The sequence below is a fragment of the Coregonus clupeaformis genome, chromosome 23 (genome assembly GCF_020615455.1).
Source record: "Coregonus clupeaformis isolate EN_2021a chromosome 23, ASM2061545v1, whole genome shotgun sequence".
Classification (NCBI taxonomy): Eukaryota; Metazoa; Chordata; class Actinopteri; order Salmoniformes; family Salmonidae; genus Coregonus; species Coregonus clupeaformis.
This window is the reverse complement of record NC_059214.1, coordinates 31346136-31407083: the sequence shown is the minus strand read 5'-3', so window position 1 is coordinate 31407083 and position 60948 is coordinate 31346136. Positions and strand designations below refer to the sequence as shown.

Genomic DNA, 60948 nt, shown 5'->3' with positions numbered 1-60948 from the left:
TTATTCACATTCAATGAGACACCAAATGATTCAACCATAAAGTCTAAGATAAGTCCCAAATCACTCGACTAGCACAGGATGATAACATCTGTCTCCATCTAGTGGAGAAGAGTGGCAGCAAGTAGCCCATCATGCATGCTGCTGGCCATCTGAACATTAAGTCAGTGAACCCCCTCCAAGCAAAGACAAATCAGCAACCAGGTGGGTAGAGAAAAGGCATTGCTGCCATGTTTATTATTATTTTCAGTTAAAAGGTTGTGGGTAAATCACAGGAGTAGGGATTGGGCTTGTTCCTCCTGTACAGGACGGTTACCAGGACGCCCACACAGAGCAGGCCCAACACAATCGCCACTCCCACCACGGCTGCCTCTGCAGAGACACCTAGGATGTAGAAGGACTTGGATTTAACATGTTCAAACATTGTTCAGGCTACATGGAACAATTTGAATTGTAACACGCAAATAAATTGGTTAACCTCTACGGGATCAGTGTCCCGTATACAGAATGGTTGAGCTAATGTGCCCGAACGTGATTGGCATGACTGTTGTACAAACCAGCAAACCTTCCAGAACATAGACATGTCTTATATGCGCAGAAAGCTTAAATTCTTGTTAATCTAACTGCACTATCCAATTTACAGTAGCTATTACAGGGAAAAAAAACACCATGCTATTGTTTGAGGAGAGTGCACAACAAAAAACGTATCACGGCAACTGGTTTGATACATTCACCTCTGAAGGTAAATAATGTACTTACATTCAGTAATCTTGCTCTGATTTGTCATCCTAAGGGTCCCAGAGATAAAATGTAGCAAAGTTTTGTTTGATAAAATCCATTTTTATATTCAAAATGTAAGAACTGGGTTCTACAGTTTGAACTCCTGCTGTCTCTGGCTCCACACGCCTAAACTGCAATATTATATTTCGGCCTTTCGCATGTCAAAAATGATGAAATAAAGAAAAATTAGGCATGTTTTTTGTTTGTATTATATTCTCCTTCATTAATTTCACATTTCCTTTCAAATGGTACCAAGAACATGCATATCCTTGCTTCAGGTCCTGAGCTACAGGCAGTTAGATTTGGGTATGTCATTATAGGCGAAAATGGAAAAAAAAAGGGTCCGATCCTTAATAGGTTACGGTAAAGTTGAAGTGTTGTAGCTTAGTTACCCGCTTCAGATGGATCCTCAGCCAACATATGAGAGTGCTGTGCTTCAGCCTGCACTTGCTGCTCTCCAGCATGTACTTCCTTGTCCCATTTCACATAGGTGTCCTGGATGAAGATGGGCCCCAGTATAGCATCCTCCTCCCACTCAACATCTGGAGAGAGAAGAACACCAGTCACACATTACTCTTGTTTAGGGCTAATCTAGCCATTGAAATCACTTAGCCAACTCCTCTCCATATACAGTTGAAGTCGGAAGTTTACATACACCTTTGAAAATAAATTTAAACTCAGTTCTCACAATTCCTGACATTTAATCCTAGTAAAAATTCCCTGTCTTAGGTCAGTTAGGATCACCACTTTATTTTAAGAATGTGAAATGTCAGAATAATAGAGAAAATCATCACATTCCCAGTGGGTCAGAAGTTTACATACACTCAATTAGTATTTGGTAGCATTGCCTTTAAATTGTTTAACTTGGGTCAAATGTTTTGGGTAGGCTTCCACAATAAATTGGGTGAATTTTGGCCCATGCCTCCTGACAGAGCTGGTTTAACTGAGTCAGGTTTGTAGGCCTCCTTGCTAGCAAACGCTTTTTCAGTTCTGCCCACACATTATCTATAGGATTGAGGTCAGGGCTTTGTGATGCCCACTCCAATACCTTGACTTTGTCCTTAAGCCATTTTACCACAACTTTGGAAGACCCATTTGCGACCAAGCTTTAACTTCCTGACTGATGTCTTGAGAGGTTGCGTCAATATATCCACATCATTTTCCTTCCTCATGATGCCATCTATTTTGTGAAGTGCACCAGACCCTCCTGCAGCAAAGCACCCCCACGCTTCACGGTTGGGATGGTGTTCTTCGGCTTGCAAGTTCCCCCTTTTTCCTCCAAATATAACGATGGTCATTATGGCCAAACAGTTCTATTTCTGTTTCATCAGACCAGAGGACATTTCTCCAAAAAGTACAATCTTTGTCCCCATGTGCAGTTGCAAACCGTAGTCTGGCTTTTTTATGGCGGTTTTGGAGCAGTGGCTTCTTCCTTGCTGAGCGGCCTTTCAGGTTATGTCGATATAGGACTCGTTTTACTGTGGATATAGATACTTTTGTACCGGTTTCCTCCAGCATCTTCCCAATGTCCTTTGCTGTTGTTCTGGGATTGATTTGCACTTTTCGCACCAAAGTACGTTCATCTCTAGGAGACAGAACGCGTCTCCTTCCTGAGCTGTATGACGGCTGCGTGGTCCCATGGTGTTTATACTTGCGTACTATTGTTTGTACAGATGAACGTGGTACCTTCAGGCATTTGGAAATTGCTCCCAAGGATGAACCAGACTTGTGGAGGTCTACAATTTTTTTTCCTGAGGTCTTGGCTCATTTCTGAAGGTAGGCCTTGAAATAAATCCACAGGTACACCTCCAATTGACTCAAATGATGTCAATTAGCCTATCAGAAGCTTCTAAAGCCATGACGCCATTTTCTGGAATTTTCCAAGCTGTTTAAAGGCACAGTCAACTTAGTGTATGTAAACTTCTGACCCACTGGAATTGTGATAGTGAAATAATCTGTCTGTAAACGATTGTTGGAAAAATTACTTGTGTCATGCACAAAGTAGATGTCCTAACCAACTTGCCAAAACTATAGTTTGTTACCAATACATTTGTGGAGTGGTTGAAAAACAAGTTTTAATGACTTCAACCTAAGTGTATGTAAACTTCCCACTTCAACTGTAGGTCAGATTCATTCTGGTGCAATTATGCTTTTCTACAACCTCAGGTAAGCGGTTAGACCACGGTGGCATTCCCCTACTCAGATGTTGCATTCATTAACCAATGGTTGCGTACCACGTCGTTGGGCACCAGATTGCTATAACATGTTAGCTGATATGCAAAATACCTTTCCAGGCATTGTAAGACCTGGCATGCGTCAGCATCGTCTGACGGGAACACAACCCATACCTGTATCAGAGGGCAGACTCCTCCCCTTCCTCTGGCCACAGGAAGTCTGACAGCAGCCACACACCGTATCATCCCCATCAGCTCCTACCCAGCTGGAGAAGAGTGGAGCGAGAATCATGACGCTATACCATTGATAGGCCTCTTAACAATTCACATGCCAACGAGAAGCCCATACATACCGGTTGGATCCTAAAGCGAAGGAGCAGGCCTTGTGCTCCATGTCTAGGGGAGCAGTTGCTACAGTGGCCTTCAGGCGACAGGTGATGTAGATCTATGAGCGATTTCTGTTAACTGGTGGAAATTGAATCTGGACGCCACACACCATATGCAGTGCACACCCCAATTCAAATACATTCCCTTTTGTGTTTCAGATATTTACATCAACAATCCTAAGACAGTGCATATAGGCCCACATTCAAAGTGTCTCATAAGTGCTGAACTAGGATCAGTTTGGCCTTTGAAATAACAATGAATTTGAGGGTGGACATACTTCTAGATTAGAACGCCTACTTTGAGACACTGAATACAGGCCCAGATTTGCCATGTTTTAAGTTATAGCCATCAGCCGAACAGGCATTGACCAGAACAGGTTTCAAGACTGGTCATTCAACGGAGACTGCTCCTCTGTGTCACGGAGGCTCTCCGCACTGCTAAAGCTAACTCTCTCTCCTCTGCTCTTGTCCTTCTAGACCTGTCTGCTGCCTTTGATACTGTGAACCATCAGATCCTCCTCTCCACCCTCTCCGAGCTGGGCATCTCCGGCGCGGCTCACTCTTGGATTGCGTCCTACCTGACCGGTCGCTCCTACCAAGTGGTGTGGCGAGAATCTGTCTCCGCACCACGTGCTCTCACCACTGGTGTCCCCCAGGACTCAGTTCTAGGCCCTCTCCTATTCTCACTATACACCAAGTCACTTGGCTCTGTCATATCCTCACATGGCCTCGCCTATCATTGCTACGCAGACGACACACAACTAATCTTCTCCTTTCCCCCTTCTGATAACCAGGTGGCGAATCGCATCTCTGCATGTCTGGCAGACATCAGTGTGAATGACGGATCACCACCTCAAGCTGAACCTCGGCAAGACGGAGCTGCTCTTCCTCCCGGGGAAGGACTGCCCGTTCCATGATCTCGCCATCACGGTTGACAACTCCGTTGTGTCCTCCTCCCAGAGTGCAAAGAGCCTTAGCGTGACCCTGGACAACACCCTGTAGGTTCATGCTCTACAACATTCGGAGAGTACGATCCTGCCTTACACAGGAAGCGGCACAGGTCCTAATCCAGGCACTTGTCATCTCCCGTCTGGATTACTGCAACTCGCTGTTGGCTGGGCTCCCTGCCTGTGCCATGAAACCCCTACAACTCATCCAGAATGCCGCAGCCCGTCTGGTGTTCAACCTTCCCAAGTTCTCTCACGTCACCCCGCTCCTCTGCACACTCCACTAGCTTCCAGTTGAAGCTCGCATCTGCTACAAGACCATGGTGCTTGCCTACGGAGCTGTGAGGGGAACGGCACCTCCGTACCTTCAGGCTCTGATCAGTCCCTACACCCAAACGAGGGCATTGCGTTCATCCACTTCTGGCCTGCTGGCCCCCCCTACCTCTGCGGAAGCACAGTTCCCACTCAGCCCAGTCAAAACTGTTCGCTGCTCTGGCACCCCAATGGTGGAACAAGCTCCCTCACGACGCCAGGACAGCGGAGTCACTCACCACCTTCCGGAGACACTTGAAACCCCACCTCTTTAAGGAATACCTGGGATAGGATAAAGTAATCCTTATACCCCACCCCCCAAATAAAATAAAAAAACATTGTAAAGTGGTTATCCCACTGGCTATAAGGTGAATGCACCAATTTGTAAGTCGCTCTGGATAAGAGCGTCTGCTAAATGATGTAAATGTAAATGTATAACGGATAACCCCCTCCCAGGCCTGTCCGCAGCCCAGACAAGGTGACTCACATTGGGGCTGGTCTGCTGCTGGAAGCGGAAGGCCTCCAGCTGGAGGTGGAGTCTGTCCAGCTGAGTGCGGACCAGGAACTGCGAGACAGAGCCTGTCTGCAGGGCATCAGTTACACACCTGGAGGGACAGAGGTAGGTTAGGAGGGTAATGGGACATCCTGGTCCTTCTGCTGGTAGCTACTTGTGTTCTACCGTAACTATACAGGGATAAGGGGAAACTTAAATACATTTCCTTAGTACAAGAGTGAGGTGTGGAAAGCAAACTCATTGAGGTAAGTCTAAATTCAAGACTGCTGCAGGGGGATAATGCACATTTAAAGACAAGAAAATATACTTTCATATTGGCCCTTACCCATGGTTCTGGATGAAGTCATATATGGGAGCAGAGTTGTCATCAGGGACCAGGGTGGCCACACAGCTGTCCACAAACACACGCAGGGGCACATGGTGATACTGCTGCACAGACGCCGCCAGATAAATAATGTCTCCCAGGAAGTAGACATTAGACGATCTCTCATACTGCCAGTCATCTAGGAAACATTTTAAACAGACGCACTCTCAAACTGTACAGTAAACAGAGCAGCTGTGCATAGATGGATTAACAGTAGGTGTGCTCTATTAAGCCCAGACTGTTCAGTGGATTACCCACCATTCATGAGTGCGAGGGTGAAGGACAGGGAGTCCTCAGCAACTTTGGTAGCGCCATAGGGAAGCCAGGTGGGCCTCAGGGCATTGCTGCTCACATTGAGTCTCCTGGGGTAGGTAGGCAGAGGGGAAGGGATCATTGTATAATGGTACATTCAATCTGAAACTACAGTACGCCACTCACCTCAGATAGTGGCACTCAATGCAGACCGTAGCATCATTGGTCCTGACAATGGAACTGGCACCTTCCGGTGTTGGGGTGTAGATGAGGGTGAAGGTATAGACAAGGTAGTCCTCTGTCATCTTAAACAAAAATATATACACTAGGTACTAAACCATATATAAAGTAACCCTTATGCAGTCGAAGAAGTCATAGTACATGTAGAAATTACTAGTTAGCTATTCCAAACACTGAAGCCCTTACAGTCAGCACACTTCCACAGGTGTGCAGCTCCGACTCAAACAGCAGGACTTGGGCTGAGAGGTCCAACTCCGTGGAGACACACCCTCCCAGGGAGACATCCTCCGCCTTCACTAGCTGGCCCGTCCCAAACAGGTCCAGTTTGGCCTCCACCCACACCCTGCTCTCCCCACAACGGGCCCCCACACTCCTGACAAGCTCTGGAGTGGTCAGCACCACCTTCCCAACTGACTGGGGATCAGGAGGCCGGGCTGTGACCAGGGGCCTGGCTTGGTACTGGACTGGGGTCTGGACTAGCTCCCTAAACTCAGGTTTAGCTGGTGACACATCATCGTAGCTCAATAAAACAGGTTGTCTAGCAGGCCCTCTCTGTGAGTTCCAATGTGCGTCACACACCCAGCCCAAACAGAGAAGCACAATTAAATATAGAGATGCTCTCTGCAGCTGCCCCATGAGCATGATTATTATTATAACTATGGTCTGCTTTACAGCAACCACAATAAGGCTGTCTCTGTCCAAAAAAACATATTTTATAGTCACGTGACTCCTCCCTGTTTCTCGTTTAGTGAATTGCCTATCAGCTTAGATTATTACACACACCTGTCAGCATTGTTTAAACACACTGATTGGCCCTGTTCTTACGCTTTGAAAAAGTGTTAGTATTTTTCCCCTTCCTTGAAGTTATCACTGATTAAACACAATATAAGATGGTTGAAAACAAGGGTTCCACTACATAGCTTTTACCAATCCGTCATGGGAGAACTTTCAGCACAGATAATATCGGCATCTTTGTCTCTGTAAATGGATTTCAAATGTAACAAGCAAAACTTGAAAAATTTATCAATGTTCATATCTTAAATTGTTCCACTCAGTATTTACACCAAGCATGAACCCATTGATCATTTTCATAAAATGCACTGTAACACTGTACAATGACCAAAAGATGGCAGTAATACCTCCCATTTCCCAACCTTGAGCATCATTGGCACCTTCTGAATGAAAATGTGTGTGTACATGAAAGTGTTGTCATGTGAGTTTGTGATGTCTGTTCACTCTGTAAACTGCATGGTCTGAGTTATAAGAGGGGACCTTTTAAAGGTGGGCTGCAGATGTTTCCTTTGTGCTGTTATAAACACCTGGAGCCTGCGTGCCCCAGTCTGATACCTAACCTTCTGCAACACAGTGAGACATACACTGAGTATACCAAACATTAGGAACACCTTCCTAATATTGAGTTTCACCCCCCTTTTGCCCTCAGAACAGCCTCAATTTGTTGGGGTATGGACTCTACAATGCGTCAAAAGCATTCCACAGGGATGCTGGCCCATGTTGACTCCAATATTCCCACAGTTGTGTGAAGTTTGCTGGTTGTTCTTTGGGTGGTGGACCATTCTTGATAAACAGGGGAAACTATTGAGGATGAAAAACCCAGCAGCGTTGCAGTTGTTGACACAAACCGGTGAGCCTAGCACCTACTACCATACCCTGTTCAAACGCACTTAAATTTTTTGTCTTGCCCAATCACCCTCTGAATGGCACACACACAATCCATGTCAAAATTGTCTCAAAGCTTAAAAATCCTTCTTTAACCTGTCCCCTCCCCTTCATCTACACTGATTGAAGTGGATTTAACAAGTGACATAGATAAGGGATCATAGCTTTCACCTGGATTCACCTGGTCAGTCTATGTCATGGAAAGAGCAGGTGTTCTTAATGTTTTGTATACTCAGTGTATACCCCCCAGCACAACACATGATATAGGCAAGACTCACAATAAACATATCCCCAAGCAAAACATATGACATACCTTCACAACATACCGAGCATAACACATGTACCTTTACAGTGAACTGAGAAACATTCCAGTGTGAGCAACACATTATACGCTATCAACAGCCTGAAAACACATCAGCATGGGCCAAACATACACTGAACAACAATATAAACGCATATAAAGTGTTGGTCCCATGTTTAATGAGCTGAAATAAAAGATCCCAGAAATATTCAATACACACAAAAAGCTTATTTTTCTAACATGTTGTGCACAAATGTGTTTACATCCCTGTTAGTGAGCATTTCTCCTTTGCCAGAATAAGCCATCCACCTGACAGGTGTAACATATAAAGAAAATGATTAAACAGCATGATCATTACACAGGCCACTATAAAATGTGCAGTTTTGTTACAGATGTCTCAAGTTTTGAGGTAGTGTGCAATTGGCATGCTGACTGTAGGAATATCCACCAGAGCTGTTGCCAGATAATTTAATGTTAATTCCTCTACCATAAGATGCCTCCAATGTTGTTTTAGAGAATTTGGCAGTGTGCCCAACCGGCCTCACAACAGCAAACCACGTGTATGGCGTTGTGTGGGCGAGCGGTTTGCTGATGTCAATGTTATGAACAGAGTGCTCCATGGTGGAGGTGGGGTTATGGTATGGGCAGGCATAAGCTACAGACAACGAACACAATTGCATTTTATCGATGGCAATTTGAATGCATAGAGATACCGTGACGAGATCATGAGGCCAATTTTCAAGCCATTCATCCACCTGTCATCACCTCATGTTTCAACATGACAATGCACAGCCCCATGTCGCAAGGATCTGCACACAATTCCTGGAAGCTGAAAATGTCCCAGTTCTTCCATGGCCTGCATACTCACCAGACATGTCAATCATTGAGCATGTTTGGGAAGCTCTGGATCAACGTGTACTACAGCGTGTTCCAGTTCCCACCAATATCCAGCAACTTCACACAGCCACAGGCCACAATCAACAGCCTGATCAACTCTATGCGAAGGAGATGTGTCACGCTGCATATGGCAAATAGTGGTCACACCAGATACTGACTGGTTTTCTGATCCACGCCCCTACCTTTCTTTTAAGGTATCTGTGAACAACAGATGCATATCTGTATTCCCAGTCATGTGCAATCCATAGATTAGGGCCTAATGAATTTATTTCAATTGACTGATTTCCTTATATGAACTGTAACGCAGTAAAATCTTTGAAGTTGTTGCATGTTGCGTTTATATTTTTGTTCAGTCTATATCTTCACACTGGACTTCTACCATCTTGCAATGCCCTGTACCAGTCCATCCATACCCCACACAAAAATACTCCCCCAAAAAGCAGTTCTGTACTGATGTCAAGCAGACTTAGAAATAGTTCTAGATAGAGAGATGGAGAGAATAGGGTGACAAACTGAACCCATATGTCTCACTCATGTTCTGGCTCATTCTGTGTTTACTTGCATGTGTACCCAAGTGCTAATGTGTAGCAGTTGTTCCTTAGTACCCCCATGGAGACAGGGTTAGTGTGTGTGTCTGTGTGTGTGTGCCTGTGTCTCCAGATGTAGGCCTGCCGAGCCTTTGTTGTCTTTTTCGTGTTGGTCTTTTTCATGAGACCGCATCCCGTGAGTCAGTTTAACCGCAGAGAGACAGACCACTGCCTGGAGAGGGGAAGTATAACAACACTACAGCAGCAACACAGTACAGCACAGAACTACTCAACCCATAGGGTTGCAAAACTACGGGTTATTTACGAAAGTTACCAGAATTTTCAGTAATTTTGGTAATTAACAGGTAAACTATGGTAATATATGGTAACTTTGGTCATCTATACTTGAATAACAAAATATAAATGTTTTTATATAAAGTATTACTTTTTTTATATCTGTGTCCATATTGTCCATGTATTTTTAGTGGATCGACCATATGGTTCAAGAGAAAATAGCCTAATTAATGATTAAAGCATAATCAACAATTGTATTATTTTCAATTAACTTTGCAACTCCTCCAACTATTTACTTTTTTCACAATTGCCCCCAGTTTGGTGGCAAAACATTTACAACAAAGCCATACTGACATAGCTAGGAAAATAAATAAAAGTGTGTAAAAATATAAAGGATATTTCACACTGAAACCCTCATATTAAACACCAATGGTGTTTACTAAGTTGATTGGTTATATTTAGGATAATGTTTCACAGCTTTGTCATTCAATATTCTATTTTAAAATCATCTTATTTCATTATTTTATATATGATACGGCCACACAGAGGGCCAGAGATAATTACAGACACCTGTGATAATCTGGGGGGAAAAGGCCACTAGATGTCATGTTATAAATTACATAAAATCCTTGAAAGTTACCAAAATTCTGATAGTTTACTGGTAAACTTCAATCGTTACCAGAAATATACCCTCCCTTTAGAAACCTATCTGCACACACACAAAAGCTCACACACACACCTGCACATTGCATGTACACACGCAAACCCAGGGATATAGCTTGGTTGGCCTAGGTCAGTCGTCCCACATTGGTCTTTACCATAGGATACAAATATTGTCCAGAATAGCTTCAACAATGCTTAGCATGCTTCGCAGGCAATAAGGAACACTGTCCAAAACTGTGATGAGGGGGTATATTCTCAATTGGGCAAAAGTCTGTCCTCTCCTAGACGTGTCTGTCCTCCTTTCCTCCGTGATCCAGAAACTGATAAGTGGTTGAGGAGTGTGTCAATTTGTTAGTAGGCGAACGGAAGAGTGCCCTCCTCTCCTCGAAAGCCTCCTTCCAGCTAGTATATCCTCTTGGCTCCCTATCATGGAAGCATTTTGAAATCTGCCACACCCCCTTTGAATCAGCTGTTGTTTTCTCAGAGGAGAAAAGCATGGACATATTTCTAAACCATAAGCTCCTTGTCTTTTATCTATAAAATGTCAGGCACAATCAGCTAAAAGTCGCACAAATCCAATTGAGCTTCTCCCGGGGAGAGGGAGCGAGAGATGACAGATTGATTGATTCATTGACAGATGATTAGCTTGATTGCTGATTGACAGGCAGCTGTGTAAGAGGGTGTGTTTGGTCCAAAAAGCATTACAAAAGTAGCAGTCTCAGCCTTCTGCTCAGCTAGTTTCCTCTTCAAGCCACTTTTATTCTTAGCGCAGCACTAAACAAAATGGGTGAGTGATGTGTAACAGATTGGGTGCCATTTTCACTGTCTTTAGTGATGGGGAACCAAGGCTTTCTGAAGCCTTTTGGGCTTTCACCAAATTGTGCAGAACAACGGTTAATTACGCTGAGCATTTAACACAATACACTTTAGAGACATCTGCTGGTCAGCAATGGCACAGCGGTTAGTTGGAAATCCTCATAGCCTACAATGATTTACCATTGCAAATTTGCACCTTTTTTCATGCTTCCCTTTTTCGCTGTCAAACTGAATCTATGAAATGTATTTAGGATGTGTAAGAGCATACTATACTCATTGTTTAAACTACAATGTACAGATTTTCAAAATAATACTTTTGCTCTGCTTCAACAACATTCCCTGAGTGTTCTGGACCCTGACTCTACCTGGTGAGCTACTGTTCAGGCAATGCTACATGAAAATCATAACTACATTGTAGGTACGGTGTCCAGTTGAGGTTGTGTTTTGAAAGCAGCTTGGCATTGAAGAAAGCACCGGAACCACTGTGAAATCAGTTTGATTTTTGCAACTGTTTGGAATAACCAAGTGATAAAATTAGGTTTTGTATGTCGCTGATCACGTGATATTACTTTGACACGAATATCGGTACATTCAGCTCAGTACTTTGAAAGCTGCATCTGATTTCTGGTATCAATGTTCCACTATTTGTTAAAGTCCTAAATGATTTTGTTCCAGATTGGGTGCCATTGTCTTTACGCTAGAGAAACTAGTTTATTTCATTGAGTAAGCAAAGCGTTGTGACTACAATACTTTGACATGTTTGACTTATCTGTGATCTCGTGTTGCAGCTGAGAAGGTTCTGATCGTGTACGCCCACCAGAGTACTGGGTCATTTAACGCTGCAGCTAAAGATGCGGCTGTGACCGCTCTGACTGCTCAGGGCTGTAAGGTGGAGGTGTCTGACCTCTACGCCATGAAGTTTAAAGCCTCTGCTACTGTTGACGACATCACTGGTAACAGTCTGAACCATGCGTTACTTAATTACAGTAGTGAATGATAAGTGTGTAAGCTTGAGTGCCTATTAAATGCTTAAGGTCACAATTTTCTGTTGGCAAGAGCTTTTTCTTTTCTACCTCAACTTGCTTAGTCTCAGTCTGTTATGATTTATCAGGGGAGGTGAAGGATGCTGAGCACTTCCAGTATGGAGAGGAGACCATGCTGGCATGGAAGGAGGGCCGACTCTCTGCTGATATCACTGAGGAACACCGCAAACTCTCTGAAGCGGAGCTTGTCATATTTCAGGTGAGAAAAATTGGCTTCAACATATAAACAAATTTTAATAGTGTAGGACTTTCAGCTCATTTTTTGGGATGGTGGCTGAAATGCACCCATTCCAGGTACTGGTTGTTGACTAGTGTCTACCATATCTCTCAGTTCCCCATGTACTGGTTCACTGTTCCTGCCATCATGAAGGGCTGGATGGACCGGGTGCTCACACTAGGATTTGCCTACACCTCAGAAAAGAGGTAGAGCCAGGGCATGTTCAAGGTAAGGGATGTAGTCACTGTTAAAGGCCCAATGCAGCTGTTAGATTAAATCATTTCTGGTTAAGTACTTCACTAACAGTATTACATTTAAAATAAATGTTTAAAAAGAAACATGGCTTTAGCAATGATTTCTCAAGGAAGAATTTTGCTTTGCTTGTCTGGGAGAGGGGAAGGGAAGCTGAACTAAGTTCCAAGCGTTGCCAATAACTAGTTTACTGCCTGGTGTGATGTCACCTGGCAAGCCTACTCTCCACCCATTCATTACCTGCTGATTTTTAGAAGGTCCTGTGTAGATTGAAAATACAATCAGCCAATTACACTTATTAAAATGTCAGATTTTTACAATGTGATACAAAACAGGGGACAGACTTTTCACTGCACTGGGCCTCTTTTAAAGACCCTCAAACGTTTGGTTAACATGCTCCTTCAGTGTTCCTCTTCTGTGGTCCATTCATATCAATGTCTCCTCACCTTGTTTCCCTCCAGGACAAGAAAGCCATGGCATCTTCAAGGTAGGGGATGCATGTAGGGCCTATGTAGATCAAGAAATGACTCAGATTTTGCTCTTACTGTTACATCAGCTGTTGTACAATGACACAGGAGACATTTACTGCAATGGGCCTTTTAATAACACCACAAATGGTTGGTTTACATGCTCCTTCAAGGTTCCTCCCATTCTGTGGTCCATTCATATCAATGTCTCCTCACCTTGTTTCCCTCCAGGACAAGAAAGCCATGCTGTCCTTCACCACTGGATCCCAGGAGTCTATGTTCAGTGCCAATGGTATCAATGGAGACATGAATGTCACCCTGTGGCCACTGCAGGTATGTTAGGCTTGGCTGACACTACCAGCATGTAGACTGCTGTACTGCAACGTGCTTTTGCTTTCTATATGTTATCTCCACTGGATGTCTGCTTTTATTATAAGCATTTGACTTCCAGGTTGGAAAGTGCTAATTTTAACGATTGGAGGACTGCTTCAGTTGGACAAATCAATTCATGTTTTATATACTTTAGCATGGTTATTGAATAAGTTCATTCCCTCTCTTTAGAACGGCATCCTGCACTACTGTGGTTTCCAGGTTCTGGCTCCTCAGATCTTCTGGGCTCCACCCCCACATCCCCGCTGATGCTCGGGACAGCATGCTGGAGGCATGGCGCACACGGCTGCAAGGGCTTCTGGGAGAAGTACCGCTTACTTTCACACCCTCTGACAGCTTTGATGGTGGGAGGGGCTTCCAGCTCAAAGAGGATGTCCAGGAGAAGCACTCAGCCAATGCGTTTGGCCTGTCTGTCGGAATCCACCTGGGCAAGCCCCTCCCACCCAACAGCCAGATCAAAGCTGGGGTGTGAAGGATACTGGAGGACTGTCATCCCTACACATGCTGCTTATGCTCTAAATAACAAATAAAGATTGGCTTCCTTAAACTGAATGGTGTTCACTTTAATACCACACTTGTTATTCAATGCTTTAACCTAGGTTTCATACATGGTCAACTGATTAATTCAAACTCCTCTGCAGCTTCTGACAAATTCAGGTGTTAGGTTAGTTCACTACTCTTGTATGGTAATTACAGTTTTGTGGCTCAATACATTACAAAAGCAGCCTGATTAAACATGCTGTGACCTGTATGCGATCTCCCACTGAAGGGCTGGCTTGAGGTCTCAAACCCCTCTCCCAGAGGTGGCTTTGGTTTGGGTCAACAGAAAAAGGGGCCCATACCCTGCCACGCCAAGCCCTCAGCTTTGAGATGGAGGACATAGACCCATGTCTGTGTAGGCGACGTCTTCTCACAGGCAAGGTCGCTAGTCATTTGTTTACATGTTCAGCACTAAGTTAATGCATTGTGCTATGAATATGCTGCTTCTGTTCAATTTTAGGATGTTTGTGACTGTTCAGTGATCCCAAATATACCTGGCATCTGTGGCTGCTTGGTGTGTAAGAGGCCTCTGTTCTTACTCCTTTGTGGGAGCACCCTCGTTTTGGCTGAACACACTCCTTCCAACACGGCAGAGGCGCACTTGGAACATGTTCTGAGCGCTTGGAGTTCATCTGGGACTGCTGTTCTAGAACACAGGAAGGTGAGCTTATGCGTTTGTAGGGCCAGGAGTTTTCCCTGAATGTGTAATTGAAGTTTGGCATGTAACATTTTCGAAGGGTAGTTATATATTGAAGGGTTTGGGCCAGGGTATGTTTGTCAAGGGAGATCTCCAGACCTGGACCCATCCTGCTCTTATTCTCCCACACTGACTGTGTGGAGAATAGCCTTCCTACCAATCAATTGGAGGACTTGGGTACTCTTGCCAGGGTGAGCAGATCTGGATCTCTCGGAGCTGAAACACTCATCCATTCAGAAAAACCTTCCTGGTGCTGTTTGAAGCCTAAAGGACAGGTGTGAATCACACAAACTAACAGTTTTTAAAGGCGCTGGTTGAAAATATCCAGTCAAGGAAATAGCAATTCTAATTTGCTGAAAGTAAGAACAGTAGAACCTTACATTAGACCCCTTACAGGTAAGAATGCAATAATGACATGTTAATAGATACTGTAGTATGTAGCTGCTAAATAGTGATAAAGTTCAATGTATTTTCCTGGTTATGTAGAAAAAAATAGGGGTCAATAAGCACAAGTAAGTATGAGGCCACTTTACCTTCTCTTAGCAGCATCGTGTATACTTATTAAGAATGTACTTGGAACTTTTGGAGAAAGACCTTAACAAAAGTTTGAGAAACAACATACTTGTTCTTTGTGGGCTGACCTTTTGGGTCTTTGCTTGTAGCTAGGTAGTTACCTTGTCGTTTCCGTCTCGTTTACCTGTTTCCTGTTACTTTCCGATCGTCAGTTATTTTAACGCTGTACTTAAGTTATCATATAATTTGCTGGTAATTTCTATATAGTTTCAGTGTACCTACTGGGCCTTGACACTATTCTAAAGCAATGATCTGTTCCTTTGTTACCAAGTAAATTACTATTACTTAATAGTTTCTGTGTACCTTACCGTTACTTTACTTTTTATGTACATCCAATTTAATTTCATGCGCTTTCTCCCCAGACAGGTTTTGGTTCTGCTTGTGTTGTGGTGCATGTAGATTGAATGGACACGGGACACACTGCTGCTGGTTCTGGCCTTTTATTACTGGATGTGAATAAATCCAGTGCAAAGCAATAACATGAAATGACTAGCCTCTATGCTGCACTTTTGCTATTATTCAAAAGTAATCAACAGTAATATTTTCCTATTACATTGAATAAAATAATTCAGAATTAGAAGAAATACATTTATACATTTTATTATGTGGCACACATTCTACATTCCAAAAGACCACTTGCTAATATAAATGCATAAAACAATAGCAAGTAGCCAAAAATACCAATAGTGTCTGGCTCCAGCAGATACCTTTTCATGGCACAGATGCTGTGAGACATACGAGCTGAGACAGGATCTTGAATGTTGCCAGAGAGGATGATGCGTTACTGCCCCCAACAGCACAGGTGGTAAATTACATGATTAGCTAGTTAGTGCGTAGTAGCTAGTTAGCTTGTAGTAGCTAGTTAGCCACTAGCTACATTAGCTAGCTAACTGCTAGCTAGCCCTGGACCAGAGCTAGTGCGGACCAGAGTTAGCTAGTTACTAGCTATGCCCTGGACCAGAGCTGGAACAGAGCTAGTTAACTACTAGCTATGGCCTGGACCAGAGCTAGTGCGGACCAGAGCTAGCTAGCTACTAGATACGCCCTGGACCAGAGCTAATTAGTGTGGACTAGAGCTAGCTAGCTACCAGCTATGTCCTAGACCAGAGCTAGTGGCAGATTATAGCTCTGGTAAGGGCGTTAGAGTGCTCCATGCGCAAACACCAACTGAGACATGCAAATAGTCTGGGTAGCCATGATTAGATGTTCAGGAGTCTTATGGCTTGGGGGTAGAAGCTGTTAAGAAGCCTTTTGGACCTAGACTTGGCGGTCCGGTACCGCTTGCCAAGCGGTAGCAGAGAGAACAGTCTATGACTAGGTTGCCTGGTATAGAGGTCCTGGATGGCAGGAAGCTTGGCCCCAGTGATGTACTGGGCCATACGCACTACCCTCTGTAGTGCGTTGCGGTCGGAGGCCGAGCAGTTGCCATACCAGGCGGTGATGCAACCAGTCAGGATGCTCTCGATGGTGCAGCTGTATAACTTTTTGAGGATCTGAGGACCCATGCCAAATCTTTTCAGTCTCCTGAGTGGGAAGAGGCTTTGTCGTGCCCTCTTCACGACTGTCTTGGTGTGTTTGGACCATGATACTTTGTTGGTGATGTGGACACCAAGGAACTTGAAGCTCTCAACCTGTTCCACTACAGCCCTGTCGATGAGAATGGGAGCGTGCTCAGTCCTCTTTTTTTCCCTGTAGTCCACAATCATCTCCTTTGTCTTGATCACGTTGAGGGAGAGGTTGTTATCCTGACCCCATGAACATTCTATTGAAATGGTTACTTGCATAGTGGAGTCTTTTGTTGTTTAGCTAGCTAGCTAGCTAGCTAAACAATGAACCATAATCCCAACTCTTAATGTTACTACCCTGCATGAATCTGCAGGTAGCTAACCAACCAGGTTCAATGTTAGCTAGCTAACATTAGGCTATAACTAGCAATGCGAATTGCTCTGAGATACGAATAATATTACTACACAGATCATACACGTAACGTTAGCTAGCGAGCCTGCCAGCTAACGTTAGCTAGCTAGCTAACAGTACACTTTAACTTGAAATCAAAACGACTTTCTGACAAAATTAGAAACTTGTAATATCTGAAAATGCTAGACTAGCTAGCTAGACTATCTTACCCGTATACATGGATTGACGCTTCTCCCTCTATGTCACGGATGCCATGGTTGCCCTTAGTTTGAAGATGTAATCCGGAGACAGGTGTTTTATACAACAGCCTTCTGTGTGTTCTTTTTTCGACTCCGTCTGCATATTTGCAATCAAACGGCAGAATTTTCTTCATCTCCTTAGCTATCATACTGATTTCAAAACTCGGTCCTCCAGAAAGTGGAGAGCAACACTTATGCAGTTCTACTGTGTTATATATTTAAAAAAAGCTGTGTTAGAAAGGATTACCTACACATACTGACCAGCTCATGTTATAGACAGAAGCGTGCTACATGGCAGGCCAATCCGAACTCATCTCTCGGCATTTCCAGCCCATTCATTATCTCAGCCAATCATGGCTAGGTTGCTGTCTTTTTCAGTGGCTAAACCATCTAGGTTCGTAATTTAACAATTGTATTCGTATTTACAGATGGCATACAAGTTTGCTATTAAGCCACATGAAAGTTGACATATTCCAGAAGGCATTTCTGTAAAAAAAAAAAGTTTACGTTCAAATGGCTCTCCTGTGAAGTAGTGACGCGCGACATACGCCTAGTTTCCTGAAACGAGTCACAAATTACTGTCAACCATTGTTGCCATTAATGCTCGTTCGAACCACCAGAGGGTATCTGAGGGCTTCTTTATGAAACATGTTGGTGCTTGCTTACTTTTCCAAATAATCCTACAGAGGACCATGCAGGCCAGATGTTTTGATTGCTATACCCTATCTGAAAGGTTTTTAATTAATCTAGTTTTGCCAAACACAAAACAATTACAAACCATATGCTCCTTATCTTTTTTTCTATAAAATGTCTAAATGTATTTTTTACCACTTTGAACATATATTTTGGGATTCCACGAGGAGTCGAGCAAAACCAACATATTCTCCCAGAGGGCAGGATAAATGACAGACTGATTGATTGACTGACAGATTACTAGCTTGATTGCTGATTGACAGGCAGCTGTGTGAGAGGGTGTGTTTGGTCCAGAGAGCATTACAAAAGCAGCAGTCTCAGCCCTAAGTCAGTCTCAGCTAGTTTCCCTCCAAGTCACCTTGACCCTTAGCTGAGCACAAGCAGCAGACCATACCACACAAAATGGGTGAGTGATTTGTAAGAGTCCTAAACACTTTTGTGTGTTCCAGATTAGTTGCCGTTTTCATTTTGCCTTTATGCTAGAAGTTTGTTTCATTGAGTAAGAAAAGCATTATCTTCAATACTTTAATGTGGCTTATCTGATCTGGTTGCAGCCGAGAAGGTTCTGATCGTGTACGCCCACCAGAGTACTGGGTCATTTAACGCTGCAGCTAAAGATGCAGCTGTGACAGCTCTGACTGCTCAGGGCTGTAAGGTGGAGGTGTCTGACCTCTACGCCATGAAGTTTAAAGCCTCTGCTACTGTTGACGACATCACTGGTAACAGTCTGAACCATGCGTTACTTAATTACAGTAGTGAATGATGAGTGTGTAAGCTTGAGTGCCTATTAAATGCTTAAGGTCACCACAATTTTCTGTTGGCAAGAGCTTTTTCTTTTCTACCTCAACTTGCTTAGTCTGTCTGTTATGATTTATCAGGGGAGGTGAAGGATGCTGAGCACTTCCAGTATGGAGAGGAGACCATGCTGGCATGGAAGGAGGGCCGACTCTCTACTGATATCACTGAGGAACACCGCAAACTCTCTGAAGCGGAGCTTGTCATATTCCAGGTGATCTCCTGCAGTACTGTGAAGTGTCTTAGGCTCAAAGTTATGAAGCCAATTTTCCTAACCTAATTTTAAGTGTAGAGCCTTTAGTGCTTTTTGGATGGTGGCTGAAATGCACCCATTCCAGGTACTGGTTTTTGACTAGTGTCTCATCTCTCAGTTTCCTATGTACTGGTTCACTGTTCCTGCCATCATGAAGGGCTGGATGGACCGGGTGCTCACACTGGGATTTGCCTACACCTCAGAAAAGCGGTACAGCCAGGGCATCTTCAAGGTAGGGGATGCATGTAGGGCCTATGTAGATTACATTTTCAACCAGCAATGATCAAGAAATGACTCAGATTTTGCTCTTACTGTTACATCAGCTGTTGTACAATGACACAGGAGACATTTACTGCAATGGGCCTTTTAATAACACCACAAATGGTTGGTTTACATGCTCCTTCAAGGTTCCTCCCATTATGTGGTCCATTCATATCAATGTCTCCTCACCTTGTTTCCCTCCAGGACAAGAAAGCCATGCTGTCCTTCACCACTGGATCCCAGGAGTCTATGTTCAGTGCCAATGGTATCAATGGAGACATGAATGTCACCCTGTGGCCACTGCAGGTATGTTAGGCTTGGCTGACACTACCAGCATGTAGACTGCTGTACTGCAACGTGCTTTTGCTTTCTATATGTTATCTCCACTGGATGTCTGCTTTTATTATAAGCATTTGACTTCCAGGTTGGAAAGTGCTAATTTTAACGATTGGAGGACTGCTTCAGTTGGACAAATCAATTCATGTTTTATATACTTTAGCATGGTTATTGAATAAGTTCATTCCCTCTCTTTAGAACGGCATCCTGCACTACTGTGGTTTCCAGGTTCTGGCTCCTCAGATCTTCTGGGCTCCACCCCACATCCCCGCTGATGCTCGGGAAAGCATGCTGGAGGCATGGCGCACACGGCTGCAAGGGCTTCTGGGAGAAGTACCGCTTACTTTCACACCCTCTGACAGCTTTGATGGTGGGAGGGGCTTCCAGCTCAAAGAGGATGTCCAGGAGAAGCACTCAGCCAATGTGTTTGGCCTGTCTGTCGGAATCCACCTGGGCAAGCCCCTCCCACCCAACAGCCAGATCAAAGCTGGGGTGTGAAGGATACTGGAGGACTGTCATCCCTACACATGCTGCTTATGCTCTAAATAACAAATAAAGATTGGCTTCCTTAAACTGAATGTTGTTCACTTTAATACCACACTTGTTATTCAATGCTTTAACCTAGTTTTCATAGTTGGTCAACTGACTAATTAACTCGTCTGCAGTCTTCCACATTTTCTGATGGCATTCAAGTATTTTGTTTAGTTCACTAATCTTGTATGGTAGCCACTGGGTTGAGGCTCACTACTTTACAAAAGCAGCTTCATAACACTCAGTTCCATACTCTCCCCACGCAGATATGCTGTGACCTGTATGCTCTCACTGACGGACTGGGTATGGGGTGGCTTGACCCCTCTCCCACATGCCGCTTTGGTTTGGGTCAACCGGCGGGGCCTGTACCCTGCCACTCAAAGCCCTCAGCTTCCATATAGCGGGAAGAAATTGATCCGTTTAGGAGAAGGCTTACCATAGGCAAGGTCGCAGAGGGCTTTCTTTACATTCAGCGCTAAGTTATTGCATTGTGCTATGAATACACTGCTTGTTACTCCAGATTAGGATTTCTGCAACTGTTTAGTGAAAATGTACCTCTAGGATCGGTTTGGAGTCAGGGGAGCTCCCTTGTTTTGGTGGGAAGCACTTAATTCCACAGCGGAAGCACACTGGGAACATGGTCCGAGCCCTTGGGTTCATCTGGGACTGCTGTTCCAAGACACAGGAAGCACAACTAAGGGCGAGCTCAAGCTTATTGCAGTGTTTGTGCGAGTGTTTGCCATAGGGCCAGGAGTTTTCCCTGAATGGGTAATTGAGGTTTGTGGCATGTAACCTGTGTCAAGGGTGGGTATATTTGAGCATGTATAGGCTCTGAAGCAGCCATGCTTGTCAGAAATAGTTGCAGGGTTTGGGCCAGGGTATGTTTGTCTGGAGGGAGATCACCAGTCCTGTCCCATCCTGCTCTGCTATGGTTCTTATCTCACATACGCTGACAGGAAGGCTATTCTCTTACAATCAATGGGAGGAAGTGGGTACTCGTTCCAGGATCGGCTGCTCTGGATATCTCAGGGAGGTAAAACAAGCACATCCATTCAGAAAAACCTTTCTGGCACAGTGTTTGAAGCCTAAATGACTGGTGTTAATCACGCAAACCAACAGTTTTTAAAGGCACTGGTTGAAAATATCCAATAGAAGGCAATAGCAACTCAAAGTCGTTATAAGGGGAAAAGTAAGAACACAAACTTAACAGACATTACATTAGACCCCTTACAATGAGACAAAACACTGAATTAAATGGATATGACACTTAAGAGCAGTAACTATATATTTCCAGTTTGATGGACTTGGAATAATATTACATAGAATTTTTACAATCAAAAGACTGCCTATTTGTTTTGACGGGGCAGTAAATTAGTTTCTCTGTCTGGGCACGACGTGACCTTAACGAGAAGTCAGTCATAAACAATTATGACCAAAAACAGGATATCAGTTATTCTTTTTTCGTTGCAAGGATGCAGTCTGGCCACGACCAGATTCAAACCGTTTGAGCCCCTTCCTTCCATCCACCATATGGCCGGACCAATCAGTGTCCTCTGATAATCTGTGGGGCTGGTTTAGTTGATGACGACAATGAAGAGCACCTGTACTGGGTGAAGAAGTCGAAAATCATAACAATGGCTGCTCTTGAGGTTGGTGTTGATGCTGCTATAGCAGCAGTTATATCAGAACTGGAGGTCACAACTTAATTGAAGGAACAGCGAATAACTGCATGAAATGCTTTTCTCTGGGAGAAAACGTTTTCGCTCTTCTCCTGACTGGGTTTAGCCAAGAGCTTGCTTTACCAGCTAGCTCCACCGGTAGTCAATAAGGCAGTGTACAGATACTAACAGTAAGACGCCAACCACTAGGTAAGAACGCAGTAATAACCTGTTAATAGATAATACGTAGCTGCTAAATACTGATATAAAGTTCAATGGATTTTCCTGGTTATGTAGAAACAATTATTCGTTACCAGAAGAACTATCAATAATAGAGGTTAGCTAGCTGTTAAAAGGGTGTGTAGCTTAGTGGGTAAGAGCGTTGTGCTAGTAACCGAAAGGTCGCTGGTTCTAATCCCCGAGCTGACTAGGTGAAAAATCTGTCGATGTGCCCTTAAGCAAGGCACTTAACCCTAATTGCTCATGTAAGTCGCTCTGGATAAGAGCGTCTGCTAAATGACTAAAATGTAAATGTAAAATGTGTGTGTGTCGGTAGCTTCCCTCTCGCATGCGCTTGCTAACTTCACTTTCCCCCACGTTCGCTAGGTATTTGTGTAACATAGAGAGGCTCGCCAGTCGTCATTTCATGTAATTGCTTTACATTCACTCAATGCTGCACGTATTTAATCTCATCCAGGTAAATTGGTCCACAAGTGTTGTAATGGCGAAGGTGCATAAAGATGGCAGCCCCCATGTACTTACAGTGGGTCCTCATTTAGTGTTATTGGCCTAAAGGTCTACTTCAATATATATCAATCAATCATTCCTTAATTCGTTCATCTCATTACACAGTATATGTCACGTCTGTCAGTGAGATGCGGTTGAAGAAGTCAGGCGCAGGACACGGACTCTCGGAAAGCGATACTTTAATCCGATACTGAAAAGATGAACACAGAATAACTCCACGCAGGGAGGCAATAACCCGCTCACAAACGACATACGTGAAGGGATAATTATAGGGCAACAATCAAACATAATGTGGAACAGGTGTAAACAATACAAACAAAACTAGACAGACACCGATAACATCGAACGGCAGCAGCGAGTACTCCGGGGACGACGAACGCCGAAGCCTGCCCGAGCAAGGAGGAGGAGCAGCCTCGGCAGAATCCGTGACAGTATACATGTCATTCATGCCTTTAAATACAGTCAAGCATTTTAGTTACAAAACAAAATAACATATGGATCCTTAAATAATTTAACAATAAATAAACCACAACATGTCAGCTAAAGCAATTCCATTCACAAATGCATGCAACTGTTTTTAATCGTGGCTGTATTAAACACTTTAATACCTTTTTAGACTATATGGAATTGATTATATTTGTTTGTAAATTGTTATTGTACTTGTGGTGTTGTTTAAACTGTTCCAAACGGTCAGAAAAATATTGTAATCTAACAGAACATGTTTGAGACAAATACTGTAACAAGCACACAGCATGCACTCCTCCTACCCTCCTTGATATCCTTCTTATGTATTATTACAATTAGTATTATTATAGCTAAAACATTCTTTAATACATTTCAAGTTCATAAAAATTAACTTGGCAAGAGTCTATTGTCCTGCTGATAGCCCATCAAAGGTGGATGGCTTCTTTTTTATAACAATTTATTGAATGAATATCGCCCCGTAGCACTCACCTCTGTCATCATGAAGTGCTTTGAGAGACTAGTCAAGGATTATATCACCTCTACCTTACCTGTCACCCTAGACCCACTTCAATTTGCTTACCGCCCCAATAGATCCACAGACGATGTAATCGCCATCACACTGCACGCTGCCCTATCCCATCTGGACAAGAGGAATACCTATGTAAGAATGCTGTTCATTGACTATAGCTCAGCATTCAACACCTTAGTACCCTCCAAGCTCATCATTAAGCTCGAGGCCCTGGGTCTGAACCCCGCCCTGTGCAACTGGGTCCTGGACTTCCTGACGGGCCGCCCCGAGGTGGTGAAGGTTGGAATCAGCATCTCCACTTCACTGATCCTCAAAACTGGGGCCCCACAAGGGTGCGTGCTCAGCCCCCTCCTGTACTCCCTGTTCACCCATGACTGCGTGGCCAAGCACGCCTCCAACTCATTCATCAAGTTTGCAGACAACACAACAGTAGTTGGCTTGATTACCAACAATGACGAGACCGCCTACAGGGAGGAGGTGATGGCTCTGGGATTGTGGTGCCAGGAAAATAACCTCTCACCCTCTCAATCGTGGACTTCAGGAAACAGCAGAGGGTGCACCCCCCTATCCACATCGACGGAACCGCAGTGGAGAAGGTGGAAAGCTTCAAGTTCCTTGGCGTACACATCACTGACAAACTGAAATGGTCCACCCACACAGACAGTGTGGTGAAGAAGGCTCAACAGAGGCTGAAGAAATGTGTCTTGGCACCTAAAACCCTCACAAACTTTTACAGATTATTTTCCTAAATCCCTGTTTTTGGCACCTGACCACACAACTGGACAGTAGTCCAGGTGCGACAAAACTAGGGCCTGTAGGACTTGCCTTGTTGATAGTGTTGTTAAGAAGGCAGAGCAGTGCTTTATTGTGGACAGACTTCTCCCAATCTTAGCTACTGTTGCATAAACATGTTTTGACTATGACAGTTTACAATCTAGGGATACTCCAATAAGTTTAGTCGCCTCAACTTTCTTAATTTCCACATTATTCATTACAATATTTAGTTGAGGTTTAGGGTTTAGTGAATGATTTGTCCCAATTACAATGCTTTAATTTTTTGAAATATTTAGGACTAACTTATTTCTTGCCACTCATTCCGAAACTGACTGCAGCTCTTTGTTAAGTGTTGCAGTGATTTCACTCACTGTAGTAGCTGACATGTATAGTATTGAGTCATCAAATTAGTAATGTCATTAGTAATGATTGAAAAAAGTAAGGGGCCTAGACATCTGCCCTGGGGAATGCCAGACTCTACCTGGATTATGTTGGAGAGGCTTCCATTAAAGAACACTCTCTGTGTTCTGTTAGACAGGTAACTCTTTATCCACAAAATAGCAGGGGGTGTTAAGCCATAACACACACTACCGGTCAAACATTTTTGAACACCTACTCATTCAATTCTTTACTTTTACTATTTTCCACATTGTAGAATAATAGTGAAGTCATTTTTCTTTGCTTATTTGAGCTGTTCTTGCCATAATATGTACTTGTTATTTTACCAAATAGGGCTATCTTCTGTATACCAACCCTACTTTGTCACAACACAAGTGATTGGCTCAAACGCATTAAGAAGGAAGAAATTCAAAAAATTTACTTTTAAGAAGGCACCTGTTAATTGAAATCCATTCCACGTGACTACCTCATGAAGCTGGTTGAGAGAATGCCAAGAGTGTGTAAAGCTGTCATCAAGGCAAATGGTGGCTATTTGAAGAATCTCAAATATAAAATATATTTTGATTTGTTTAACACTTTTTGGGTTACTGCATGATTCCATATGTGTTATTTCATAGTTTTGATGTCTTCACTATTATTCTACAATGTGGAAAATAGTAAAAATAAAGAAAAACCTTGAATGAGTAGGTGTTCTAAAACCTTTGACCAGTAGTGTACGTTTTTCCATCAGCAGACTATGATCAATAATGTCAAAAGCAGCACTGAAGTCTAGCAAAAGTCTAGCAAAAATCTTTTTTTATCATCAAAATCATCAATTTCACTCAGCCAATCATCAGTCATTTGTGTAAGTGCCGTGCATGTTGAATTCCCTTCCCTATAAGCGTGCTGAAAGTCTGTTGTCAATTTGTTTACAGTAAAATAGCATTGTATCTGGTCAAACACAATTTTTCCAAAAGTTTAATTCGGGTTAGTAACAGGCCGATTGGTTGGCTATTTGAGCCAGTAAAGGGGCTTTGCTATTCTTGGGTAGTGGAATGACTTTTGCTTCCAGGCCTCAGGCCTGAGTGCACACACTTTCTTGTAAGATTGAACATATGACAAATAGGAGTGGTAATATCATCTGCTATTATCATCTGTAATTTTCCACCCAAGTTGTCAAACCCAGGTGGCTTGTCATTGCTGATAGACAACCATTTTTTCACCTCTTCCACACTCACTTCACAGAATTCAAAAGTACATTGCTTGTCTTTCATAATTTGGTCCACAGCGACATGAGAGACTGATCAACAACTACAGGAAGCATTTGGTTGGAGTCATTGCAGCTAAAGGTGGCACAACCAGTTATTGAGTGTAAGGGGGCAATTACTTTTTCACACAGGGGAATTGGGTGTTGCATAACTTTGTTTATTAAATAAATGAAATTAATATGTAATTGTTGTGTTATTTGTTCACTTATGTTCCCTTTATCTAATATTAAGTTTTGGTTGAAGATCTGATAACATTCAGTATCACAAATATGCAAAAGTAGAGAAAATTAGAAAGGGGGCAAATACTTTTTCATAGCACTGTATACATATATGTGGGTATTACTGAGGGTGGCTCCTGATAGTGGATAATATTTAACATGATACGAATTGTAAAATAAAATGGATTAAAAGCTTGGGCATATAATCACCGTACCTTCACCGCTATGCAATATGGTTTCCGAGCTGGTCATGGGTGCACTTCAGCCACGCTCAAGGTCCTAAACGATATAATAACTGCAAATCGATAAAAGACAGTACTGTGCAGCCGTCTTCATCCACCTGGCCAAGGCTTTTGACTCTGTCAATCACTGCATTCTTATTGGCAGACTAAATAGCCTTGGTTTCTCAAATGACTGCTTCGCCTGGTTCACCAACTACTTCTCAGATGGAGTTCAATGTGTCAAATCTGAGGGCCTGTTGTCTGGACCTCTGGCAGTCTCTATGGGGGTGCCACAGGGTTCAATTTTCGGGCCGACTCTATTCTGTGTATATCAATGATGTTGCTCTTGCTGCTGGTGACTCTCAGATCCACCTCTACGCAGACGACACCATTTTGTATACATCTGGCCCTTCATTGGACACTGTGTTAACAAACCTCCAAATGAGCTTCAATGCCATACAAGACTCCTTCCGTGGCCTCCAACTGCTCTTAAACGCTAGTAAAACTAAATGCATGCTCTTCAATCGAACGCTGCTTGCACAACTACAAATACCTAGGTGTCTGGTTAGACCGTAAACTCTCCTTCCAGACTCACATTAAGCATCTCCTATCCAAAGTTAAATCTAGAATCGGCTTCCTATTTCGCAACAAAGCCTCCTTCACTCATGCTGCTAAACATGCCCTCGTAAAACGGACTATCCTACAGATCCTTGACTTCGGCGATGTCATTTACAAAATAGCTTCCAACACTCTACTCAGCAAATTGGATGTAGTCTATCACATTGCCATCCGTTTTGTCACCAAAGCCCCATATACTACCCACCATTGTGACCTGTACGCTCTCGTTGGCTGGCCCTCACTACCCTCACTACCCTCACTCTCGTCGCCAAACCCACTGGCTTCAGGTCATCTATAAATCACTTCTAGGCAAATCCCCGCCTTATCTTAGATCATTGGTCACCATAGCAACACCCACCCGTAGGATGCGCTCCAGCAGGTATATCTCACTGGTCATTTCCCAGAACCAACACCTCCTTTGGCCGCCATTCCTTCCAGTTATCTGCTGCAAATGACTGGAACGAACTGCAAAAATCTCTGAAGCTGGAGACACTTATCTCCCTCACTAACTTTAAGCATCAGTTGTCAGAGCAGCTTACCGATCACTGCACCTGTACACAGCCCATCTGTAATTAGCCCACCCAACTTCCTCATCCCCATATTGTTATTTACATTGTTATTTATTTTGCTCATTTTCACCCCAGTATCTCTATTTGCACATCATCTTCTGCACATCTATCACTCGTGTTAATACTAAATTGTAATTATTTTGCACTATGGCCTATTTATTGCCTTACCTCCATAACTTACTACATTTAAACACACTGTATATAGATTTTCTATTGTGTTATTGACTGTACATTTTGTTTTTGTTTATTCCATATGTAACTTTGTGTTGTTGTTGTTTTTATCGCACTGCTTTGCTTTATCTTGGCCAGGTCGCAGTTGTAAATGAGAACTTGTTCTCAACTGGCTTACCTGGTTAAATAAAGGTTAAATAAAAAAAATAAAAAATACTTTCTAAAGCGCATACATCAACTTGGCATGTTCAGCCCTACAGAAGCCTATAGTTCAGGTCTCCAAATTTCATCCATGCAAATTAGGAGGGCACACAATTAAAATTCTGAATAACGGCACAGCTATTTATATACACTACATGACCAAAAGTATGTGGACACCTGCTTGTCAAACATTTCATTCCAAAATCATGGGCATTGATATGGAGTTGTTTCCCCCCTTTGCTGCTATAACAGCCTCCACTCTTCTGGGAAGGCTTTCCACTAGAGTGAACTACCACTTCCCGGCTGAGCCGTTGTTGCTCCTAGAGGTTTCCTCTTCACACCTAGACGTTTCCACTTCACAATAACAGCACTTACAGTTGACCGGGGCAGCTCTAGCAGGGTAGAAATTTGACAAACTGACTTGTTGGAACGGTGGCATCCTATGACGGTGCCACGTTGAAAGTCACTGAGCTCTTCAGTGACTTTCAACGTGGCACCGTCATAGGGCGGGGTGGGTGTGGAGCCAGAGACAGCAGGGGTTCAAACTGTAGAAGCAGGGGTTCAAACTGTAGAACCCAGTTCCTACGATTTTATACACCTGTCAGCAACGTGTGTGGCTGAAATAGCCGAATCCACTAATTTGAAGGGGTGTCCACATACATTATATATACAAAATAATCTTATTTCACTGTGGAAAAGTGTCTGCAATACATGTCATGTTGGTATGATTTTCAGTTTGCTTCCATTTGGCTGGTTTGACATTCGTCTCCAAGGATCATAAGGAAAAATCATCTGTGTCTTTACAATCTCCTTCTCTAAACGGATTACTAATTTACCGATCTATTATCAATTTATAAATTACAATGCATGGAGAATACATAATATGGTTTTTCCACTTGTAACCGTCAGGTTCCCGCGACCTTATTCATGGTTACTTTACGCATAAACATGGTGGCATTAAGTCAAGTCCAAAATACGGTGTTTCTGTAGACACACCTCCAAAACACCTTCATTTATTTGAGCTCCACCTAAAACGAAAAGTGTATGACTAGCATTCTATTCTCATGCTTAAGTTCAAGGTCAGAATATGTATTGAGAGAAAAGCGCATAAAAAGGGAATTGCGTTCAATTTATGCAAGCTTAACCTCTTAACGATCAGACCCTTTTTTTCCATTTTCGCCTAAAATGACATACCCAAATTTAACTGCCTGTAGCTCAGGATCTGAAGCAAGGATATGCATATTCTTGATACCATTTGAAAGGAAACACTTTGAAGTTGAAATGCAAGAGAAAGGCCACAATATAATATTGCAGTTTAGGCTCAAATTAGATTTTGGCCACTAGATGGAAGCAGTGTGTGTGAAAAGTTTCAGATTGATCCAGTGAAGCATTTTAATACTGGACTATTTTGTATCAAGTCTGGTCAATTGATACATTTTCAAGAACATAACTATAGAGAACATACAAAAATGATATGGTAATACAAAATGTAAGTTTACACACTCCCAGGAATGTCATACATGATGGATCATTAGCTTATACAGTAACTTTCTAGATGGCCGGGCGGGGTCGGTGTGGAGCCAGAGACGGCAGGTGTTCAAACTGTAGAACCCAGTTCCTACATTTGAATATAAAAATTGATTTCATCAAGCAAAACTATGCTACATTTTATCTCTGGGACCCTTAGGATGACAAATCAGAGCAAGATATGTAAGTACATTATTTACCTTCAGAGGTGAATATATCAAACCAGTTGCATGATACATTTTGTTGTTGTTTTGCACTTTCCTCAAACAATAGCATGGTATTCTTTCACTGTAATAGCTACTGTAAATTGAACAGTGCAGTAAAATTAACAAGAATTTAAGCATTCTGGTCACATAAGACATGTCTATGTCCTGGAAAGTTTGCTGTGACTTACAACAGTCATGCTAATCACATTAGCGCACGGTAGCTCAACCGTCCCGTATACGGGACACCGATCCCGTAGAGGTTAAGTCAGGTCTGAATTGGGCCCATGTGCATACAGATTACTTGCCTGTCATTTTTTCCTCGCTGTACTCTCTTTCATTCAATTTCTTTCTTCAGCAAAGAACGACTCTGCATTGTCTGCTTCACATGAGGCTTTCGTTTAGGATGGTGGACCATTCTTGATTAACACGGGAAACTTGATTACAGTGAGAAAAACCCAGCATGTTGCAGTTCTTGACACACTCAAAGCAGTGCACCTGGCATCTTCTACCATACCCCGTTCAACGAGACATAAATATTTTATCTTCACATTCACATTCTGAATGTTACACATACACAATCCATGCCTCAATTGCCTGAAGACAATTGTCTTAAAACAAAATAAATCCTTCTTTAATCGGTCTCCTCCCCTTCATGTACACTGATTGAAGTGCATTTAACAGGTGACAGCAGCAAGGGGTCATAGCTTTCACCTGGATTCACCTGGTCAGTCTGTCATGGAAAGAGCAGGTGTTCCTAATGTTTTGTACACTCAGTGCAGATGATCCCAATTTTAGCTCAAAGTCAGCTGCAATTTGAAAAAAAAAGAAAAGTAGCACATTGAACCATGTCACGTGGCGTATTTTTAAAAGTATTTGGATAGTGCTCAAACATAGACATCATATCTGAATTCCTCCATCTTTATGCACCATTGTTTTGTTTGGTCTTTTTCCTGTATTTTTTAGAAGCATCCAGCTGCAGACAGTGAGCGCTGAGGGCGCCCGGTCTGTGAATGTCTCAGATGGTGTTTTTGCTTCTCAGTTGGTATGTGTGCATGCAGTGTTCTAACGCCATGGACCAAGGCTATATACAGGTCCGATCAGACTGGCAAACACAGGTCCAATCAGACTGGCCAACCAGGAATAGGGCAATTCCGCCCCTGGCTGAAACCCTCATATTAAACACCAATGGTATTCACTAAGTTGATAGGTTATATTTAGGATAATCTTTTACAGCTTTGTCATTATATTTTCTATTTTAAAATCATCGTATTGTATTATTTTATATATTTTACATGTGATAAGGCCACACAGAGGGCCAGAGATAATTACAGACACCTGTAATAATCTGGGTGGAAAAATGCCACTAGATGTCATGTTATAAATTATATAAAATCCTTGAAAGTTACCAAACTTCACCTTTGGATGTTACCAAAAATGTACCCTCCCTTTGCAACCCTATCTGCACCTATAGCGAACACACCCACAACACATGTAAACACACTCTGATCTATAATCAGCTCAATTTCTTTTCAACACTCAACACATATAGTTTGGGAGTCCACGAGGACCTGAGGAGTCGAACAAAATCAATTGAGATTCTCCTGGGGAGAGAGAGATATGACAGACTTCTTGATTGATTGACTGACAGACAATTAGCGTGATTGCTGATTGACAGGCAGCTGTGTGAGAGGGTGTGTTTGGTCCAGAGAGCATTACAAGAGCAGCAGTCTCAGCCCTATCAGTCTCAGCTAGTTTCCCTCCAAGTCACCTTGACCCTTAGCTCATCACAAGCGGAAGACCATGCCACACAAAATGGGTGAGTTATTTGTAAGAGTCCTAAGCGCTTTTGTGTGTTCCAGATTAGATGCCATTTTCACTTTGTCTTTATGCTAGAAGAAATGAGTTTATTTCATTGAGTAAGAAAAGCATTATCTTCAATACTTTGATGTGGCTTATCTGATCTGGTTGCAGCCGAGAAGGTTCTGATTGTGTACGCCCACCAGAGTACTGGGTCATTTAACGCTGCAGCTAAAGATGCAGCTGTGACAGCTCTGACTGCTCAGGGCTGTAAGGTGGAGGTGTCTGACCTATACGCCATGAAGTTTAAAGCCTCTGCTACTGTTGATGACATCACTGGTAACAGTCTAAACCATGCGTTACTTAATTACAGTAGTGAATGATAAGTGTGTAAGCTTGAGTGCCTATTAAATGCTTAAGGTCACCACAATTTTCTGTTGGCAAGAGCTTTTTCTTTTCTACCTCAACTTTCTTAGTCTCAGTCTGTTATGATTTATCAGGGGAGGTGAAGGATGCTGAGCACTTCCAGTATGGGGAGGAGACCATGCTGGCATGGAAGGAGGGCCGACTCTCTGCTGATATCACTGAGGAACACCGCAAACTCTCTGAAGCGGAGCTTGTCATATTCCAGGTGATCTCCTGCAGTACTGTGAAGTGTCTTAGGCTCAAAGTTGATGAAGCCAATTTTCCTAACCTAATTTTAAGTGTAGAGCCTTTAGTGCTTTTTGGATGGTGGCTGAAATGCACCCATTCCAGGTACTGGTTTTTGACTAGTGTCTCATCTCTCAGTTTCCTATGTACTGGTTCACTGTTCCTGCCATCATGAAGGGCTGGATGGACCGGGTGCTCACACTGGGATTTGCCTACACCTCAGAAAAGAGGTACAGCCAGGGCATCTTCAAGGTAGGGGATGCATGTAGGGCCTACGTAGATTATTTTTTCAACCAGCAATGATCAAGAAATGACTCAGATTTTGCTCTTACTGTTACATCAGCTGTTGTACAATGACACAGGAGACATTTACTGCAATGGGCCTTTTAATAACACCACAAATGGTTGGTTTACATGCTCCTTCAAGGTTCCTCCCATTATGTGGTCCATTCATATCAATGTTTCCCTCCAGGACAAGAAAGCCATGCTGTCCTTCACCACTGGATCCCAGGCGTCTATGTTCAGTGCCAATGGTATCAATGGAGACATGAATGTCACCCTGTGGCCACTGCAGGTATGTTAGGCTTGGCTGACACTACCAGCATGTAGACTGCTGTACTGCAACGTGCTTTTGCTTTCTATATGTTATCTCCACTGGATGTCTGCTTTTATTATAAGCATTTGACTTCCAGGTTGGAAAGTGCTAATTTTAACGATTGGAGGACTGCTTCAGTTGGACAAATCAATTCATGTTTTATATACTTTAGCATGGTTATTGAATAAGTTCATTCCCTCTCTTTAGAACGGCATCCTGCACTACTGTGGTTTCCAGGTTCTGGCTCCTCAGATCTTCTGGGCTCCACCCCACATCCCCGCTGATGCTCGGGACAGCATGCTGGAGGCATGGCGCACACGGCTGCAAGGGCTTCTGGGAGAAGTACCGCTTACTTTCACACCCTCTGACAGCTTTGATGGTGGGAGGGGCTTCCAGCTCAAAGAGGATGTCCAGGAGAAGCACTCAGCCAATGAGTTTGGCCTGTCTGTCGGAATCCATCTGGGCAAGCCCCTCCCACCCAACAGCCAGCTCAAAGCTGGGGTGTGAAGGATACTGGAGGACTGTCATCCCTACACATGCTGCTTATGCTCTAAATAACAAATAAAGATTGGCTTCCTTAAACTGAATGGTGTTCACTTTAATACCACACTTGTTATTCAATGTTTTAACCTAGGTGTCATAGTTGGTCAACTGACTAATTAACTCGTCTGCAGTCTTCCACATTTTCTGATGGCATTCAAGTATTTTGTTTAGTTCACTAATCTTGTATGGTAACCACTGGGTTGAGGCTCACTACTTTACAAAAGCAGCTTCATAACACTCCGTTCCATACTCTCCCCACGCAGACATGCTGTGACCTGTATGCTCTCTCACTGACGGGCTGGGTATGGGGTGGCTTGAGAAGCCTTGGACCCCTCTCCCAAATGCCGCTTTGGTTTGGGGCAACGGCTGGGCCTGTACCCTGCCACACAAAGCCCTCAGCTTCCATACAGCGGGAAGAAATGGATCCGTTTAGGAGAAGGCTTACCATAGCGCTGAATGTAAAGAAAGCCCTCTGCGACCTTGCCTAAGAAATTGCATTGTTTTATGAATACACAGCTTGCAACTCCAGATTAGGATTTCTGCAACTATTTAGTGAAAATGTACATCTGGGATCGGTTCGGCGTCTAGGGAACACCCTTGTTTTGGCGGGAAGCACTTAATGCCACAGCGGAGGCACACTGGGAACATGGTCCGAGCCCTTGGGTTAATCTGGGTCTGCTGTTCCTACACACAGGAAGCACAACCAACGGAGCGCTCAAGCTTTCTGCAGTGTTTGTGCGAGTGTTTGCCATAGGGCCAGGAGTTTTCCCTGAATGGGTAATTGAGGTTTGTGGCATGTAACCTGTGTCAAGGGTGGGTATATTTGAGCATGTATAGTCTCTGACGCAGCCATGATTGTCATAGTTGCAGGGTTTGGGCCAGGGTATGTTTGTCTGGAGGGAGATCACCAGTCCTGTCCCATCCTGCTCTGCTATTGTTCTCCATGGTTCTCATCTCCCACACGCTGACGGGAAGGCTATTCTCCACAATCAATGGGAGGAAGTGGGTACTCGTGCCAGGATCGGCTGCTCTGGATATCTCAGGGAGGTAAAACAAGCACATCCATTCAGAACCTTTCTGGCACAGTGTTTGAAGCCTAAATGACTGGTGTTAATCACGCAAACCAACAGTTTTTAAAGGCACTGGTTGAAAATATCCAATAGAAGGCAATAGCAACTCAAAGTAGTGAAAAGTTAGAACACAAACTTAACAGAAATTACATTAGATCCCTTACATTGAGACGAACCACTGAATTAAATGGATATGACACTTAAGAGCAGTAACTATATATTTCCAGTTTGAATTACTTGGAATAATATTACATACAATTTTTACAATCAAAAGACTGCCTATTTGTTTTGACGGGGCAGTAAATGAGTTTCTCTGTCTGGGCACGACGTGACAATTACAAGTCAGTCAAACAATTATGACCAAAAACAGGGTACCAGTTATTATTTCTTCGCTGCAAGGATGCAGTCTGGGCACGACCAGATTCAAACCGTTTAAGCCCCTCACCTCCGTCCACCATATGGCCGGACCAATTAGTGTCCTCTGATAATCTGTGGGGCTGGTTTAGTTGATGACGACAATGAAGAGCACCTGTACTGGGTGAAGAAGTCGAAAATCATAACAATGGCTGCTCTTGAGGTTGGTGTTGATGCTGCTATAGCAGCAGTTATATCAGAACTGGAGGTCACAACTTAATTGAAGGAACAGCGAATAACTGCATTAAATGCTTTTCTCTGGGAGAAAACGTTTTCGCTCTTCTCCTGACTGGGTTTAGCCAAGAGCTTGCTTTACCAGCTAGCTCCACCGGTAGTCAATAAGGCAGTGTACGGATACTTACAGAAAGACGCCAACCACTAGGTAAGAACGCAGTAATAACCTGTTAATAGATAATACGTAGCTGCTAAATACTGATATAAAGTTCACTGGATTTTCCTGGTTATGTAGAAACAATTATTCGTTACCAGAAGAAATATCAATAATAGAGGTTAGCTAGCTGTTAACAGTTTGTCTGTGTCGGTAGCTTCCCTCTCGCAGGCGCTTGCTAACTTCACTTTCCCCAACATTAGCTAGGTATTTGTTTAACATAGAGAGGCTCGTCAGTCGCCATTTCATGTAATTGCTTTACATTCACTCAATGCTGCACGTATTTCATCTCATCCAGGTAAATTGTGTTGTAATGGCGAAGGTGCATAAAGATGGCAGCCCCCATGTACTTACAGTGGGTCCTCATTTAGTGTTATTGGCCTAAAGGTCTACTTCAATATATATCAATCAATCATTCCTTAATTCGTTCATCACATTACACAGTATACAAGTAATTCATGCCTTTAAATACAGTCAAGGATTTTAGTTACAAAACAAAATAACATAGGGATCCTTGAATAATTTAACAATAAATAAACCACAACATGTCAGCTAAAGCAATTCCATTCACAAATGCATGCAACTGTTTTTAATCGTGGCTGTATTAAACACTTTAATGCCTTTTTAGACTATATGGGATTGATTATATTTGTTTGTAAATTGTTATTGTACTTGTGGTGTTGTTTAAACTGTTCCAAACGGTCAGAAAAATATTGTAATCTAACAGAACATGTTTGAGACAAATACTGTAACAAGCACACAGCATGCACTCCTCCTACCCTCCTTGATATCCTTCTTATGTATTATTATAATTAGTATTATTATAGCTAAAATATTATTTAATACATTTCAAGTACATAAAAATTTACTCAGCAAGAGTCTATTGTCCTGCTGATAGCCCATCAAAGGTGGATGGCTTCTTTTTTATACCGATTTATTGAATTAATATCGCCCCGTAGCACTCACCTCTGTCATCATGAAGTGCTTTGAGAGACTAGTCAAGGATTATATCACCTCTACCTTACCTGTCACCCTAGACCCACTTCAATTTGCTTACCGCCCCAATAGATCCACAGACGATGTAATCGCCATCACACTGCACGCTGCCCTATCCCATCTGGACAAGAGGAATACCTATGTAAGAATGCTGTTCATTGACTATAGCTCAGCATTCAACAACTTAGTACCCTCCAAGCTCATCATTAAGCTCGAGGCCCTGGGTCTGAACCCCGCCCTGTGCAACTGGGTCCTGGTTTCCTGACGGGCCGCCCCCAGTTGGTGAAGGTAGGAAACAGCATCTCCACCTCACTGATCCTCAAAACTGGGGCCCCACAAGGGTGCGTGCTCAGCCCCCTCCTGTACTCCCTGTTCACCCATGACTGCGTGGCCAAGCACGCCTCCAACTCATTCATCAAGTTTGCAGACGACACAACAGTAGTTGGCTTGATTACCAACAATGACGAGACCGCCTACAGGGAGGAGGTGATGGCTCTGGGATTGTGGTGCCAGGAAAATAACCTCTCACCCTCTCACTCGTGGACTTCAGGAAACAGCAGAGGGTGCACCCCCCTATCCACATCGACGGAACCGCAATGGAGAAGGTGGAAAGCTTCAAATTCCTTGCCGTACACATCACTGACAAACTGAAATGGTCCACTCACACAGACAGTGTGGTGAAGAAGGCGTAACAGAGCCTCTTCAACTTAAGGAGGCTGAAGAAATTTGTCTTGGCACCTAAAACCCTCACAGACTTTTACAGATTATTTTCCTAACTCCCTGTTTTTGGCACCTGACCACACAACTGGACAGTAGTCCAGGGGCGACAAAACTAGGGCCTGTAGGACTTGCCTTGTTGATAGTGTTGTTAAGAAGGCAGAGCAGCGCTTTATTATGGACAGACTTCTCCCAATCTTAGCTACTGTTGCATAAACATGTTTTGACTATGACAGTTTACAATCTAGGGATACTCCAAGCAGTTTAGTCGCCTCAACTTTCTTAATTTCCACATTATTCATTATAAGATTTAGTTGAGGTTTAGGGTTTAGTGAATGATTTGTCCCAATTACAATGCTTTTATTTTTGAAATATTTAGGACTAACTTATTTCTTGCCACTCATTCTGAAACTGACTGCAGCTCTTTGTTAAGTGTTGCAGTGATTTCACCTGCTGTAGTAGCTGAAGTGTATAGTGTTGAGTCATCAAAGCCAGTGGCATGTCATTAGTAAAGATTGAAAAAAGTAAGGGGCCTAGACAGCTGCCCTGGGGAATTGTTTCGGCCGAGGCTGCTCCTCCTCCTGGTTCGGGCAGGCTTCGGCGGTCGTCATCCCCGGAGTACTAGCTGCCACCGATCTATGTTTCATGTTCATTTGGTTTTGTCTTGATGTTGTACACCTGTGTCTTGTTAGTCCTCGTTAGTGTCCTATTTAGTTCTCGTTGTGTGTGTTTGTCTTTGTGTGTGATTGCTCTTCTGTTTTGTGTTGGAGCTACGTACTTCCCTCCAGTGTTTTGGAGAGGTTTTTCGCACATGTTAGTGCGCCGTTTGTTTGACGCCTGTGTGCGCCGTTATTTCGCCTTCGGGCTTATTTTGCTTATTTTCTACGTGAATATTGCACTAAAGTCTTTTGGACTGAGCTTCTGCGTCCTGCGCTTGATTCATGCACCACACCCACCTTCAGCACCCCTTGACAGAATCACACACCAAAATGGAATCAGCAGGATCTGCAGTTACGCCTGAGTCGCTCGAGGAGCATGTTCGCGGCCAAGATGACCAGATACGACAACTGGGGACCGCTCTACAGGACGTCATCAACACCAACCCCATCGGCCGGTCCACCAGTCCCAGGTCCGGAACCCAGGGGGATTCGGCTCTCGCTCCCGAGGGCGTATGACGGAACAGCTGCCGGGTGTCAGGGGTTCCTCCTGCAGGTGGAGCTCTACCTGGCCACTGTACACCCGGTGCCCTCGGGACACGAGAGCGTTTCCGCCCTCATCTCCTGTCTCACGGGCAAGGCGTTGGAGTGGGCTAACGCCGAGTGGAGGAAGATGGACGCCAACACCATCTCCTACGCCGAGTTCTCCCGCCGCTTCAAGGCCGTGTTCGACCATCCACCTGAGGGCAAAGCGGCGGGGAGCGTCTAGTCCACCTGAGACAGGGGAGGAGGAGCGCACAGGCGTTTGCTCTAGAGTTCCGGACTCTAGCGGCGGACGCAGGGTGGAATGAACGGGCCCTCATCGACCATTTTCGATGTAGCCTACGGGAGGACGTTCAACGTGAGTTGGCCTGCAGGGATACCCATCTCACCTTCGACCAGTTGGTCGATATGTCCATCCGTCTGGACACCCTGCTGGCCACCCGTGGACGTCCCGAGGGGGTCCGTCCATTCCGCCCTCCGGCACCTCCGAGCCGAGCCCTATGGAGCTCGGGGGTGCCGGCGCTAGAGAAAGGAGGAGGAGGAGCCCGAGGGGGCCTGTCTCCTGCACCAAGTGCGGTCGTGGAGGGCACACTGCGGCCAGGTGCTGGGGAGGGTTCTCCCGGGGGAGAAGACAACAGGCCACGCACTGGGGGGCCTCCCAGGTGAGTAGACGTCCCACTTACCCAGAGCTTTCTGTTGTGCACTTTTGTATACCTGTGTGTTTTCCACAGGTTGCACCTCATTCCCAGCATAAGGCGCTAGTAGATTCAGGCGCAGCTGGGAATTTTGTTGATCGGAAGTTTTGTTTAGATTTAGGGATCCCTCTCCTACCTGTTGACAAACCTTTTCCCGTTCATGCCTTAGATAGCCGCCCGTTGGGGTCGGGGTTGATTAGGGGAGATCACAGCACCACTTAGGATGTGTGCGCAGGGGGGTCATGAAGAGACTATACAGCTGTATCTGATCGACTCTCCTGCGTACCCAGTGGTGCTGGGAATTCCCTGGTTAAGCACCCATAACCCTGCTATTTCGTGGCAACAGAGGGCTCTCGATGGGTGGTCTTCTCAGTGCGAGGGGCGATGTCTGGGTGTTTCCGTGGGGGCGACTTCGGTGGAAAGTCCAAACCAAGTGCCCGCACTGCACATTCCGCCTGAATATGGGGATTTAGCTCTCGTGTTTAGTAAAACTAGGTCGACGCAGTTGCCTCCTCATAGACAGGGGGATTGTGCGATTGATCTCCAGGCAGGAGCAGCGCTCCCACGGAGCCACGTGTATCCTTTGTCTCAAGAGGAGAGAAAAGCTATGGAGACTTACATAGCCGAATCTTTGAGACAAGGATACATTCGGCCCTCCACTTCTCCCGCCTCCTCGAGCTTCTTTTTTGTGAAGAAGAAAGATGGAAGGTTGCGCCCGTGCATTGATTATCGTGGTCTCAATCAGATTACTGTGAAATACAGTTATCCACTCCCTCTGATTGCGACCATGACAGAGTCATTGCATGGAGCGCGGTTTTTCACAAAATTGGATCTCAGGAGCGCGTATAACTTGGTGCGCATTAGGGAGGGCGAAGAATGGAAGACAGCGTTTAGTACCACGTCAGGTCATTTCGAATATCTCGTCATGCCATATGGGTTGATGAATGCTCCATCAGTCTTCCAATCCTTCGTAGATGACATTTTCCGGGATATGCAGGGACAAGGGGTGGTCGTGTACATTGATGACATTCTGGTGTACTCGTCTACCCGAGCCGAGCATATAACCCTGGTGCGTCGTGTATTGAGGAGGCTGTTGGAGCACGACCTATATGTCAAGGCAGAGAAATGTCTGTTTTTCCAGGAGTCGGTCTCCTTTTTGGATTATCGGTTGTCCGCGTCAGGGGTGAGAATGGAGGTGGATCGTGTGTCCGCTGTGCGTAATTGGCAAACTCCAACCACTGTAAAGAGGTGCAGCAGTTCTTGGGCTTTGCGAATTACTACCGGAGGTTTATCCGGGGTTTTGGACAGGTGGCAGCTCCCATCACGTCCCTTCTGAAAGGGGGTCCGGTGCGCCTGCAGTGGTCAGCTGATGCGGACAGGGCCTTTAGGAGACTGAAGGACCTGTTTACGTCGGCTCCGGTGCTGGCGCATCCGGATCCCGCATTACCCTTTCAGGTTGAGGTAGACGCGTCTGAGGCTGGTATAGGGGCCGTTCTCTCTCAGCGGTCCGGCACGCCACCTAAACTCAGCCCCTGTGCTTTTTACTCAAAAAAGCTCAGCCCGGCGGAGCGTAACTATGACGTTGGGGACAGGGAGCTGTTAGCTGTAGTTCAAGCCCTTAAGGTGTGGAGGCATTGGCTTGAGGGGGCTCAACACCCTTTCCTCATTTTGACTGACCATCGGAACCTGGAGTACATCCGGGCAGCGAGGAGACTGAACCCTCGCCAGGCTCGATGGAGTATGTTTCTCACCAGGTTCGTATTTAAAATCACGTACATCCCTGGGTCCCAGAATGGTAAGGCAAATGCGCTGTCCCGCGGTATGACACGGAGGAGAAGTCCGTTGAGCCTACTCCCATACTACCGGAGTCTTGCCTAGTGGCACCGGTGGTGTGGGAGGTCGATGCCGAAATCGAGCGAGCGTTGCGTGCCCGACCCCCAGCCCTCCACAGTGTCCTGAGGGTCGGAAGTACGTTCCGCTCGAGATTCGGGATCGACTCATTTACTGGGCTCACACGTCACCCTCCTCTGGACATCCGGGTATTGGCCGGACAGTGCATTGCCTTAGCACTAAATACTGGTGGCCCACTTTGGCTAGGGATGTGAGGGTTTATGTCTCCTCCTGCTCGGTGTGCGCCCAGTGTAAGGCGCCCCGACATCTGCCCAGGGGTAAGTTACAACCCCTGCCCGTTCCACAACGACCATGGTCACACCTCTCGGTGGATTTTGTGACAGACCTTCCCCTCTCTCAGGGGAATACCACCATCCTGGTCGTTGTGGACCGGTTCTCTAAGGCCTGTCGTCTTCTCCCTATGTCGGGTCTTCCTACTGCCCTACAGACCGCTGAGGCCCTATTTACCCACGTCTTCTGGCATTACGGGGTACCCGAGGATATAGTGTCTGATCGAGGCCCCCAGTTTACCTCCCGTGTTTGGAGAGCGTTCATGGAGCGGTTGGGGGTCTCGGTTAGCCTTACCTCAGGGTACCACCCGGAGAGTAACGGGCAGGTAGAACGTGTCAACCAGGATGTGGGTAGGTTTCTGAGGTCGTATTGCCAGGGCCGGCCGGAGGAGTGGGCACGGTACATTCCCTGGGCCGAGATGGCCCAGAACTCTCTCCGCCACTCCTCTACCAACCTAACCCCCTTCCAATGTGTGTTAGGTTACCAGCCGGTTCTGGCACCTTGGCAGCAGAGCCAGATCGAGGCCCCTGCGGTGGATGATTGGATGAGGCGCTCGGAAGAGACGTGGAACGCTGCCCACGTCCACCTGCAGCGGGCCGTCCTTCGTCACAAGGCGAGCGCCGATCTCCACCGCAGTGAGGGGCCGGTGAACGCACCCGGAGATCGAGTCTGGCTCTCTACCAGAAACCTACCCCTCCGCCTGCCCTGCCGGAAGCTGGGTCGGCGGTTTGTGGGGCCCTTTAAAGTCCTGAGAAGATTGAACGAGGTGTGTTATAGGTTATATCTACCTGTTGAGTATAAGAATATTAACCCCTCGTTCCATGTGTCTCTTCTCAGGCTGGTGGTAGCTGGTCCACTCCAGGACAATGAGATAGGGGAGACTCCTCCGCCCCCACTGGACATCGAGGGGGCTCCGGCGTACACCGTTCGGTCCATCTTGGACTCTAGACGCCGGATGGGGGGTCTCCAGTATCTCGTGGAGTGGGAGGGGTACGGCCCGGAGGAGCGGTGCTGGGTGCCGCGGAGGGACATCCTAGACCCATCTCTCCTGTCGGAGTTCCACCGGGACAATCCCGCGCGCACGGCTGGAGCCGTACTGTCACGGTTTCGGCCGAGGCTGCTCCTCCTCCTGGTTCAGGCAGGCTTCGGCGGTCGTCGTCCCCAGAGTACTAGCTGCCACCGATCTATGTTTCATGTTCGTTTGGTTTTATCTTGATGTTGTACACCTGTGTCTTGTTAGTCCTCGTTAGTGTCCTATTTAGTTCTCGTTGTGTGTGTTTGTCTTTGTGTGTGATTGCTCTTCTGTTTTGTGTTGGAGCTACGTACTTCCCTCCAGTGTTTTGGAGAGGTTTTTCGCACATGTTAGTGCGCCGTTTGTTTGACGCCTGTGTGCGCCGTTATTTCGCCTTCGGGCTTATTGTGCTTATTTTCTACGTGAATATTGCACTAAAGTCTTTTGAACTGAGCTTCTGCGTCCTGCGCTTGATTCATGCACCACACCCACCTTCAGCACCCCTTGACAGGAATGCCAGACTCTACCTGGATTATGTTGGAGAGGCTTCCATTAAAGAACACCCTGTGTGTTCTGTTAGACAGGTAACTCTTTATCCACAAAATAGCAGGGGGTGTTAAGCCATAACACACACTACCGGTCAAAAGTTCTTGAACACCTACTCATTCAATGTTTTTTCCTTATTTTTTCCTATTTTCCACATTGTAGAATAATAGTGAAGACATCAAAACTATGAAATAACACTTATGGAATCATGTAGTAACCCAAAAAGTGTTTGAGATTCTTCAAATAGCCATCCTTTGCCTTTGTGACAGCTTTGCACACTCTTGGCATTCTCTCAACTAGCTTGACCTGGAATGATTTTCTAACAGTCTTGAAGGAGTTCCCACATATGCTGAGCACTTGTTGGCTGCTTTTCCTTCACTCTGCGGTCCGACTCATTCAAAACCATCTCAACTTGGTTGAGATCGAGGGATTGTGGAGGCCAGGTCATCTGATGCAGCACTCCATCACTCTCCTTCTTGGTAAAATAGCCCTTACACAACCTGGAGGTGTATTGGGTCATTGTCCTGTTGAAAAACAAATTGTAGTCCCACTAAGCCCAAACCAAATGTGATGGCGTATCGCTGCATAATGCTCTGGAGCCATGCTGGTTAAGTGTGCCTTGAATTCTAAATAAATCGCAGACAGTGTTACCAGCAAAGCACCCCCACACCATAACACCTCCTCCTCCCTGCTTTACAGTGGGAAATACACATGTGGAGATCATACGTTCACCCACACCGCATCTCACAAAGACACGGCGGTTGGAACCAAAAATCTCCAATTTGGATTCCAGACCAAAGGACAAATGTCCACCGGTCTAATGTCCATTGCTCGTATTTCTTGGCCCAATTAAGTCTCTTCTACTTATTGGAGTCCTTTAGTAGTGGTTTCTTTGCAGCAATTCGACCATGGCCTGATTCACACAGTCTCTTCTGAACAGTTGATGTTGAGATGTGTCTGTTACTTGAACTCTGTGAAGCATTTATTTGGGCTGCAATTTCTGAGGCTGGTAACTATAATGAATTTATCCTCTGCAGCAGAGGTAACTCTGGGTCTTCCATTCCTGTGGCAGTCCTCATGAGAGCCAGTTTCATGATAGCACTTGATGGTTTTTAGCGACTGTATTTGAAGAAACTTTCAAAGTTCTTGAAATTTTCCGTATTGACTGACCTTCATGTCTTAAAGTAATGATGGACTGTCGTTTCTCTTTGCTTATTTGAGCTGTTCTTGCCGTAATATACTTTGTCACAACACAACTGATTGGCTCAAACGCATTAAGAAGGAAGAAATGGTGACTACCTCATGAAGCTGGTTGAGAGAATGCCAAGAGTGTGCAAAGCTGTCATCAAGGAAAATGGTGGCTATTTGAAGAATCTCAAATATAAAATATATTTTGATTTGTTTAACACTTTTTTGGTTACGGCATGATTCCATATGTGTTATTTCATAGTTTTGATGTCTTCACTATTATTCTACAATGTGGAAAATAGTAAAAATAAAGAAAAACCTTGAATGAGTAGGTGTTCTAAAACTTTTGACCGGTAGTGTACGTTTTTCCAGCAGTAGACTATGATCAATAATGTCAAAAGCAGCACTGAAGTCTAGCAAAACAGCTCCGACAATCATTTTATCAACAAAATCATCAATTTCACTCAGCCAATCATCAGTCATTTGTGTAAATGCCGTGCATGTTGAATTCCCTTCCCTATAAGCGTGCTGAAAGTCTGTTGTCAATTTGTTTACAGTAAAATAGCATTGTATCTGGTCAAACACAATTTTTTCCAAAAGTTTAATTTGGGTTAGTAACAGGCTGATTGGTTGGCTATTTGAGCCAGTAAAGGGGGCTTTGCTATTCTTGGGTAGTGGAATGACTTTTGCTTCCAGGCCTCCAGGCCTGAGTGCACACACTTTCTTGTAAGATTGAACATATGACAAATAGGAGTGGTAATATCATCCGCTATTATCATCTGTAATTTTCCACCCAAGTTGTCAAACCCAGGTGGCTTGTCATTGCTGATAGACAACCATTTTTTCACCTCTTCCACACTCACTTCACAGAATTCAAAATTACATTGCTTGTCTTTCATAATTTGGTCAGTTATACTTGGATGTGTAGGGTAGACGTTTGTTGCTGGCATGTCATGCCTAAATTTGCTAATCTTGCCAATGAAAAAGTCATTAAAGTCGATTTAAAAAATACTCTGATCTTGTAGATTACTAATGCAAATATTAGGGTTAGGAAAGTATGTATATAAAAAAATAACTGTTTGGAGAACCTTTACTCACTAAATATATTGATGAATAAAAAAATACAGTGGTTTGATTCGTCCTGAAATATGTCATATTCAAGTTTAATCCATAAAATATTGGAAGGTGGAAAAAAAAAGTGTACAATAGGGGTTGAACAATTATCAAATAAATCTACCTTAATTCTCACTATTTATGGAACTGTATGACAACGATCCAGTCGTCGTGAATTGCACACCAGGCTCAAGGTTTAACCTGCTACATGTAGTCGGAGTTCCATAATGATTCAAATAGGCATAAATTATTGCACAACATTAGCCTAATATTATCCACTAATACTAGCGCCCCTCAGGAACAACTTACAAGGACTTGGCAGAGGAAAGAAAGGTAAAAGGAATGGATTGATGAAAAAAATTGTTTTATATATATATATATATATATATATATATATATATATATATATATATATATATATATATATGTGTGTATTACAGAGGGTGGCTCCCGTTAGTGGATAATATTTAACATGGTATGAATTGTAAAATAAAATAGAGAAAAGCTTGGGCATATAATCAATACTTTCTAAAGCGCATACATCAACTTGGCATATTCAGCCCTACAGAAGCCTATAGTTCAGGTCTCCAAATTTCATCCATGCAAATTAGGAGGGCACACAATTAAAATTCTGAATAACGGCACAGCTATTTATATACACTACATGACCAAAAGTCTGTGGACACCTGCTTGTCAAACATTTCATTCCAAAATCATGGGCATTGATATGGAGTTGGTTCCCCCCTTTGCTGCTATAACAGCCTCCACTCTTCTGGGAAGGCTTTCCTCTAGAGTGAACTACCACTTCCCGGCTGAGCCGTTGTTGCTCCTAAACGTTTCCACTTCACACCTATACGTTTCCACTTCACAATAACAGCACTTACAGTTGACCGGGGCAGCTCTAGCAGGGTAGAAATTTGACAAACTGACTTGTTGGAACGGTGGCATCATATGACGGTGCCACGACAGCAGGGGTTCAAACTGTAGAAGCAAGGTTTCAAACTGTAGAACCCAGTTCCTACGATTTTATACACCTGTCAGCAACGTGTGTGGCTGAAATAGCCGACTCCACTAATTTGAAGGGGTGTCCACCTACATTATATATACAGAATAATCTTATTTCACTGTGGAAAAGTGTCTGCAATACATGTCATGTTGGTATGATTTTCAGTTTGCTTCCATTTGGCTGGTTTGACATTCGTCTCCAAGGATCATAAGGAAAAATCATCTGTGTCTTTACAATCTCCTTCTCTAAACGGATTACTAATTTACCGATCTATTATCAATTTATAAATTACAGTGCATGGAGAATACTGTTATTTCTATCAGGAAAAATAAAGTAGATGGTTTTTCCACTTGTAACCGTCAGGTTCCCACGACCTTATTCATGGTTACTTTACGCATAAACATGGTGGCATTAAGTCAAGGCCAAAATACAGTGTTTCTGTAGACACACCTCCAAAACACCTTCATTTTTTTGAGCTCCACCTAAAACGAAAAGTGTATAACTAGCATTCTATTCTCATGCTTAAGTTCAAGGTCAGAATATGTATAGAGAGAAAAGCGCATGAAAAGGGAATTGCATTCAATTTATGCAAGCTTAACCTCTTAACGATCAGACCCTTTTTTTCAATTTTCGCCTAAAATGACATACCCAAATTTAACTGCCTGTAGCTCAGGACCTGAAGCAAGGATATGCATATTCTTGATACCATTTGAAAGGAAACACTTTGAAGTTGAAATGCAAGAGAAAGGCCACAATATAATATTGCAGTTTAGGCTCAAATTAGATTTTGGTTTCAGATTGATCCAGTGAAGCATTTTAATACTGGACTATTTTGTATCAAGTCTGGTCAATTGATACATTTTCAAGTACAGTGGGGAAAAAAAGTATTTAGTCAGCCACCAATTGTGCAAGTTCTCCCACTTAAAAAGATGAGAGAGGCCTGTAATTTTCATCATAGGTACACGTCAACTATGACAGACAAAATTAGAGAAAAAAAATCCAGAAAATCACATTGTAGGATTTTTAATGAATTTATTTGCAAATTGTGGTGGAAAATAAGTATTTGGTCAATAACAAAAGTTTCTCAATACTTTGTTATATACCCCTTGTTGGCAATGACACAGGTCAAACGTTTTCTGTAAGTCTTCACAAGGTTTTCACACACTGTTGCTGGTATTTTGGCCCATTCCTCCATGCAGATCTCCTCTAGAGCAGTGATGTTTTGGGGCTGTCGCTGGGCAACACAGACTTTCAACTTCCTCCAAAGATTTTCTATGGGGTTGAGATCTGGAGACTGGCTAGGCCACTCCAGGACCTTGAAATGCTTCTTACGAAGCCACTCCTTCATTGCCCGGGCGGTGTGTTTGGGATCATTGTCATGCTGAAAGACCTAGCCATGTTTCATCTTCAATGCCCTTGCTGATGGAAGGAGGTTTTCACTCAAAATCTCCACGATACATGGCCCCATTCATTTCTTTCCTTTACAAGGATCAGTCATCCTGGTCCCTTTGCAGAAAAACAGCCCCAAAGCATGATGTTTCCACCCCCATGCTTCACAGTAGGTATGGTGTTCTTTGGATGCAATTCAGCATTCTTTGTCCTCCAAACACGACGAGTTGAGTTTTTACCAAAAAGTTCTATTTTGGTTTCATCTGACCATATGACATTCTCCCAATCCTCTTCTGGATCATCCAAATGCACTCTAGCAAACTTCAGACGGGCCTGGACATGTACTGGCTTAAGCAGGGGGACACGTCTGACACTGCAGGATTGGAGTCCCTGGCGGCGTAGTGTGTTACTGATGGTAGGCTTTGTTACTTTGGTCCCAGCTCTCTTCAGGTCATTCACTAGGTCCCCCCGTGTGGTTCTTTGATTTTTGCTCACCGTTCTTGTGATCATTTTGACCCCACGGGGTGAGATCTTGCGTGGAGCCCCAGATCGAGGGAGATTATCAGTGGTCTTGTATGTCTTCCATTTCCTAATAATTGCTCCCACAGTTGATTTCTTCATACCAAGCTGCTTACCTATTGCAGATTCAGTCTTCCCAGCCTGGTGCAGGTCTACAATTTTGTTTCTGGTGTCCTTTGACAGCTCTTTGGTCTTGGCCATAGTGGAGTTTGGAGTGTGACTGTTTGAGGTTATGGACAGGTGTCTTTTATACTGATAACAAGTTCAAACAGGTGCCATTAATACAGGTAATGAGTGGAGGACAGAGGAGCCTCTTAAAGAAGAAGTTACAAGTCTGTGAGAGCCAGAAATCTTGCTTGTTTGTAGGTGACCAAATACTTATTTTCCACCATAATTTGCAAATAAATTCATTAGAAATCCTACAATGTGATTGTCTGGATTTTTTTTCTCAATTTGTCTGTCATAGTTGACGTGTACCTATGATGAAAATTACAGGCCTCTCTCATCTTTTTAAGTGGGAGAACTTGCACAATTGGTGGCTGACTAAATACTTTTTTGCCCCACTGTACATAACTATAGAGAACATACAAAAATTATATGGTAATACAAAATGTAAGTTTACACACTCCCAGGAATGTCATACATGATGGATCATTAGCTTATACACTAACTTTCTAGATGGCCGGGCGGGGTCGGTGTGGAGCCAGAGACAGCAGGGGTTCAAACTGTAGAACCCAGTTCCTACATTTGAATATAAAAATTGATTTCATCAAACAAAACTATGCTACATTTTATCTCTGGGACCCTTAGGATGACAAATCAGAGCAAGATATGTAAGTACATTATTTACCTTCAGAGGTGAATATATCAAACCAGTTGCATGATAATTTTTGTTGTTGTTTTGCACTTTCCTCAAACAATAGCATGGTATTCTTTCACTGTAATAGCTACTGTAAATTGAACAGTGCAGTTAGATTAACAAGAATTTAAGCATTCTGGTCACATAAGACATGTCTATGTCCTGGAAAGTTTGCTGTTACTTACAACAGTCATGCTAATCACAATAGCGCACAGTAGCTAAGTCTGGTCTGAATTGTCCCATGTGCATACAGATTACTTGCCTGTCATTTTTTCCTCGCTGTACTCTCTTTCATTCAGTTTCTTTCTTCTTTCTTCAGCAAAGAACAACTCTGCATTGTCTGCTTCACATGAGGCTTTCGTTTAGGATGGTGGACCATTCTTGATTAACACGGGAAACTGTGGAGCGAGAAAAACCCAGCATGTTGCAGTTCTTGACACACTCAAAGCAGTGCACCTGGCATCTTCTACCATACCCCGTTCAACGAGACATAAATATTTTATCTTCACATTCACATTCTGAATGTTACACATACACAATCCATGCCTCAATTGCCTGAAGACAATTGTCTTAAAACAAAATAAATCCTTCTTTAATCGGTCTCCTCCCCTTCATGTACACTGATTGAAGTGCATTTAACAGGTGACAGCAGCAAGGGGTCATAGCTTTAATCTGGATTCACCTGGTCAGTCTGTCATGGAAAGAGCAGGTGTTCCTAATGTTTTGTACACTCAGTGCAGATGATCCCAATTTTAGCTCAAAGTCAGCTGCAATTTGAAAAAAAAAGAAAAGTAGCACATTGAACCATGTCACGTGGCGTATTTTTAAAAGTATTTGGATAGTGCTCAAACATAGACATCATATCTGAATTCCTCCATCTTTATGCACCATTGTTTTGTTTGGTCTTTTTCCTGTATTTTTTAGAAGCATCCAGCTGCAGACAGTGAGCGCTGAGGGCGCCCGTTCTGTGAATGTCTCAGATGGTGTTTTTGCTTCTCAGTTGGTATGTGCGCATGCAGTGTTCTAACGTCACGGACCAAGGCTATATACAGTTCTGATCAGACTGGCCAACCAGGAATAGGGCCATTCCGCCCCTGGCTGAAACCCTCATATTAAACACCAATGGTATTCACTAAGTTGCTAGGTTATATTTAGGATAATCTTTTACAGCTTTGTCATTATATTTTCTATTCTAAAATCATCGTATTGTATTATTTTATATATTTTACATGTGATAAGGCCACACAGAGAGCCAGAGATAATTACAGACACCTGTAATAATCTGGGTGGAAAAATGCCACTAGATGTCATGTTATAAATTACATAAAATTCTTGAAAGTGACCAAACTTCAACTTTGTACGTTACCAGAAATATACCCTCCCTTTGCAACCCTATCTGCACCTATAGCGAACACACCCACAACACATGTAAACACACTGATCTATAATCAGCTCAATTTCTTTTCAACACTCAACACATATAGTTTGGGAGTCCACGAGGACCTGAGGAGTCGAACAAAATCAATTGAGATTCTCCTGGGGGAGAGAGATATGACAGACTTCTTGATTGATTGACTGACAGACGATTAGCGTGATTGCTGATTGACAGGCAGCTGTGTGAGAGGGTGTGTTTGGTCCAGAGAGCATTACAAGAGCAGCAGTCTCAGCTAGTTTCCCTCCAAGTCACCTTGACCCTTAGCTCATCACAAGCAGAACACCATGCCACACAAAATGGGTGAGTCATTTGTAAGAGTCCTAAATGCTTTTGTGTGTTCCAGATTAGATGCCATTTTCACTTTGTCTTTATGCTAGAAGAAAAAGTTTATTTCATTGAGGAAGAAAAGCATTATCTTCAATACTTTGATGTGGCTTATCTGATCTGGTTGCAGCCGAGAAGGTTCTGATTGTGTACGCCCACCAGAGTACTGGGTCATTTAACGCTGCAGCTAAAGATGCAGCTGTGACAGCTCTGACTGCTCAGGGCTGTAAGGTGGAGGTGTCTGACCTATACGCCATGAAGTTTAAAGCCTCTGCTACTGTTGACGACATCACTGGTAACAGTCTGAACCATGCGTTACTTAATTACAGTAGTGAATGATAAGTGTGTAAGCTTGAGTGCCTATTAAATGCTTAAGGTCACAATTTTCTGTTGGCAAGAGCTTTTTCTGTTCTACCTCAACTTGCTTAGTCTCAGTCTGTTATGATTTATCAGGGGAGGTGAAGGATGCTGAGCACTTCCAGTATGGAGAGGAGACCATGCTGGCATGGAAGGAGGGCCGACTCTCTGCTGATATCACTGAGGAACACCGCAAACTCTCTGAAGCGGAGCTTGTCATATTCCAGGTGATCTCCTGCAGTACTGTTGAGTGTCTTAGGCTCAAAGTTGATGAAGCCAATTTTCCTAACCTAATTTTAAGTGTAGAGCCTTTAGTGCTTTTTTGGATGGTGGCTGAAATGCACCCATTCCAGGTACTGGTTTTTGACTAGTGTCTCATCTCTCAGTTTCCTATGTACTGGTTCACTGTTCCTGCCATCATGAAGGGCTGGATGGACCGGGTGCTCACACTGGGATTTGCCTACACCTCAGAAAAGAGGTACAGCCAGGGCATCTTCAAGGTAGGGGATCTATGTAGATTACATTTTCAACCAGCAATGATCAAGAAATGACTCAGATTTTGCTCTTACTGTTACATCAGCTGTTGTACAATGACACAGGAGACATTTACTGCAATGGGCCTTTTAATAACACCACAAATGGTTGGTTTACATGCTCCTTCAAGGTTCCTCCCATTATGTGGTCCATTCATATCAATGTCTCCTCACCTTGTTTCCCTCCAGGACAAGAAAGCCATGCTGTCCTTCACCACTGGATCCCAGGAGTCTATGTTCAGTGCCAATGGTATCAATGGAGACATGAACGTCACCCTGTGGCCACTGCAGGTATGTTAGGCTTGGCTGACACTACCAGCATGTAGACTGCTGTACTGCAACGTGCTTTTGCTTTCTATATGTTATCTCCACTGGATGTCTGCTTTTATTATAAACATTTGACTTCCAGGTTGGAAAGTGCTAATTTTAATGATTGGAGGACTGCTTCAGTTGGACAAATCAATTCATGTTTTATATACTTTAGCATGGTTATTGAATAAGTTCATTCCCTCTCTTTAGAACGGCATCCTGCACTACTGTGGTTTCCAGGTTCTGGCTCCTCAGATCTTCTGGGCTCCACCCCACATCCCCGCTGATGCTCGGGACAGCATGCTGGAGGCATGGCGCACACGGCTGCAAGGGCTTCTGGGAGAAGTACCGCTTACTTTCACACCCTCTGACAGCTTTGATGGTGGGAGGGGCTTCCAGCTCAAAGAGGATGTCCAGGAGAAGCACTCAGCCAATGCGTTTGGCCTGTCTGTCGGAATCCACCTGGGCAAGCCCCTCCCACCCAACAGCCAGCTCAAAGCTGGGGTGTGAAGGATACTGGAGGACTGTCATCCCTACACATGCTGCTTATGCTCTAAATAACAAATAAAGATTGGCTTCCTTAAACTGAATGGTGTTCACTTTAATACCACACTTGTTATTCAATGCTTTAACCTAGGTTTCATAGTTGGTCAACTGACTAATTAACTCGTCTGCAGTCTTCCACATTTTCTGATGGCATTCAAGTATTTTGTTTAGTTCACTAATATTGTATGGTAGCCACTGGGTTGAGGCTCACTACTTTACAAAAGCAGCTTCATAACACTCAGTTCCATACTCTCCCCACGCAGATATGCTGTGACCTGTATGCTCTCTCACTGACGGGCTGGGTATGGGGTGGCTTGACCCCTCTCCCACATGCCGCTTTGGTTTGGGTCAACCGAGCGGGGCCTGTACCCTGCCACTCAAAGCCCTCAGCTTCCATACAGCGGGAAGAAATTGATCCGTTTAGGAGAAGGCTTACCATAGGCAAGGTCGCAGAGGGCTTTCTTTACATTCAGCGCTAAGTTATTGCATTGTGCTATGAATACACTGCTTGTTACTCCAGATTAGGATTTCTGCAACTGTTTAGTGAAAATGTACCTCTAGGATCGGTTTGGAGTCAGGGGAGCTCCCTTGTTTTGGTGGGAAGCACTTAATTCCACAGTGGAGGCACATTGGGAACATGGTCCGAGCCCTTGGGTTCATCTGGGACTGCTGTTCCAAGACACAGGAAGCACAACTAAGGGCGAGCTCAAGCTTATTGCAGTGTTTGTGCGAGTGTTTGCCATAGGGCCAGGAGTTCTCCCTGAACGGGTAATTGAGGTTTGTGGCATGTAACCTGTGTCAAGGGTGGGTATATTTGAGCATGTATAGGCTCTGAAGCAGCCATGCTTGTCAGACATAGTTGCAGGGTTTGGGCCAGGGTATGTTTGTCTGGAGGGAGATCACCCATCCTGCTCTGCTATGGTTGTCATCTCCCATACGCTGACAGGAAGGCTATTCTCCACAATCAATGGGAGGAAGTGGGTACTCGTGCCAGGATCGGCTGCTCTGGATATCTCAGGGAGGTAAAACAAGCACATCCATTCAGAACCTTTCTGGCACAGTGTTTGAAGCCTAAATGACTGGTGTTAATCACGCAAACCAACAGTTTTTAAAGGCACTGGTTGAAAATATCCAATAGAAGGCAATAGCAACTCAAAGTCGTTATAAGGGGAAAAGTAAGAACACAAACTTAACAGACATTACATTAGACCCCTTACAATGAGACAAAACACTGAATTAAATGGATATGACACTTAAGAGCAGTAACTATATATTTCCAGTTTGAAGGACTTGGAATAATATTACATATACTTTTTACAATCAAAAGACTGCATATTTGTTTTGACGGGGCAGTAAATTAGTTTCTCTGTCTGGGCACGACGTGACCTTAACGAGAAGTCAGTCATAAACAATTATGACCAAAAACAGGATATCAGTTATTCTTTTTCGTTGCAAGGATGCAGTGTGGCCACGACCAGATTCAAACCGTTTGAGCCCCTTCCTTCCATCCACCATATGGCCGGACCAATCAGTGTCCTCTGATAATCTGTGGGGCTGGTTTAGTTGATGACGACAATGAAAAGCACCTGTACTGGGTGAAGAAGTCGAAAATCATAACAATGGCTGCTCTTGAGGTTGGTGTTGATGCTGCTATAGCAGCAGTTATATCAGAACTGGAGGTCACAACTTAATTGAAGGAACAGCGAATAACTGCATGAAATGCTTTTCTCTGGGAGAAAATGTTTTCCCTCTTCTCCTGACTGGGTTTAGCCAAGAGCTTGCTTCACCAGCTAGCTCCACCGATAGTCAATAAGGCAGTGTACGGATACTTACAGTAAGACGCCAACCACTAGGTAAGAACGCAGTAATAACCTGTTCATATATAATACGTAGCTGCTAAATACTGATATAAAGTTCAATGGATTTTCCTGGTTATGTAGAAACAATTATTAGTTACCAGAAGAACTATCAATAATAGAGGTTAGCTAGCTGTTAAAAGGGTGTGTAGTTTAGTGGGTAAGAGCGTTGTGCCAGTAACCGAAAGGTCGCTGGTTCTAATCCCCGAGCTGACTAGGTGAAAAATCTGTCGATGTGCCCTTAAGCAAGGCACTTAACCCTAATTGCTCATGTAAGTCGCTCTGGATAAGAGCGTCTGCTAAATGACTAAAATGTAAATGTAAAATGTGTGTGTGTCGGTAGCTTCCCTCTCGCATGCGCTTGCAACTTCACTTTCCCCCCACGTTAACTAGGTATTTGTGTAACATAGAGAGGCTCGCCAGTCGTCATTTCATGTAATTGCTTTACATTCACTCAATGCTGCACGTATTTAATCTCATCCAGGTAAATTGGTCCACAAGTGTTGTAATGGCGAAGGTGCATAAAGATGGCAGCCCCCATGTACTTACAGTGGGTCCTCATTTAGTGTTATTGGCCTAAAGGTCTACTTCAATATATATCAATCAATCATTCCTTAATTCGTTCATCTCATTACACAGTATATGTCACGTCTGTCAGTGAGATGCGGTTGAAGAAGTCAGGCGCAGGACACGGACTCTCGGAAACGTACTTTAATCCGATACTGAAAAGATGAACACAGAATAACTCCACGCAGGGAGGCAATAACCCGCTCACAAACGACATACGTGAAGGGATAATTATAGGGCAACAATCAAACATAATGTGGAACAGGTGTAAACAATACAAACAAAACTAGACAGACACCGATAACATCGAACGGCAGCAGCGAGTACTCCGGGGACGACGAACGCCGAAGCCTGCCCGAGCAAGGAGGAGGAGCAGCCTCGGCAGAATCCGTGACAGTATACAAGTCATTCATGCCTTTAAATACAGTCAAGCATTTTAGTTACAAAACAAAATAACATATGGATCCTTAAATAATTTAACAATAAATAAACCACAACATGTCAGCTAAAGCAATTCCATTCACAAATGCATGCAACTGTTTTTAATCTTGGCTGTATTAAACACTTTAATACCTTTTTAGACTATATGGAATTGATTATATTTGTTTGTAAATTGTTATTGTACTTGTGGTGTTGTTTAAACTGTTCCAAACGGTCAGAAAAATATTGTAATCCAACAGAACATGTTTGAGACAAATACTGTAACAAGCACACAGCATGCACTCCTCCTACCCTCCTTGATATCCTTCTTATGTATTATTATAATTAGTATTATTATAGCTAAAATATTCTTTAATACATTTCAAGTTCATAAAAATTAACTTGGCAAGAGTCTATTGTCCTGCTGATAGCCCATCAAAGGTGGATGGCTTCTTTTTTATAACAATTTATTGAATGAATATTGCCCCGTAGCACTCACCTCTGTCATCATGAAGTGCTTTGAGAGACTAGTCAAGGATTATATCACCTCTACCTTACCTGTCACCCTAGACCCACTTCAATTTGCTTACCGCCCCAATAGATCCACAGACGATGTAATCGCCATCACACTGCACGCTGCCCTATCCCATCTGGACAACAGGAATACCTATGTAAGAATGCTGTTCATTGACTATAGCTCAGCATTCAACACCTTAGTACCCTCCAAGCTCATCATTAAGCTCGAGGCCCTGGGTCTGAACCCCGCCCTGTGCAACTGGGTCCTGGACTTCCTGACGGGCCGCCCCGAGGTGGTGAAGGTAGGAAACAGCATCTCCACTTCACTGATCCTCAAAACTGGGGCCCCACAAGGGTGCGTGCTCAGCCCCCTCCTGTACTCCCTGTTCACCCATGACTGCGTGGCCAAGCACGCCTCCAACTCATTCATCAAGTTTGCAGACAACACAACAGTAGTTGGCTTGATTACCAACAATGACGAGACCGCCTACAGGGAGGAGGTGATGGCTCTGGGATTGTGGTGCCAGGAAAATAACCTCTCACCCTCTCACTCGTGGACTTCAGGAAACAGCAGAGGGTGCACCCCCCTATCCACATCGACGGAACCGCAGTGGAGAAGGTGGAAAGCTTCAAGTTCCTTGGCGTACACATCACTGACAAACTGAAATGGTCCACCCACACAGACAGTGTGGTGAAGAAGGCGCAACAGAGCCTCTTTAACCTAAGGAGGCTGAAGAAATGTGTCTTGGCACCTAAAACCCTCACAAACTTTTACAGATTATTTTCCTAAATCCCTGTTTTTGGCACCTGACCACACAACTGGACAGTAGTCCAGGTGCGACAAAACTAGGGCCTGTAGGACTTGCCTTGTTGATAGTGTTGTTAAGAAGGCAGAGCAGCGCTTTATTATGGACAGACTTCTCCCAATCTTAGCTACTGTTGCATAAACATGTTTTGACTATGACAGTTTACAATCTAGGGATACTCCAATAAGTTTAGTCGCCTCAACTTTCTTAATTTCCACATTATTCATTACAATATTTAGTTGAGGTTTAGGGTTTAGTGAATGATTTGTCCCAATTACAATGCTTTTATTTTTGAAATATTTAGGACTAACTTATTTCTTGCCACTCATTCCAAAACTGACTGCAGCTCTTTGTTAAGTGTTGCAGTGATTTCACTCGCTGTAGTAGCTGACGTATATCGTTTTGAGTCATCAAAGCCAGTGGCATGTCATTAGTAAAGATTGAAAAAAGTAAGGGGCCTAGACATCTGCCCTAGGGAATGCCAGACTCTACCTGGATTATGTTGGAGAGGCTTCCATTAAAGAACACTCTCTGTGTTCTGTTAGACAGGTAACTCTTTATCCACAAAATAGCAGGGGGTGTTAAGCCATAACACACACTACCGGTCAAAAGTTTTTGAACACCTACTCATTCAAGGGTTTTTCTTTACTTGTACTATTTTCCACATTGTAGAATAATAGTGAAGTCATTTTTCTTTGCTTATTTGAGCTGTTCTTGCCATAATATGTACTTGTTATTTTACCAAATAGGGCTATCTTCTGTATACCAACCCTACTTTGTCACAACACAAGTGATTGGCTCAAACGCATTAAGAAGGAAGAAATTCAAAAATTAACTTTTAAGAAGGCACCTGTTAATTGAAATCCATTCCAGGTGACTACCTCATGAAGCTGGTTGAGAGAATGCCAAGAGTGTGCAAAGCTGTAATCAAGGCAAATGGTGGCTATTTGAAGAATCTCAAATATAAAATATATTTTGATTTGTTTAACACTTTTTGGGTTACTGCATGATTCCATATGTGTTATTTCATAGTTTTGATGTCTTCACTATTATTCTACAATGTGTAAAATTGTAAAAATAAAGAAAAACCTTGAATGAGTAGGTGTTCTAAAACTTTTGACCAGTAGTGTACGTTTTTCCAGCAGCAGACTATGATCAATAATGTCAAAAGCAGCACTGAAGTCTAGCAAAAGTCTAGCAAAAATATTTTTTTATCATCAAAATCATCAATTTCACTCAGCCAATCATCAGTCATTTGTGTAAGTGCCGTGCATGTTGAATTCCCTTCCCTATAAGCGTGCTGAAAGTCTGTTGTCAATTTGTTTACAGTAAAATAGCATTGTATCTGGTCAAACACAATTTTTCCAAAAGTTTAATTCGGGTTAGTAACAGGCCGATTGGTTGGCTATTTGAGCCAGTAAAGGGGGCTTTGCTATTCTTGGGTAGTGGAATGACTTTTTGCTTCCAGGCCTCCAGGCCTGAGTGCACACACTTTCTTGTAAGATTGAACATATGACAAATAGGAGTGGCAATATCATCTGCTATTATCATCTGTAATTTTCCACCCAAGTTGTCAAACCCAGGTGGCTTGTCATTGCTGATAGACAACCATTTTTTCACCTCTTCCACACTCACTTCACAGAATTCAAAATTACATTGCTTGTCTTTCATAATTTGGTCCACAGCGACATGAGAGACTGATCAACAACTACAGGAAGCATTTGGTTGGAGTCATTGCAGCTAAAGGTGGCACAACCAGTTATTGAGTGTAAGGGGGCAATTACTTTTTCACACAGGGGAATTGGGTGTTGCATAACTTTGTTTATTAAATAAATGAAATTAATATGTAATTGTTGTGTTATTTGTTCACTTATGTTCCCTTTATCTAATATTAAGTTTTGGTTGAAGATCTGATAACATTCAGTATCACAAATATGCAAAAGTAGAGAAAATTAGAAAGGGGGCAAATACTTTTTCATAGCACTGTATACATATATGTGGGTATTACTGAGGGTGGCTCCTGATAGTGGATAATATTTAACATGATACGAATTGTAAAATAAAATGGAGAAAAGCTTGGGCATATAATCACCGTACCTTCACCGCTATGCAATCTGGTTTCCGAGTGGGTCATGGGTGCACTTCAGCCACGCTCAAGGTCCTAAACGATATAATAACTGCAAATCGATAAAAGACTGTACTGTGCAGCCGTCTTCATCGACCTGGCCAAGGCTTTTGACTCTGTCAATCACTGCATTCTTATTGGCAGACTAAATAGCCTTGGTTTCTCAAATGACTGCTTCGCCTGGTTCACCAACTACTTCTCAGATGGAGTTCAATGTGTCAAATCGGAGGGCCTGTTGTCTGGACCTCTGGCAGTCTCTATGGGGGTGCCACAGGGTTCAATTCTCGGGCCGACTCTATTCTGTGTATATCAATGATGTCGCTCTTGCTGCTGGTGACTCTCAGATGCACCTCTACGCAGACGACACCATTTTGTATACATCTGGCCCTTCATTGGACACTGTGTTAACAAACCTCCAAATGAGCTTCAATGCCATACAAGACTCCTTCCGTGGCCTCCAACTGCTCTTAAACGCTAGTAAAACTAAATGCATACTCTTCAATCGAACGCTGCTTGCACCCGCCCGCCCAACTAGAATCACTACTCTCGGCGGGTCTGACTTAGAATATGTGGACAACTACAAATACCTAGGTGTCTGGTTAGACCGTAAACTCTCCTTCCAGACTCACATTAAGCATCTCCAATCCAAAGTTAAATCTAGAATCTGCTTCCTATTTCGCAACAAAGCCTCCTTCACTCATGCTGCTAAACATGCCCTCGTAAAACTGACTATCCTACAGATCCTTGACTTCGGCGATGTCATTTACAAAATAGCTTCCAACACTCTACTCAGCAAATTGGATGTAGTCTATCACAATGCCATCCGTTTTGTCACCAAAGCCCCATATACTACCCACCATTGTGACCTGTACGCTCTCGTTGGATGGCTCTCACTACATATTCGTCGCCAAACCCACTGACTCCAGGTCATCTATAAATCACTTCTAGGCAAATCCCCGCCTTATCTTAGATCATTGGTCACCATAGCAACACCCACCCGTAGGATGCGCTCCAGCAGGTATATCTCACTGGTCATTTCCCAGAACCAACACCTCCTTTGGCCGCCATTCCTTCCAGTTATCTGCTGCAAATGACTGGAACGAACTGCAAAAATCTCTGAAGCTGGAGACACTTATCTCCCTCACTAACTTTAAGCATCAGTTGTCAGAGCAGCTTACCGATCACTGCACCTGTACACAGCCCATCTGTAATTAGCCCACCCAACTACCTCATCCCCATATTGTTATTTACATTGTTATTTATTTTGCTCATTTGCACCCCAGTATCTCTATTTGCACATCATCTTCTGCACATCTATCACTCGTGTTAATACTAAATTGTAATTATTTCGCACTATGGCCTATTTATTGCCTTACCTCCATAACTTACTACATATAAACACACTGTATATAGATTTTCTATTGTGTTATTGACTGTACATTTTGTTTTTGTTTATTCCATATGTAACTGTGTTGTTGTTGTTTTTATCGCACTGCTTTCCTTTTCTTGGCCAGGTCGCAGTTGTAAATGAGAACTTGTTCTCGACTGGCTTACCTGGTTAAATAAAGGTTAAATAAAAAATATAAAAAATACTTTCTAAAGCGCATACATCAACTTGGCATATTCATCCCTACAGAAGCCTATAGTTCAGGTCTCCAAATTTCATCCATGCAAATTAGGAGGGCACACAATTAAAATTCTGAATAACGGCACAGCTATTTATATACACTACATGACCAAAAGTATGTGGACACCTGCTTGTCAAACATTTCATTCCAAAATCATGGGCATTGATATGGAGTTGGTTCCCCCCCTTTGCTGCTATAACAGCCTCCACTCTTCTGGGAAGGCTTTCCACTAGAGTGAACTACCACTTCCCGGCTGAGCCGTTGTTGCTCCTAGACGTTTCCTCTTCACACCTAGACGTTTCCACTTCACAATAACAGCACTTACAGTTGACCGGGGCAGCTCTAGCAGGGTAGAAATTTGACAAACTGACTTGTTGGAACGGTGGCATCCTATGACGGTGCCACGACAGCAGGGGTTCAAACTGTAGAAGCAGGGGTTCAAACTGTAGAACCCAGTTCCTACAATTTTATACACCTGTCAGCAACGTGTGTGGCTGAAATAGCCGAATCCACTCATTTGAAGGGGTGTCCACATACATTATACAGTGGGGAAAAAAAATATTTAGTCAGCCACCAATTGTGCAAGTTCTCCCACTTAAAAAGATGAGAGGCCTGTAATTTTCATCATAGGTACACGTCAACTATGACAGACAAAATGAGAAGAAAAAAATCCTGAAAATCACATTGTAGGATTTGTTATGAATTTATTTGCTAATTATGGTGGAAAATAAGTATTTGGTCAATAACAAAAGT

General features: G+C 43.6%; 4 protein-coding genes and 1 pseudogene across 4 annotated transcripts; 4 read left to right on the top strand and 1 right to left on the bottom strand.

Moving 5' to 3' along the window:
* Positions 1 to 206: 206 nt before the first annotated feature.
* LOC121536276 (zona pellucida sperm-binding protein 3) lies at positions 207 to 6632 on the bottom strand. The gene is made up of 9 exons (XM_041843544.1): positions 6153 to 6632; positions 5913 to 6031; positions 5733 to 5836; positions 5436 to 5613; positions 5084 to 5201; positions 3305 to 3396; positions 3126 to 3217; positions 1170 to 1319; positions 207 to 381 (listed from the first exon to the last, which is right to left on the bottom strand). Exons 1-9 carry the CDS (start codon positions 6606 to 6608, stop codon positions 248 to 250), a joined length of 1443 nt encoding a protein of 480 aa, XP_041699478.1. The 5' UTR covers positions 6609 to 6632; the 3' UTR covers positions 207 to 247.
* Positions 6633 to 11093: 4461 nt separating this feature from the next.
* LOC121536277 lies at positions 11094 to 14062 on the top strand (annotated as a pseudogene).
* A 4436-nt stretch (positions 14063 to 18498) lies between these two features.
* LOC123481694 (NAD(P)H dehydrogenase [quinone] 1-like) lies at positions 18499 to 20392 on the top strand. Its single transcript, XM_045206428.1, has 6 exons — positions 18499 to 18575; positions 18724 to 18888; positions 19048 to 19178; positions 19336 to 19449; positions 19683 to 19784; positions 20013 to 20392. The coding sequence occupies exons 1-6, from the start codon at positions 18572 to 18574 to the stop codon at positions 20310 to 20312; spliced, it is 816 nt and encodes a 271-aa protein (XP_045062363.1). The 5' UTR covers positions 18499 to 18571; the 3' UTR covers positions 20313 to 20392.
* Positions 20393 to 31604: 11212 nt separating this feature from the next.
* Positions 31605 to 33525, top strand: LOC123481693 (NAD(P)H dehydrogenase [quinone] 1-like). Its single transcript, XM_045206427.1, has 6 exons — positions 31605 to 31711; positions 31867 to 32031; positions 32193 to 32323; positions 32482 to 32595; positions 32816 to 32917; positions 33146 to 33525. The coding sequence occupies exons 1-6, from the start codon at positions 31696 to 31698 to the stop codon at positions 33443 to 33445; spliced, it is 828 nt and encodes a 275-aa protein (XP_045062362.1). The 5' UTR covers positions 31605 to 31695; the 3' UTR covers positions 33446 to 33525.
* Positions 33526 to 50405: 16880 nt separating this feature from the next.
* LOC121536279 (NAD(P)H dehydrogenase [quinone] 1-like) lies at positions 50406 to 52321 on the top strand. The gene is made up of 6 exons (XM_041843545.2): positions 50406 to 50508; positions 50663 to 50827; positions 50986 to 51116; positions 51276 to 51389; positions 51612 to 51713; positions 51942 to 52321. Exons 1-6 carry the CDS (start codon positions 50493 to 50495, stop codon positions 52239 to 52241), a joined length of 828 nt encoding a protein of 275 aa, XP_041699479.1. The 5' UTR covers positions 50406 to 50492; the 3' UTR covers positions 52242 to 52321.
* The last annotated feature ends 8627 nt before the right edge of the window (positions 52322 to 60948 follow it).

What these genes read in the sequence shown, in the direction of transcription:
- LOC121536276 (XM_041843544.1), bottom strand. Translation starts at nt 6,608, where the DNA reads ATGCTCATGGGGCAGCTGCAGAGAGCATCTCTATATTTAATTGTGCTT. An exon ending in CCTGTGGAAGTGTGCTGACT is followed by an intron (nt 6,032 to 6,152) that starts GTAAGGGCTTCA and finishes TTTTTGTTTAAG; the next exon opens with ATGACAGAGGACTACCTTGT. An exon ending in TTCGCTTTAGGATCCAACCG is followed by an intron (nt 3,218 to 3,304) that starts GTATGTATGGGC and finishes ACTCTTCTCCAG; the next exon opens with CTGGGTAGGAGCTGATGGGG.
- LOC123481694 (XM_045206428.1), top strand. An exon ending in TACTGTTGACGACATCACTG is followed by an intron (nt 18,889 to 19,047) that starts GTAACAGTCTGA and finishes ATGATTTATCAG; the next exon opens with GGGAGGTGAAGGATGCTGAG. An exon ending in CGGAGCTTGTCATATTCCAG is followed by an intron (nt 19,179 to 19,335) that starts GTGATCTCCTGC and finishes CTCATCTCTCAG; the next exon opens with TTTCCTATGTACTGGTTCAC.
- LOC123481693 (XM_045206427.1), top strand. An exon ending in TACTGTTGATGACATCACTG is followed by an intron (nt 32,032 to 32,192) that starts GTAACAGTCTAA and finishes ATGATTTATCAG; the next exon opens with GGGAGGTGAAGGATGCTGAG. An exon ending in CGGAGCTTGTCATATTCCAG is followed by an intron (nt 32,324 to 32,481) that starts GTGATCTCCTGC and finishes CTCATCTCTCAG; the next exon opens with TTTCCTATGTACTGGTTCAC.
- LOC121536279 (XM_041843545.2), top strand. An exon ending in TACTGTTGACGACATCACTG is followed by an intron (nt 50,828 to 50,985) that starts GTAACAGTCTGA and finishes ATGATTTATCAG; the next exon opens with GGGAGGTGAAGGATGCTGAG. An exon ending in ACAGCCAGGGCATCTTCAAG is followed by an intron (nt 51,390 to 51,611) that starts GTAGGGGATCTA and finishes GTTTCCCTCCAG; the next exon opens with GACAAGAAAGCCATGCTGTC.